The sequence below is a fragment of the Spea bombifrons genome, chromosome 4 (assembly GCF_027358695.1).
Source record: "Spea bombifrons isolate aSpeBom1 chromosome 4, aSpeBom1.2.pri, whole genome shotgun sequence".
Lineage (NCBI taxonomy): Eukaryota > Metazoa > Chordata > Amphibia > Anura > Pelobatidae > Spea > Spea bombifrons.
The window spans coordinates 30,484,243-30,556,331 of record NC_071090.1 but is presented as its reverse complement, the minus strand read 5'-3'; the positions used below and the strand labels follow the sequence as shown (position 1 = coordinate 30,556,331).

Here is a 72,089-nt window from a genome sequence, read left to right as displayed (position 1 = left end):
AAAACAAGCCGGGATCGAGACAGGCAGCACAGGAGCGTGGTCAATACAATAGCCGGGGTCGGGGCAGGCAGCACAGGATCAAGGTCAAATAACAAAGCCGAGGTCGGGACGGGCAGCGCAGGATCAAAGTCGAATAACAAAGCCGAGGTCTGGTACACGTGGAGATCAATCAATAAACAAGAGCACCCAGAGAACATTAACATGGACTCGTTGAACGGGCAAGGAAACAAGGAACCAGGAAGGTTTAAATAGAGCCAATGGCGGGAGAGCAGGTAAGATGACGTCATCGCGACCGGCGCAATTAGCGTCGTCGCGATGGCAACAACGAACAAAACTTCCTGCCTGTGTTACCTCCGTGAAAGACGCGGAGGAGCCACACAGGCAGAGGAGGAAAAACAACCTCCGTGGACATGCAGCGGCGATCAAACACTTGATCGCCGCCGGCATGCCCGCGGCGGTAAACTACGAGTTCCTCTCTGCCTGTGTTGCTGCCGCGAGTGACGCGGCAGTGCCACACAGGCAGAAGAGGTACTGTTCGGGTGCTGCGAGCATGTAGCGGCGGATCGGTTTTCCGATCGCCGCTGATATGCTGCGGCAGCCCGAACAGAGCTGTCAGGAACCGGGAGGCGTGCCTACTCTATACGCACGCCCCCTCGTGTGCGTGTAGAGCGCACGTCAGTACACGAGGGAGACGTGCGCGAGGGACGCCGTGGGACCCCGGCCGGACAGGTAGGTGTAACAAGTTTTAATTAGAGATTATTTATATGCAAGTGCAAACAAGCACAATAATATATACCATATTTGCAAATGCTCTGAAAAATAGCCCTCGTCTTTTAATCGAGGTCGTCTTCTAATCTGACCTCAAATAGAGGTCTGACTATGAGACTAAGATCCAGATCCCCCGCAGCGCTGCAGGGGACCTGGATCCTCCTGTCTGGTAACCTCAGCTGCTGCCGGCACTTCCACCGGCGTCTATCACCGAGCGCTGCCAAAAGTGCGGGCAGCAGCGGAGGTTGCATACGCTCCTACCTTCCCACTGCCGGGGAAACAGAGCCGGTTGGGGACATTGCTCCAGAAGCAAGTCCGGGACCGGCGGCACTGTGCCGTCCCAAAGCGGATTTGGTAGACTTGCCTCTTTAATTTTCTGGAGAAGGCGGGGCCTAGCAGGGTCACACAGTGAAGTGCCTTAGTTGCTTAAGTGCGTGTCTTGGTTTGGAAGTGTGTCTGAGTGGGTATATTAGTGTCTGGGTATGTAAGTGTCAGAGTGGGTATGTTAATGTATGGGTAGGTAAGTGTCAGAGTAGGTATGTAAGTGTCTGGGTATGTAAGTGGGTATATTAGTGCCTGGGTGAGTAAGTGTCCCCCTATATGCCACTCTATCCCATGATACGCCTTTTCACCATATAAGGCATTTCTGGAGGCAGAGTGGCATATATGGGGTTAAAAGGCATAACATGGGGCAGAGTGGCATATACGAGGGTAAAAGGTATATCAAGGAGGCAGAGTGGCATATAGGGGGTATAATGCATTTCTGAAGGCAGAGTGGCAAGCCTGGGGGTAGATGTGCATAACTGGGGGCAGGTTGGTAAATAAAAGGACATAAAAACAAAAAAAATAGTTTACATGAATTAATATTTACTAGTAAAACTTTTTTTCCTATAGGGTCGTCTTATAATCAGGCTTTTTCCTTTTTTTCCTAAATTAATATTCAGATCTTGGGGGGGTCGTCTTATAATCGAGCAAATACGGTAACTGGAAACACTGGTAACAATAATGTACCTTAAATACATATATAGGAAAAAACACAGCTAACAGTGCAATCTTTGTAACAAAAACATGTTCCCTTTAAATATTGAAAAATTGGACCCTAGGCAATTATTTCCTTTGCACCCCCTCCACGCTTCCTAGCATGCAATAACTCCCTCCGCTCCCACACCAAAAAAAAAAATATTTTCCACGCTGACTGCAGATTAGCGGAAGACTGTGAGAGTTAGTGCTGTCTTCCTTCCTTCTGACTCTAGTGTGACTTTGAAAGATCCTCTCTCCCGTACTCTTCTCCATAGTCCTTTTGTCCCCTCATTCACTAAGCCACACCTCTCTTTTCCTTCCTCCCTTTAGTTTAGGTATAAATCAAATAAACAACACATGTAAACAACACTTGCGTGTATAGCAGTGCAGGTATAGTCCAACAGATTAACACACAAACCCAGCTTTGCAAGTATAGATCAACTGGGGACCACATGCAAACTCAGCACTGAAGGTATAGATCAAATTAAAAAAAAAACATAGAAACAGCACTGCAGGTATAAATAAACTAAATAAAATCTTCAAACCCTGTATTTGCAGGTATACATAATATATGAAAACATAGCATAGCAGATTTAGATCGACAGAATAACACACAAATTCAGCTTTGCAGGTATAGATCAATTGGAATTCACATAAAAACTCAGCATTAAAGGTATAGATAAAAAACTAAATTACAGGCATAGATCACAGGTTGCACACCCCAAATCCAGCCCTGTCCACATAGAACTTGACCAGCACCCAGATTACACACACAAATTATAGCCAAGCCTGAGCCATCTTTGTCCCCAAACACCCTGCCTGTGCCAACTTTGTCCCATAAACACCCTGCCTGTGCCATCTTTGTCCCATAAACACCCTGCCTGTGCCATCTTTGTCCCATAAACACCCTGCCTGTGCCATCTTGGTCCCCAAAGCTCAAACACCCTGCTTGTGCCATATTTGTCCCAAAACTTTTCCATGTGCGACCACTCTGCACCCCTTTCTCTCCTCCTCCTCTCCCTGCCACCTGGGCGCGGCCCAGGCGTTGGTTATGGGGCGACCGCATGGCGTCCCTGCTGCCGTTGCACCCTGTGCGGCCGCACAGCTTGCACACCCCTAAGGCCGGCCCTGTCTGCCAGTGCCTACCTAGGCTTAGTGCCCTACTACTAGTGCTGCCACTACTCTTTCACCATCATTACCTCTTGATGGTGAATTACCGTATTTGCTCAATTATAAGACGACCCTGATTATAAGATGACCCCCAAAATTTCAATATGAATTTAGGGAAAAAAAGCCTGAATATAAGACTACCTATAAGAAAAAAGTTTAACTGGTAAATACTAATTCACATGTAAACGATATTTCATACTTAATAAAAACTATGATTTTATTTGAAAACCTGCCCCCAGTTATGCCTTATAGCCCCTTATATGCCACTACCTCCCTGATATTCCTCTTTGCCACCAGATATACCTCATACCCCCTATATGCCACTCTGTCCCAGATATGTCTCGATCCCCTTATTGCCACTCTGCCCACCAGATATGCCTTATACCCCCTTATTGCCACTCTGCCCACCAGATATGCCTTATACCCCCTATATGCTACTCTGCCTCCCTGATATTCCTTTTAACCCCTATATGCCACTCTGCCTCCCTGTTATTCCTCTTAACCCCCTATATGCCACTTTGCCTCCCTGATATTCCTTTTAACCCCTATATGCCACTCTGCCTCCCTGATATTCTTTTTTACCCCTATATGCCACTCAGCCTCCAGAAAGCCCTTATCCCCCCATATGCCACTCTTACCCTCCCCTGACTTACCAGACTTCTCCCCGTGCTTCAGATTCCTTGGTATGTAATGGTGGCAGCCGCTGAAGGTCTGCGCTATTCTCGTTGACAACCTCCACTGCTGCTGCCGGCACTTCCGCCGGGCTTCTATGACTGAAGACCGGAAGGTCATGTGGCGCCGGCGCTCCGTCATAGAAGCCCCGGCAGCAGCAGAGGTTGTTTGTGATCTGTACAGACATCCTCCAGCTGCCCTGCAGCGCTTGCGGGGGATCTGGATCTTAGTCTTGTAGTCAGAGCTCTGTTTGAGGTCTGATTATAAGACGACCTCTAATATAAGACGAGGGCTATTTTTCAGAGCATTTGCAAATATGGTATATATTATTGTGCTTGTTTGCACTTGCATATAAATAATCTCTAATTAAAACTAGATTTTTTCCCTTTCTCTTTTGTCAAGGGGGCGCCAGAGAAGTAGTCCGCACAGGGCGTCTTATAATCGAGCAAATACGGTGTTTTAAATGGAAACTGAAAAGGAAATAAGCTAAACTATGGCATAATGAAAAAGACTGGCTTACGTGTGAGCGGATGAATGATGAGAAATTAATACAGATGGGACAGGGGTTAGCAAAATTGATGAGTTAAACTGGCCACTGCAAGACAATACATCAATGGGAAAATGATCAGGAATGAAATATAGAATTTGGAGGAAAGAAAACATGTGGCAGAAAATGAGAAAATGATCAAATAAAACAATTTAAAAAAGTGAACCGGGATGGTTTGGCAAAGACAATGCAATGAAGGAATGATAATGTACAGAGATTCAAAATTATTTTATTTGCCAATTAATTTAGTCCACAGGGTCTTAAACATGCAAGGGCTGGATTCTAAACCTTAATTGGTGATAGCGGTGTAAAATATTTGGTTAATGATTTGACTCCATATTTTAAGGGGAATATATGGTTACAGAACCTAGACTGCATGTGCAAAAATGGTACATTAAAATCCAATGTAAAACAGCTTCTACAAAGCAATTCAATGGTGTGCACAACTATTAGCACCCCTACAATGGATGCATTTTGTACACATGCATTCTGGACTAATAAGTACTTTATCAAGAAAGGTGTAGACCAAACACCACCTGCATCAGGGGATGATCCTTGACAAAGGTTACCTGCCAAAATGTCAGGGTATTATCCCTAGTCTTCAGCCTTTATCTATTCAATTTATATATTGGTGCATTTTTTATTAGTGGGTAATTTATTATTTAATATATTCATTGGGGACTGCTTTTGACATACTTTGTACTTGGATGTAAGTATTAAACTTATGAAATCAATTGCTATCTTTCTACAGTTTACTGAGTGGAAGACGTGGAACATTCAAATAAGCAGGGGAAAAGATATACATTTGGCACTGTAGGACCTCAAATGTGAAAATTTGCCAATAAGACCAAATGAAGCTGTAGCTTCTAGTAAAATTGTACAGGCATATGAGTAGCACATTATGAGGATGCCAAGAAAGGCATCCACAGGAAAAGCAAAGGAAGGAAGACGGGAGATGAAACAAGAAATTGTCAGAAAGCATTTCTCAGAATAATAAACCTTTTATAGAAATGTCTGCATTAAGCTGTCAAAGTGCTGGGAAAGAAGGCAATGTACTGGACAATGAACAAGAGTAGCATGATGATCATTTAACAGATACAGGTTACTGACCACCCCAGTAAAATAAAATGTGCCTCATAATGAGAAAATTAATGAAAATAATATCTATTATGTTACCGTTTTCATTTCATTGTTGCTGGCCAACTTCATGCACACTTTGGCCGCTAGCTTTTTGAGATGGAATGTACCAGTGGAACCGTCACCAACACAGCTTAACTACCATTAACGGTTAGAAATCCAGATATGCACACTGATGTTCGTACATTGTGACGTATCCTAGAGTACAGGTCTAGGGGACATCAGTCCCCCTGCTCGAGTTGTGCCATATTTGTACCCAGTTTGTCTCTGTCATCTTTGACACCAGTTTGTCTGTGTCATCTTAGAGCCCACACAGCATGTCAATGCCCCCAAACAGCCTTCCTGTGCCATCTTTGTCCCTAAGCAGCCTGCTGTGCTCTGCCCACACCACTTTCCTTCAGTGGTGCGTCTCTCTTCTTCCAAACTGTTTGCGGACTGATCCTGCATGCAAGAAGTGGATGCGTTGTCACTTCCCTCACACTCTCTTCCTGAAGGCAGTGCTGACTGATCCAGCATGCAAGGAGAGAGTGTGAGCGATCATCCAATCAGATGATTTTTACGCTCTTTGTGACGCTAACTGCAGCTAGTGGCTTTAAAAGGGACAGACAAGTGGTCAGAGCAGTAGCTAGTTGCCTAGAGTGGCGGCCCGGTCACAGTTATGACCTCTGCTACCATAACTGTTAAACTCCTGTGTACATGGAGGGGGGCACACAGGGGGTCCCCAGGAATAAAAGAATAACATGCAAACATAACTAAGAGACTAAACAAACTTTATTATTAAATTAACATTTCAAGGCAGAAGCAGGATTTAAAACAAACAGCCACCTCTGGACTCACAAAGAGTCATTCCTCAGCACTCAGGAGAGGAAAAACCCATTTATCAGAGCTCTGTGCAGGCCACTTGAGTCCCTCCATCGCCATATTTACCCCAAACAGCCTGACTCCCCATGTTTGTTCCCAAACAGCATGTCAGTGACCCTAGATAGGTAGTCAGGCCATCTTTATCACTAAACAGCCTGCCTGTGCCTTCTTTTCCACAAACAGCGTATTAATGTCCCCAAAATGGTTGTGCCATATTTGTACCCAGTTTGTCTCTGTCATCTTTGACACCAGTTTGTCTGTGTCATCTTAGAGCCCACACAGCATGTCAATGCCCCCAAACAGCCTTCCTGTGCCATCTTTGTCCCTAAGCAGCCTGCTGTGCTCTGCCCACACCACTTTCCTTCATTGGTGCGTCTCTCTTCTTCCAAACTGTTTGCAGACTGATCCTGCATGCAAGAAGTGGGTGTGTTGTCACTTCCCTCACACTCTCTTCCTGAAGGCAGTGCTGACTGATCCAGCATGCAAGGAGAGAGTGTGAGCGATCATCCAATCAGATGATTTTTACGCTCTTTGTGAAGCTAACTGCAGCTAGTGGCTTTAAAAGGGACAGACAAGTGGTCAGAGCAGTAGCTAGTTGCCTAGAGTGGCGGCCCGGTCACAGTTATGACCTCTGCTACCATAACTGTTAAACCCCTGTATACATGGAGGGGGCACACAGGGGGTCCCCAGGAATAAAAGAATAACACGCAAACATAACTAAGAGACTAAACAAACTTTATTATTAAATTAACATTTGCAGGCAGAAGCAGGATTTAAAACAAACAGCCACCTCTGGACTCACAAAGAGTCATTCTTCAGCACTCAGGAGAGGAAAAACCCCATTTATTGGGGAAACCTCCGGGGAACCATGTCTGAAGAATCGCCCTTCCCTCTGGGCACTAAGAGGTTGATTGATTACATATATGAATGTTTTAGAACACAATTGTACTTTTACATTCTCACGTTATTATTGCTTCAATATCTCTGTATGGTCCAAACTTCTACAGCTGGTTACACTGTTTGCATCCCTTCATTTTGACTAAGACTATGTAAGAGATGTTGGCAGTAAGAGGCTGTCCCTCACCTTGAGCAATCCCTGTTGAATTCCTGCAGATGAGAGAGAACATGGGGAGAACACAATGTGCAAGCTCACTTTTTCACAAATTTCACATTTACACCCAATCCCCACCCCCACCACAGTTCCCTTATCTGGGCTGCACACCAATGTTGCCTTTGGCCAGTTGCACAAAGAAACAGAAAGATAGGGCTCTTGCACTCTCACCACTGTGCCTTAGGCAGTCTTCTTCTGACAGTTTCACATACAACCACACCACGGTCCCATTAGGCTGACTGCGCACACAGACAACACCAACGCCAATGGCCAGTTGCACTAAAAAACAGATAGGCTGGTTGCGCAGACAGAAACAACCATGACTTTTGTCTGTTTCACTTACATCCCTAGTTCCCCAGACACCACCATCGCCTTAGGCCGGCTGCGCAGACACCACCGTCAAACTGTTTCACGTACACTCTCACCACCGAGCCTTAGGCTGGATGCATAGAACCGCGGCCTTCAAACAGACTTCAACCAGTTTCAACTACACCACAGACACCACCGTCTCCTTCGGCCAGTTTCATATACACTCCCACCACCTTTACCTTAGACTGGTCATGCAGACAGTTTCCACCAGCGCCTCCGGTCAGTCTCACATTCTCCCAAACCATGATTGCCTTAGGCCAGTTACGCCAACACCACCGTCACCTTCGTCCAGTTTTACATACACCCACAGCATGCTTGACTTAGGCCGATTGCGGATCTGCTCCGCCACCTATTGACTAAAACAGACTCCACAGGGTCTTACGCTAGTTCACAGACAGACACCACCGCCTTCGGCCGGTTTCAAATACACTCCCACCACCTTTGCCTTAGGCTGGTCGAAGCTGGGTGCTCTACCCTGGCGGGAGAGACGAATATCCCCGATGCCCGGTTTGAAGTCCCTGGCCGATTAAGTGGTACGATCCCCCTCAGCAAACCCCTAGCTATGCCCGTAGAAGCCAATGTCCTTCTGATCCCCCTAGTGTCCTGGGAGAGTGGCCTCCCTTAGGCAGACAGACACCATGGTTGCATTAGGCCGGTTGCGCAGACAGACACCACCATCGCTTTTGGCTAGTATCACATACACTCCCCACCATGGTTTCTAAGGGTGGTTGTCCCAACAGACACATCCGTTGCCTTTGGCCAATTTCACATACACGCACACACATCATGGCCACCTTAGGCTGGTTGAGCAGAAAGACACCACCGTCGCCTTTGGACAGTCTAACATACACCAACACCACGGTGGTCTTAGGCTGGTAAGTGCCAAAAGATACCACTGTTGTCTTTGGCCAGTATAACATACAACAGCATCACCTTAGTCTGGATGCACAGACACCAGTGTTGCCTTCTGCCAGTCTCATATAAACCAACACTACGGTTGTCTAAAGCTGGTTGTGCAGACAGACACAAGACTCGCCTTTGACACATACACACACTACGGTTGCCTTACAGACATCACTGTTGCCATTGGCCAGTTTCACATACACACACACATCATGGTCACTAAAGCTGGTTGAGAAGAAAGACCCCCACCATCGCCTTTGGCCAGTCTCACATACACCAACACCACAGTTGTCTTAGGCCGGTTAGTGCCAACAGGCACCACTGTCCCCTTTGGCTGGTTTCACAAACACCCACACCACAGTAGGTTTAGGACGGTTGTGCCAACAGACACCAACGTTGCCATCAGCCAATCTCACATACACCTACACCACTTTCACTTTAGGCTGGTTGTACCACTAGGCACCACCGTCACCTTTGGACAGTTTAGCACACACCCATACTACGGTCACCTTAGGCCGGTTGCGCAGATAGACACCACCTTCTCCTTCGGCCAGTTTCACATACATCTCCACCATTGTTGCTTTAGACTGGTTGCGCAGAAAGACACCACCGTCTCCTTCTGCCAGTCTCACATACACCCACACCACGGTCACCTTAGACCGGTTGTGCCAACAGACACCACCATTTCCTTCAGCCAGTTCCTCATATACCCACAACACTTTTGCCTTAGGTCGGCTGTGTTAACAGACAGCACTATCCCTTTCGCCTAGATTCACACACACCCACACTACGATCACCTTAGGCCAGTTGTGGAGTCACCACCGTTGCCTTCAGCCAGTCTCACATACTCCAAAACCACGTTTCGCTTAGGCCAGTTCTGTCAACAGATACCACTGCCTCCGTCGCCCAGTTTCAGATATACCCACGCCATGGTCTCCTTAGGCTTGTTGCGCAGAAAGACACCACCATCAACTTAGGCCAGTCTCAGATACACCCACACCACGGTCGCCTTAGGCCGGTTGCGCCTAAAGACACCACCGTCACCTAAGGCTAGTTGCATAGACAGAAACCAGCGTCACCTTCAGCCAGTCTCACGTACACCCACACCTCTATTGGCTTAGGCTGGTCGTGCCAACAAACACCACCGTCCCCTTTGGCCAGTCTTCTTAGGCCAGTTGCGAAGAAAGACACCAACGTCGCCTTTGGACAGTCTCACATACACCCACAATTAAGGCTGGTTGGGCAGAAAGACATACATGTCACCTCTGGCCAGTTTCACATAGACTCCTACCACCGTCACCTTAGTCTGGTTGCATAGACAAAAAACACTTTCTCCTTCGGCCTGTCTCACGTGCACCCACACCATGGTCGCCTTAGACCAGTTGTGCCAACAGACACCAATGTTGTGCCAGTTTCACATACAGTCCCACCACTGTCGCCTAAGGGTGGTTGCATAGATAGAAACCAGCGTCACCTTCAACCTGTCTCATGTACACCCACACCTCTGTTGGCTTAGGCTGGTTGTGCCCTTTGGCCAGTCTCCTTAGGCCAGTCTCACATACACCCACACCATGTTTGCTTTAGGCCAGTTGTGCAAAGATACCACAGTCAACTTCGACCAATATCAGATATTCCCAACCCACGTTAGCTTTAGGCCGGTTGTGCCAACAGACACCACCGTCGCCTTCGGCCAGTCTCACATACACCCACACCACGGTAGCTTTAGGCCGGTCTCACATGCACTCCCATCACCGTGGCCTTAGGCCGGTTGCACAGACACCACCGTCGCCTTTGGCCTGTCTCACATACACCCACACCATGGTCACCTTAGACAGGTTGGGCCAACAGAAACCACTGTCCCCTTCGATCAGTCTCACATACACCCACACCACAGTAGCTTTAGGCCAGTTGTGCCAATAGACACCACCGTCGCCTTTGGCCAGTCTCACATGTACTCCCTGTGACGGGACCGACCTGTACCCCGACTTGGTACTCCCGCCAAACGTTGCTTCCTCCTGCCGGGACTCCAACAAGTAACCCCTTCAGCGCCAGGCAGAACCAGCGTTGTAGATAGAAGGGGGGACGTCGCTGCACCGGAGCTGCATTGGCACTGTGGCTATCTGAAGCTTAGCTACACAGTGTGGCTACAGCCTACCCCAAACATCAGGCAACACTCATGTTGAGGTGAAAACAGGACTCATTTATTAAAACCACAGACAGAGCTATATATACACAAGTAAGAAAAGGGGCAAGACAAATATCACATGATCTAATTACCATGTCAGTAATTAGATCAAATCCTGCAACACAATATCTGGGGGAAGGACAGAATGACATGAGACATAAATAATTACATTAATTGGGGACGTAGACGTGGAATGACGACTTGATGACATATAATTGGCTTGAGACAGACAATGGCCAGGACACAGGGATAACAGGAGCTCACAGAATTAACAGCTACCTGTTACCTGTAACTACAGGGGGTCTTAAGACAAGGGCTAACTCACACAATAACAGGGGAAACACTTCACACCTATACAATTAACAATGCTAAGACAATCAGCCTTCTTCCTACCACAGGATGTCCAGCTGACATTACAGTTTTGAGAAAAACATGGGGAACATCAGCAGAAACTGAACCCCTGTATCCACACACAGAAGTCTCTACAAGGCCTGGGCCCATAGTCAATAGGGAGGAGGCTGGCTCTCAGGCCTCTCCAGGGGCCCAGTGATGGAGGGTTCTGTCACACTCCCATCACATACACCCACACCACGGTCACGGTCAGGTTGGGCCAACAGAAACCACTGTCCCCTTCGATCAGTCTCACATACACCCACACCACAGTAGCTCTAGGCCAGTTGTGCCAACAGACACCACCGTTGCCTTTGGCCAGTCTCACATGCACTCCCATCACTGTCGCCTTAGGCCGGTTGCAAAGTCACCACCGTCGCCTTCAGCCTGTCTCAAATACACCCATACCACAGTTGTGTTAGCCCAGTTGTGCCAACAGACGCCACCGACTCCTTCAGCCAGTTTCACATACACCCATACCACAGTCACTTTAGGGCAGTTGCCCGGAAAGACACCACTGTCACCTTTGGCCAGTCTCAAATATACCCAAAGCATGGCCGCCAACAGACACAACTGTCGCCTCGGTCTTTGTCACGTACACCCACACTACATTCACCTTAGTTGGGTTGCGCAAATAGACACCATGGTCACCTTCGGACAGTTTCACATACACCTACAACACGGTCACCTTTGGCTGGTTGCACAAAAAGACCCCACCATCGCCTTCTGCCAGTCTCACATACACCGAAAGCATGGTCGCTTTAGGCCGGTTGTACCAACAGACACAACTGTTGCCTTAGGCCAGTTTCAAATACGCTACCGTCGTCTTTGTAGATAGTGTCACATATACTAACACCACGTTTGCGTTAGGTGGATTGCGCAGACAAACACCACCGTCGCCTTCGGCCAGTCTCACATACACCCACACCATAGTTGCCTTTGGCCGGTTGTGCCAACAGACACAACTGTCGTCTCAGCCAGTTTCAAATATGGCCACACCAAGGTCATTTAAGACCGGTTGAGTAAACACATGCCAACGTTGACATCAACCAGTCTCACATACACCACTTTTGCTTTAGGCTAGTTGTACCAATAGGCACCACCTTCGCCTTCGGCCAGATTCACATACATCTCCACCCCACACCACGGTCACCTTAGACAGGTTGGGCCAACAGAAACCACTGTCCCCTTCGATCAGTCTCACATACACCCACACCACAGTAGCTTCAGGCTGGTTGTGCCAACAGACACCACCGTCGCCTTCGGTCAGTCTCACATGCACTCCCATCACCGTCGCCTTAGGCCGGTCGCACAGACACCACCGTCGCCTTCAGCCTGTCTCACATACACCCATGCCACAGTAGCCTCAGGCTGGTTGTGCCAACAGACACCACCGTCGCCTTCGGTCAGTCTCACATGCACTCCCATCACCGTCGCCTTAGGCCGGTCACACAGACACCACCGTCGCCTTCAGCCTGTCTCACATACACCCATGCCACAGTTGTGTTAGCCCAGTTGTGCCAACATGACAATACATACCCAACAGCACCCATACCACCGTTGCTTTCGGACAGTTTCAAAAACACCTCCACCACATTGCCCTAGACCGGTTGTGCAGAGACACACCACCATCGCCTTCTGCCAGTCTCACATACACCCACACCGTAGTTGCCTTTGGCCGGTTGTGCCAAAGTTTCAAATATAAACACACCAAGGTCATTTAAGGCTGGTTGAGTAAACACATGAAAACGTTGCCATCAACCAGTCTCACATACACCACTTTTGCTTTAGGCTGGTTGCACCAACAGGCACCACCTTCGCCTTCGGCCAGTTTCACATACATCTCCAGCATCGTTGCCTTACACTGGTTGCGCAGAGAGACACCACCGTCACCTTCAAACAATTTCACATACACTCTCACCACCGTCACCTTATGCCAGATGCACAGACATATATCACCGTTGCTTTCGGACAGTTTCACAAACACCTCCACCACATTGCCCTAGACCAGTTGTGCAGAGATACACCACCATCCCTTTCTGCCAGTCTCACATACACCCACAAAGACACTTCGACCAGTATCAGATATTCCCAACCCACGTTAGCTTTAGACCGGTTGTGCCAACAGACACCACCGTCGCCTTTGGCCAGTCTCACATACACCCACACCACGGTAGCTTTAGGCCGGTCTCACATGCACTCCCATCACTTCGCCTTAGGCCGGTTGCACAGATACCACCGTCGCCGTCGACCAGTCTCACATACACCCACACCACAGTAGCTTTAGGCCAGTTGTGCCAACAGACACCACCGTCAACTTTGGCCAGTCTCACATGCACTCCCATCACCGTCGGCTTAGGCCGGTTGCACAGCCACCACCGTCGCCTTCAGCCTGTCTCACATACACCCATACCACAGTTGCGTTAGCCCAGTTGTGCCAACAGACGCCACCGACTCCTTCAGCCAGTTTCACATACACCAATACCACAGTCACTTTAGGGCAGTTGCCTGGAAAGACACCACCATCGCCTTTGTCCAGTCTCACATGCACTCCCATCACCGTCACCTTAGGTCGGTTGCACAGACACCATCGTCGCCTTCAGCCTGTCTCACATACACCCATACCACAGTTGCGTTAGCCCAGTTGTGCCAACAGACGCCACCGACTCCTTCAGCCAGTTTCACATACACCCATACCACAGTGACTTTAGGGCAGTTGACTGGAAAGACACCACTGTCACGTTTGGCCAGTCTCAAATATACCCAAAGCATGGCCGCTGTCAGCCGGTTGTGCCAACAGACACAACTGTCGCCTCGGTCTTTGTCACATACACCCACACTACATTCATCTTAGGTGGGTTGCGCAAATAGTCACCACGGTCACCATCGGACAGTTTCACATACACCTACAACACGGTCACCCTTGGCTGGTTGCACAAAAAAGACCCCACCGTCGCCTTCTGCCAGTCTCACATACACCTAAAGCATGGTCGCTTTAGGCCGGTTGTGCCAACAGGCACATCTGTCGCCTTAGGCCAGTTTCAAATACACTACCGTCGTCTTTGGATAGTGTCACATATACTAACACCACGTTCCCGTTAGGTAGATTGCGCAGACAGACACCACCGTCGCCTTCGGCCAGTCTCACATACACCCACACCATAGTTGCCATTGGCCAGTTGTACCAACAGACACCACTGTCGTCTCAGCTAGTTTCATATATATCCACACCAAGGTCATTGAATGCCGGTTGAGTAAACACATGCCAACGTTGCCATCAACCAGTCTCACATACACCACTTTTGCTTTAGGCTGGTTGTACCAATAGGCACCACTTTCGCCTTCGGCCAGTTTCACACACATCTCCACCATCGTTGCCTTACACTGGTTGCGCAGAGAGACACCACCGTCGCCTTCAAACAATTTCACATACACTCTCACCACTGTCGCCTTAGGCCAGATGCAAAGACATATACCACCGCCGGTCGCTTTCGGCTAATCTCACATGCACCCACTGTGGTGGTCGCTCAGTCCTGTTGTGCCAATAGACACAACCATCTCTTTCAGACAGTTTCAAATACACCCCTATCACGTCTTAGGCCTGTTGCGCAGACAAAGTCCACTGTTGCCTTCGGCCAGTCTCATTGGCATTAAAGAGAAAATTTAAGGCTATATACCAACTCTTACAATAAGTGAGCAAAACTTTCACGCACTGTAAAATAACATGTTCCAAGACACTGAATTCAAAACAGGATACATATGTCTGCAAGGACTCTATAAGAGAGCTCAGGGCTCCAGGATTTTGAGTTACACTACTGCTCTGTTTCGTATTAATATGGCTGTAAATGCATGAAGTAAGTTAATTGACTCTCAGAAATATATATACACATATCTACCAACAAATGCACATTTCTTAAAGAAACATGCTTGTTTTTCCAGTATGTTTCTTTTTGTGGTTTGGTGGATTAACCATGAATAATTACAGTGTGTGATAATTGGTACTTATTTGTACAAAAAGAAATAGCATAGATAACAGTGAAGCAAATCCCTCTTGATACAATAAAATCCTTTAAATCAGCAATAAAGGATAATAAACTTTAACCCTCAAGTGAGACTGTGCATCCAAAATTATAAATAGACAAGCCAGTTATCTATGCTGCTTAAAGTGCATTGCTCAAGTTTATTGGCAGGCGCAGGATGTATTGGTTATAAACAGTATAAATAGTGCTAGTGGCTCACATGAGCTCCGGTTCTTGATAATGCTGTCCAATAAACATGAAAGATACACAAGTAATGTTCACCATTAATTACAGCTGGATATGGCTATGACTATGGCCTGAATGAGATAGAAAGCAGTTCAAAGGTTTGTACATCTTACCCATATTGACATTGACATGTAAATTAGTATTCCGTTAAAAGCACTGACAAACAAAACTGTTGGCAATGGTAAATTTTTGCAACAAAGGCAAACTAGTTCTTCAAAACTAAAATGTGTACCACTTTCCCTGTTAGTTTTACTGAAATAGAATTTAAATGTGAAGGCAGAGCATCCCTTACTGAAAGCCCATAAAGACAGTCTGCAATAAACTGGATAAAATCCTCATAGCTTCGGACAGCAGGTCTAGCAATAACAGCCATAGCTATAAACATCAAATGCTAAAATATTTTCTGTTACACATGGCTTAAAGAAGTATTGTTGCACAAACACTCCCCATCACCTACTCGGATGGCAGCAAAGAGAAGCCCAACTCAACAGGACAGCACCGTTCTGCCTTCAGCCGAGTGCTATGCCCAATCCTGCTCCTACACAGGAGGTCCAACCTGAACCGGCAACTGCATGGCTCTCTACACCGCTGTTATCCCTTTAAAACAGAAAGCTCCCATGAAGGAAATAAAACATCAGACCTGTATTTGTGTGAGATGACAAATTCTTCATCCTATAGTGACCTTCAGAGACACCAACTGGAACCCTGACACACTGCTAGGTAACCAGCAACATCTATATCTCCATCCACACGCATCTGAGTGAGCAGGGAGGATTTCCATAAGGCAAATGTCTTGTCACATCACAGTGTCATCAGCTGTGTCTATGACATCATTCACTGTTCTCACCATCTGAAAATGATGGATAACACTGGTATTTGAATTACACATATTCTTTATGCACAGAGATATTTTACTGACAGTCTTAGAGATTCTGCAGTTTATCAGAGTCCAAAGCTTTAGAATATCAAGGCTTGAAACATATATCTGTAGGATTTTCCTGATGGCTGATACTTTGTTGAGTTATACTGCTTGGTTGCTGCTGAGATGAATAATAGTTTGAATAAAGCATTGGCCGATCCATCATTATGTTTAGTCATTGAGGGTGTGTGGCCTTATCTATAATGGTTTGTTTGGTACGGTTGCATTTAGGCGCAAGGGAGAAATACAGGACCCTCAACCCCGTGATACAGAGGGATCCTATATATACAAAACATGTTAACATATATAGGATTCCTCTGTATCACGGGGTTGAGGGTCCTGTATATATATATATATATATATATATATATATATATATATATATATATATAACATTGGTGTATGGAAGCTGGCGATCAGAGAACTCCTTTGAATGAGCTGAAGCTAATGTAAAATTATCAAATGTTTTCTGTAACAGTACAATAGTATATTGTTACCTAATTGGGTGACATTTTTAAGATATCAGCTCATCTGAAATTAAAAATCACTACAAAATCACACATGCTTAGTCCTTCCATAATTATTCTTGAGGACTTTGTGGCGTGTGGGATGGACACCTAAAAATCAGTTGCACACACGGCCAGCGCCACCTACGGTCAGCCTGGGGGGAGCCTCCTCCGCGGCGGGCTAGCCGCCCACTGCTGTGGTAGAAGAGCCGATTGGGGAGTTCATAGATCCCCCCTCTAACAGGCGGCACTCCAGAAGCAGGACCGGCCCTTAAATGGGTCCCGGTGGGTCTATAGGACCCAAGCGGAACTATGCCGCCCCAAAACCATTGACGCATCCGGTAGCGACAAAGAGGTAAGTTCCGACATCCGGACTTACCTCGATCTCTTTCATTTTCCGGGGGAGGCGGGATCGAGCTGGGTCACACAGCATCATTGCGTGACCCCGCGGGAGCTGCAGTAAGCGCCTCCTAAGGCAACGCGCAGAGTGAATTCTGTGTCCTGGCTGTGTTTCTGAGTGGGTATGAGTGTGACTGGATATGTTAGTGTGTCTGAGTGGGTATGAGTGTGTCTGGATATGTTAGTGTGTCTGGATATGTTAGTGTGTCTGAGTGGGTATGAGTGTGTCTGGATATGTTAGTGTGTCTGAGTGGGTATGAGTGTGTCTGGATATGTTAGTGTGTCTGAGTGGGTATGAGTATGTCTGGATATGATACTGTGTCTGGGTGGGTTTGTTAGTGTGTCTGAGTGGGTATATTAGTGTGTCTAAGTGAGTATATTAGTGTTTCTGATTTGCAATGTTAGTGGGTCTGAGTGGGCATATTTGTGTCTGGATATGTTGGTGTGTCTGAGTGGGTATATTAGTGTGTCTAAGTGGGTATATTAGTGTTTCTGATTTGCTATGTTAGTGTGTCTGAGTGGGCATATTTGTGTCTGGGTATGTTGGTGTGTCTGAGTGGGTATGTTGCTGTGTCTGAGTGGGTATATTAGCGTTTCTGATTTGCTATGTTAGTGTGTCTTAGTGGGCATATTTGTGTCTGGTTATGTTGGTGTGTGTGTGCTTAGGTATATTAGTATGTGTGCATATGTGTCTGCGTGTGAACATGTGTCATATCATCACTTTTTATAAATGTATCTAATTAAAGTACTGGAATTGTGGTTTTATATATATATATATATATATATATATATATATATATATATATATATACGGTATATACTGGTGTGTGTGTATATGTATATGTAGATATATATATGAAGCAGTTTATGTCTGTTTTCAAGGAAACATATGGCCCCACAAGATGGAGAACGACTGCACAGAGGTGTTGATTTTAATTTGATTTGTTTTTGATTTGGTGATTGTCTTTGAGACACACAATCCAATAATCACAAACTAAACTAGGGGATTTACCATAGCTGTCCCCTGGGACCTTCTCTTTGCTGTTCCTTATTGGGAGCAGGGCTAGACATGTCTAGGGGTGAGGTTAGTGTGCCCCCCCCACTAACATATATGCACAAGGGCACACATACTCACATATACGCACTCACAGTAACACTCCCAATTACTTACATACACACCAACACACACATTAAAACATCCTCACAACTCCACCCACCACACTTCACAGTTTTACCTTGACTGGTGCCTTTCCTCCACACCTCACAATTTAACCATGCATTGTTCAGGGCCAGTTAAGCTCCTCTAGAAGGAGATGATCACTGGGATGGGCGCTTTATAATACTTAGCAAACATGGAGAAGTGAAACTCTCCGCAGTTTCCTGTGTACGTCAACCATGTACAGAATGAGAGAGGCTGCTCGCCATCTTGGGTAAATACTTGATGGGCTGGTGCCCATCTAGTGTCTTCCTTGTATTTTACTTGTATCCACATTTATTCAGCAGGTGACCGCACAGAAGAGTTCGGTGGAGTAGACACGGAGACATTGAGAGAGAGAGAGAGAGTGTGAGTGACACTGGGGGCAAAAAGCAATAAAATGCAAAAATTCAGACCTCTCTGCTTCATTTTTGAATATTTTGTCGGGGTTTCTTCTTTTCAGAGATTCATGTGAATTAACAAAATTGGCAATTACATTAAAATTCTTAGTAATGTAAAATAATGAACTTCTAGTGTAAAAATCCTAAGGCAGAATACAGTGACAACAAAACAGAGGGAGGGATAATTTAAAGGCAATGCAATAAAGCAAGCAAGGTGCTGGGTTGTGTAGCTACAGGCATTAATAACAGAGAGAGACCCCATCTCCAGAAGGATATTGGCATGTTGGGGAGAGGAAGGATTCTAAAATGCTAAATTATTTTGCAGCATTAAAATATCGGGAAAGACTAAGGGACCTTAATCTGTATAGCGTGGAAGAGATGTGATTTAAATCCTTAAAATGATTTAACAAAGTCTAGGAAGAAAGTTTATTTCAATGGATGAGAAATGTTAGAGGTTATCATCTAAAACCAGACGGTCAGAAATTTTCTGTAATGTAAGGAATTTTACAGAGAAGATGGTAGGTAAATGGGACAGCCTCTTATCAGAAGTGGCAGAGGCTAAGACAGTGAGAGAACTTAAACATGCGTGGGATAGATATATGGCTATTCTGAAGGCGAGGACCAGAAGTAATCCAAGTCTTTACATCAGGAAAAAAGGGAGGACTAGATGGGCCTACTTGTTATTATTTGCTGTGAAATTCTGTTTCTAAATATTACTATTCCTTATGGCTGATTCTTAAATAATAAAAGGCATTTAGCATGATACATTTATAATTACTAACGTAATTCAGTTGCACTCTTCATTAACTCAGGTTTTTGCCAATGATTGCAAAGTTCCCTCCTTATATCCACCACCACGCTCTTGGTTCTAGTCTATCAATGCAACTGGCATGTGGTAATTTTAAAATCTGCTTTTGTCTTGCACTAACAAACTCATGCGTTCATTGGTAGTGAGAAATCTGACAGGAGCATTCCACCTCAAGTCATATTTTCATTTTCTGACCATTACTGCTACATTTTACAGGCTAAACTCAAGGTCTTGCTAATAAACCTGTGTTTATGTGTCATTGGAAATATCCTGTTTAGAAGATGGAGAGCAAAATAGTTTGTTCCACTAGGGTCATCTGCAACATGAGAAGATCTAAAGGTATCACTGACAGAACCTTTTTATGTGAAAGATGAAAGGGCTAGAGGATGCAATTCGAATTTTTATATTTGTTGATACTTCATTTTCCAGCAGTGTATTGTGAATTTAAATGCTACTGCATTTTGCTCACACTCTTAAAATATAAAGTATTAATGATGGATTCATTCATAAACGATCAAAGTTAAGTCTCAAATATCCTTGAATGAAAGTTGTTCATCTTTAATATATAACTTTTGCGTAGGTTTGCAATAAGTCTTTAAATAGAGAATGGGGTCACAACATTTTTGGCCCATTTGTTTTGGGCAATGAATTTCGTTCTCTGCCCATTTGGTTCAGCTGAAGAACCCGTGGACATTTTTGGTTGGCGAACTAAATTTGTTGCCTGGTGCCCTCATTCACGCCTACTCTCTCACATTCATTCTTGTTGACTCTCTCTCTCTCTCTAATCATGATTTCTAAATGTTTCCCTAGCTCCTCTGCTGACCACTTCCGCATCTTCTATCTTCTCTCTCTCAGCTGGCTCTTTCGGTGATGTCGTCTTCCCCGATTGTAGGATCTGGAAAGATGTCACCGCAAGCGCTGACATTTTGGTGGAAGTTCCTGAATATATGAGACTATATTTTTGATATCTATATATATATATATATATATATATATATATATATATATATATATACATACATACATACATACTGGTATTGCAAGCACATGACACACAGTACAAAAAATGTGTTTACTGTATAATATGTTATAAAAGCAATTACTGGTATCTCTCTAGTAACATTAAGCAAGGCAGTTCATGTATAGACTACCCTTTTTTACTTTTTATTTTACTATAGGAAAAGTTTAGTAAGACATAACAAGCGTTAATTCTTGGATGACATTTCTAAATGATACACAGCGAGAGTCATACTACTCACTGCCAGATGCAACACAGCGGTACAGCTGTCTCAGAACGTTGTAAACAATAGATGTCTATAATAAATAACATGCCCTCTTTCTCCCTCTTCCCCTACTTACTCTCTATATCTCTGTCCTTTGTCTCCCCTCTTTCCACTCACCCTCTTTTTCTTCTCTGGCTTTTTTTTTTCTTTTTTTCCCAAATACTCCCCACTCTTTCTTCATTCTTTATCTCCCCTCTTTCACTCTACCCCTCTACTTATCCTGTGTCTTTGTCTTTATTCTCTCTCCCCTCGCTTTTTTCCTTCTCACTTCTCTATTTTTTTGACCCCCACATCCCACCCCCTGTACACACTATCTGGCCTCAATTATTTATTTTTTAAACTTTTTTTCTCACTGTTCTGTATAAGAAATTTGTTTCAAAATGAATGCACCAAAAATGAAACCAAGAAGTGGAATAGATTTTGCTCGCAGTGTACAAGCCTAATATGCACTATATTAACGTTACACAAGGTATAGTTTATCTCTTCATAGACTATCATCTCTGGTTGTCATATTTTGTGATGTGAATTAAAAAGTATACCTAGTTGTCTTCTGAGTCCTTGATACCCCAATCCCGTTGGCATTTTTACAACCTGTATCAATCCAAAAATGGAGTAGAAATCTTCTACCTGTAAGAATTCAGACCAAGGTGAGCAACTGGACAGCTGTGTAAACATAAGGATCACAGGGACGCCTTTGCAGCCAGAAAGATCTATGAGTGATTATACCATATGTCATTAGACAGGTACACTGTATTACTCAGTAGACTTGAACATAGCTAAAGTGTTCTTGAAAAACATGAAACAATATCCCAGGGATATTTTTTTACCGTTCCTACAGAAGCATATGCTTGATAAACCAGATCACAATATCACACAATTAAGCTCTTTTCATGAAGTGAATATAAAGTACTGAAATCTGCTGTAGTCTCAGAAATATTGAATTGGATATTAATGGTTGCTATGGTCATTGCCAAATTAAAATAAAAATCACAAGGTCACTCAAAAAAAGCACATCCTGAAAACCTAATGCTTAAGTGCAATGCTCAGAAACTGCCCTTATAAACACACTCGACATAAAAGGTACTAATGGTTGCCTTGTACTGTAACCCCCAACTGTTGATTTTACAACCCTTTTAACCTTTCATAACCCTTTGGTAGCACTTTGCCTTAGTCCATTAATTGTACTGGTTACACAACCAATTAGAGTGCTTTCTTCATTTAAAATATTGTTTTGTCTTTGAGCATTTCTCCAATAAGTTAATTTTTGTTACACACAAAGATACATAGTTAAGGTGCGACCCTGTGTCTTAAGGCTGTTACGCCCATGAAGGGTTGCCAGTTGTCCAAGTTTCACCTGGGCAGCCCCAAGCTTAATATGTATATCATGGGTCCCAGATTCATCTTGGGAGGGGCAAATTGGGCAACCTTTGGACAACTGAAAGCAGCAGATTGCTACACATAGCAGGGACCTGGAATATAAGTGCAGTCCGTGTAGAGGAGCAACTGTAAGGACTCTCGTGCGGCATCGCTGGTTAGGGGCGGCTGGATGAAGTAGTAACGAAGTACAGACTGGGCAGGCAGCAAACAAGCAACAACGGGTAAACGGAGGTCAGGGCTGGTAGAGTTCAGGCGCTAAATGAGTAAACAGGATCAGAGCAAGGCAGCAGGCAGAGGAGAATCAGGAGCAAGCCGAGGTCGAAGCAAACAGATAATCAGGAATAGTCGGGAGGCAAGCCAGAGGTCAGAACCGGGGAATCCACACGGAAGAGTTTAAGCAATGGAAAAAGAGGAACACACTGGGTGAGCACACTGTTGCTTGAGAACAATCAAGCACTGAGGTCTGACAGAGGAGGGTTTATATAGTGAGTGCTGACTGGGAGTTACTGAACAGCCCCTTAGCCCAACCCTCCTCCCCTTTTGTGATTAGTTAGTGCAGAGGGAACCTCCATCCTCTTCTGGTGGGATACCTTGGCACGCCCCCTGGCTATGTTTACATACTAGCGCGATCGGACTGCCTTGAAAACAGGCCGCACGGATCACGCAAGTCTGGGGATGTGACCTAGCGCAACGTTCTGGCGGCAAACCAAGGAGGGCCTGGTACAGGGTAAGGGACCCCTGTGATGGCATAGATGGCTAGGGTCCTGGGTCAGGAGGCTAGAACATGATTGTGCTGCATTTCCAAATATGCTTAGGAATATGAAAGATTTTAAAACATAACATTGTTTGTAACATAGTTGATAAATAAAGCCAAATGGTGGAAAGAATATGCCCAGCAGATATTAGGGATCCTAACTGAAAAATATATCTTGGGTCTCCATCTTTAACATAACTAATAATAGAAATTCTATTGACACTCCCAGGTCAACCGAACCATTACAAATAAAATAAACTCTCTAAGCATCTCTTTACCATTGATGACAGTAAACTTCACTGCAAAATGCAAATAATACTTCCTATTTAATCATTAAATCCACCATGACATCTATCATATATCTGCTTACCTGAGGGTACATTGAAAGGAAATTGTTTGTTTGTTTTCTTGACAATGTTATTGCAATAAAGACCTAGACAAATTCCTGCTGAAAGTAATCATGTTGACAAATTACTATGGTATAGAGTTAGTTTGTTTAGCTATGTGTGCTGGAAATGTACCACATATGTAATTTCAAATATTTGTATTTATCAAGATGACTCAAACTCGCCAGAGCAGGTCTCTATTCTCATTCTGTACCAATATGTATTAACATATGTTAATGTTATTGTCAATTTTGTATATTGTCAGTGTTGTATATTGTACTAACTTTAACCCTAACTTAACCGGAGTTCTATAAACAAGCTATTGGAATATAATGCTTTCAAAGCAGCAACAGAAATCATTAAATTGGTTTTACGCAAACTTTGTCGTGTCGATTATGTAACAGAACATTTCAACAGAACCACAACCAAACCCAACTGATCAAAGAACAGCAGGAGAAGTCCCAGCAACAATATAAAGCTGAGTCCCAAATGAGCTAATAATACATTTGTGGAGAAAAACTATTAAAAAATGCTTCTGAGGGTGTTATGACGTAATACGTGAGAAGCTAATACTCACTGGCCAATTTTGGACGTGAGATTTTTTTCTGGAAATGTAATTATGAAAATGTATACACTATAGCAGTCTGTCAATATATGTGGAAGGAACAGAATGTGGATTACAATAAGCAGTTACCTGCCATGAAAGGGACAGCATCTTTAATGTTAGGGACACAATACCTGTTACACTGAACACAGGGTGTTTTAATGCCTGACAATATTGTGTCATTAATAAATTGATTAAATATCACTTTAAAAAGCATGTGAAAAGGGACCCAAAAAATCACCTACGGGAATACATCCATAGCTATGCACTTATGTAACAGGATACAAGGAATAAAATAATAATAATTATTATTATTATCTTTTATTTATATAGCACCAACAGTCTACGCAGCGCTTAATACAATACATAAATTCAAGGGGTATGACAAAACAAGAATTAACAGACTAAGACAAACCGATACATTAGGTGGAGAGAGCCCTGCTCGCAAGCTTACAATCTTAAGGGAATGGGGTGACAAACATAAGGCACAGAGAAAGGGTGAGAGGTAGTGTGGTGGTTGTATCAATGACAGTGAAGATGGTATGCTTCTCTGAAGAAGTGTTTTTTTTTAATGTTTCTTGAATGTTGGGAGGGAGGGTGAAAGCTGAAGGTTTGCTGGGAGTAGATTCCAGAGATATGAGGCAGCTTGAGTGAAATCTTGTAGACAAGAAAAGGAAGAGGTGATAAGTGAGGAGGAGAGCCTTAGCCCATGGGAAGAACGTAGGGATCGAGTAGGAGAGTATTTGCTTATGAGGGCAGAGATGTACGGAGGAGCAGTGTTATGGAGGGCCTTATATGTCAGTATCAGGATTTTAAATTTGATTCTAAAGGTATTTGGGAGCCAGTGGATGGTTTCACAGAGTGGGGAAACAGAAGAGGAGTGATGTGCAAGATAAGCCTAGCAGCGGCATTTAGGACAGACTGTAGATGAGAGAGTCGAGACAATGGAATGCTGAACAGTAGTCAAGATGGGAAATGATAAGTGAATGAACCAGAGTTTTTGTGGATTCTTGGGTTAGGAATGGGCAGATGCGAGAGATGTTTTTGAGGTGCAAGCTGCAGGATCTGGCGAGGGACTGAATGTGAGGGATGAAGGAAAGGTAAGAGTCAAGGATGACCCCAAGGCATCGGGCCTGGTTAGTAGGAGAGATAATCATGTTGTTAATGGTGATAGAGAATTCAGGTAGTGGAGTGGAGGTGGAGGGAAGATAACGTGTTCAGTTTTAGAAAGAGTATGTTTCAGGTAGTGTTGTGACGTCCATGAAGAAATAGCAGACAAGCAATTGGTAATACGGGACATGAGAGATGGAGAGAGATCAGGAGAAGACAGGTAGATTTGGGTATCATCTGCATGTAGATGATACTGGAGGCCAAATGAGTTGATTAGTTTGCCAAGAGATGAAGTAACAGCAGAGGGCCAAGGACTGAACCTTGGGGAACACCAACCGAAAGTGGAAGAGGTGATGATGTGTTGCCAGAGAAGTTGACAGAGAAGGAACGGTTAGACAGATATGAGGAGATCCAGGAGAGAGCTGTATCTCGAATGCCTATAGAAGCAGGTGAGCCTAGAAGAAGGTGGTGATCAACAGTATCAAAAGCAGCAGAGACATCCAATAGTATTAGAATAGAGAAGTGACCTTTTGCTTTGGCAGAGAGCAAGTCATTGGAGACTTTTGAACATTTCATCCAATGATAAGGGAGGGTACATATGCCAAATACAGTGCTAGATAAGGGCAGACTAGATGGGCCAAAATGTTCTCATCTGCCATCAAATTCTATGTTTCTATATGACATGTCTCCACTACAGCTACAAATAACTAAGAGACCGTACGGTAATTTTTTGGTGGTGGGGATTCACAAATGACCCCAAGAATACAAGAATCAAATGTAATGAATACAGAGAATAGTACATTTTATGCTTGTCAAGCAGGTTAGAATTAATATTTGTCCAAATACAAAGGAAAATATTACAGACTGTCCAACAGGACTCTGCCAGACCTCAGTGTTCATAGAAAAATATTGACATGTCCGGAAAGTCTCTGTCCATAGAACCTGGCTAGTCTTAGAATATTGAAACTTTCTTATCTGATCCATTGTCTAAATGGCAGTGGGATAGAAAATTATTTAAAAAATATATATTTTGAAAGCTAATACTGTAGCCTTAAAACTGAAAGCATGTGTGCTCAGATTTTGTGAATAACTGAAACAATGGCTGAATGTACAAAATTATAGAACTGTCACCAAACACAGTCTCCTTTTGTGAAATATCTGGTAAAACCGCTAGATATGGAGCTAAAAGATGGCGTTCCCAACCATACAAATAATTAAAAAAAAATGTAAATGTTTGAAACTGCATACCTTGCCTTGTCCAGTAATGCAAATAATCAGCGAACGAAAACCATAAAATCCAAAAAATAGCATGGAAAAGAGATATTTTGTTCCAAGGCTTAATCATACTAACCTTTTGCTAGTTTTGTGGCTACTCTTTCAGACTCATGATAATAGAGGGATGTGTTAGGATTCGAGTTATTAAAAACTGAAGCAGGGTGGTTTAGAATAAATGTTGAAGTAAATTAGCCCATCGCAACCTAATTATAGAATATAATTGTGTAATCTTAATAAACAACCGTTTGCTGTCATACTAATGCAAATATTTTATAAATATAATATAAATATAATTATTCCAACATCGGCTAGTTCTCCATAGCTTCTTCCCTGGATTAATGATCCTAAGCCTCCTTATAATCATACTCATGAGCATGTTACTGCCACTTTTACCTATTTATCCCTGGTTCTACTCATAAAGCTAATAGAAGTCATGTATTATTACTATTACTTATATATATATATATAAACTGTAGCATATAGTTAATATAATGTAAGGGACCCATTTATATGGACTTAGCCCGTATTCTACTTTGCATACATAGTGTAGAGAGCTGTTTCTCAGCATTAAAGTACAACTTTCAAAGTATTATTATTATTATTATTATTATTATTATTATTATTATTACTGTTTTAACCAGGTTGAATGAAAAGAGAGAATACGTCTCAGAAAAGACTGATGACTGGAACATACTCTTCCTCCCTATAACATTCACTTGCTACTGCATTGAAAGCAGTCCTTTAACTAACAATGAACTAATAATTCACCCCTTTTCTGTCAGATCGCTTGGACTGCTTTTAATGTGGTCTCCAAGGAAACGACATATTTTTTTCACAGTTTCTCGGGAAATAAGCTGTTTATGGTTTTATTAGCGTGTGTTATTGTCTACATATTGCTCCCCAGTGGCATAAGCAGCCTAATCAGTTAATACTTTTGATTCATGAAATCAGAATGTCTGTCATAGTTATACAAAGGCAAATTAATGATTAACTCCCTCTCACGTCTCTCTCATTATCCGGTAGGAGGCATCGCTGGTTAAGAAAGATCTTGCGGCTAAAGGAATATTCCTAGACGAATCTGTTATTCTATACTTGTGACACCAGGTGGCGCTAGCGAGAGATCATCAGGGTAGTAGCTCCAGCCATAGTGCCGCAGGAGCGCTGAGCTGCAAAAAGCGCACTTAGTCGCCTTCAGTATCTCTTAGAAAAAGCCGATCTTTGAAAACGCTGTTCGCTTCAGCACCACAGACAGCACCCGGCTCATCTCCGCTAGCCTGGCCACTAACCGTGCGTACTTAACGGTGAGTACCCGTGTGTATGGCTTGATCCCCATCCCTTCTATTAACAATGTTATGCTGACAGTCCTAGAAGGAATGAAGATGACCTGTCTATATGATGCATGCCGCAGATATATACAGCCAGTAGGTTTAGTTATATGGATACACCATTTTCAATTATGCTCCAGGTTGCCGTCAGAACAATAGATGCAGATGAAGTGCAGAGGTCTGCTGTACATCAGTAGTGGAAGCTTATGGAAAAATCTTGGTAGTGATCATAACACAGGATAACTCAGCCATCATTTACCTTTGTGTTTCTGTTTAACAGCAGATCGTCGTTATTTTGAGGTTTGGGAAGTAAGGAGAAAGAATGGTGAAGCTGGGGAGTAATCTGAGTGATAAGAACAGCAAGGATCCTTCTGGTGAAGATGGATTTCAGACGGTTCCTTTGATCACACCCTTGGATGTAAATCATCTGCAGTTCCCTGCCCCCGAAAAGGTAAATCTTCTACAGGATGTTCTGAAAGCAAAGGTCTAGACATTTTTTTTTTGCTAAATTCCCAAGTGACCCCTTTATATTGAACAATCTATACCTTTCATGCTGTCTTTATATTAGCAAAATACATTGTTCTGGTTTCCAAAAAAGCTTCTATCCCAAACACCATTTTTTTTGTAAACCAACATATGTATTGGCTAAAATACTTTAGTAATAGACTTAAATATGGATATTACAAATGACTGAGAGCTTTAACGCCATAAGCAAGTAGAGAAGTCCATGTGATGTCAGATATTGCATAAGAAAAAGAAATATGTTAACCTGCTGTGAATATTCTTTAGTTTAGTACATGTATTCGCGATACTGGGGCACATTTGTCATATTTGAAAAAAAGTTATATACCGGGATATACAATATCTGTATTATTAAGATCTACTAAAATGTTCATTTAGATTTGCTTGAAAAGAATTTCATCTTTTTGAACCTATTGGGTGTTAAGCCTTTGAGAGAACGGCACACCCCTCTATGCTAATAGTATTGAAGCATAAAGGAATTAATGAATTGAGATAAAAAAAACAATAGTTTTTTGTTGTTCTTGCCCTTAAATAAATGAAATCATGATTATCTATATTAAGGTATGTCTAATATTTCTGGCATAATCATCAGGGACTATTTCAAAATACATTATTTTTAACATATAAAAACGAAATAATTATTGATACTAACGGCAGCATAACACGAGCGCATGTCTGCAGCACTGCCTGTTTCTGGGATGAATTCCTGCAATAGAAAATGATTCAAATGAATGCCATTATTTATGGTTCATTTGTTTCACACCTTTGTTGGCTCCAACACAATAGTCTTGTCTGCACAGGCAGAGCGGTTTTTGGCAGTAATTGCTCTTTACCTCATTCTTGAAGCAGAATTTTATTTTGGTCAAATGATTTTAGTAGCAACAGATGTTATAAATCCTTCAAAAACATGAATATATATATATATATATATATATATATATATATATATATGCTATATTTATGCTATATATATATGTATATATATATATATATATATATATGCTATATTTATACATATTGCCATACTCAATACCATAAATTACATTTAATAACAGAATTGTAGAGACAAAATTGCTAAATTATCTGAGGCAATCATCAAATTAATTTTAAATTGTCATTTGTAGTTTTGAAACATGGATTCATCATTTTATATACTTACTTATGATAGGTAACTTTTAATTATGTGACTTCAAAGCATATTGTATTTGAAGAAGCCAAATACTCATATCTCATAGCGCTGCTTAGAAAGTGCAGCCTGTATTTCTCCATGCATCTCTCAATTTGGAAAGGATGTGTTAAAGCCAACTGCAGAACAACCATGTAGCACTTAACTTTTTTCTTGTACAGTGCTGTGAAAAAGTATTTGCCCCTTCCCGATTTCTTTCTGTTTTTGCATATTTGTCACATTAAATGTCTCAGACCATCCAACCATCAATACAATAACATGCAGTTTTTAAATGATGATTTTGTGTATAGAAGAAAAACGTTATCCAAACCTACCTGGCTCCAGTGAAAAAGTAATTTCCCCCTTAGTTACTAAATCAACCAATTAACCAAATGTAATTGATAATTAGGTTCAATTTCATTAGACACGAATGATCACTGCCAGTCCAGTTGAATTGAAACATCAATCGAATAGAACGTGTCTTGCAAAGTGAAGTAGGCTAAAAGGTCTCAAAAAGCAGCAAATGATACCGTAATCTAAAGAAATTCAAGAACAAAGTGGTTGACATCTATCAGTCTAGAAAGGGTTACAAAACCATTTCTATGGCTCTGGGACTCCAGTGAACCACAATGAGAGCCATTACTACAAATTGAGAAAATATGAAACAGTGGTGAAGCTGCCCAGGAGTCTCCGACCTACCAAAATTAATCAAGAGCACATAGACTACTAATACAGGAGGTCACAAAAGAACCCAGACTAACAGATAAAGAACTGCAGGCCTCACATGCCTCAGTCAAGGTCAGTGTTTAGAATTTCCCAATAAGAAAGACACTGTGGAAAGTGGCATTCATGAATGAGTTGCAAAGTGATAACCACTGTGATGAACAAGAACACAAAAGCTCACATTTGCCAAGAAACATCTTGATGACTCCCAAGACTTTTGGGATAAATACTGTGGACTGATGGGTCAATAGTGGAACCATTTGGAAGACCTGGGTCCCCTTACATCTGGTATGAAGCTATCACAATATTCCACAAAAAGAACATCATACCAACAGTCAAAGATAGTGGTGGTAGTGTGATGCTCTTGTGCTGCCTTGCTGGGTGACTTGCCATAATTGATGGAAGAATGAACTCTGCTCTCCACCTGAAAATCCTGAAGAAGAATGTCCTGCCATCAGTTCATAAAATAAAGTCCACCTATGAATTGGTCAAAAGAAATAAAATTAAGGTTTTGGAGTGACCTAGTTAAGGTTGTGATTTTAAATCAGTTTGAGCTGTTGTTACACGACCTTCAAAAGACAGTTCATGCTCGAAAACCAGACAATGTGGCTGAATAAAAACAAACTCCTCAATTATTGCAAACATTTAATTGCAGTTATTGCTGCCAAGGATGGCACAGCCAGTTATTAGATTAAGGGGGCAATTACTTTTTCACTTGGGTAATATAGGTTTAATTAACTCTTTACCTTCACCAAATTAAATGATTATTATTACATCCAAAGACATTGTCTTTGTCTTATACTTACATTAGCTGGATGATCTGAAACACTTAAATTTGACAAATAAGCAAGCATTGAAGAAATCAGCAAGGGGCCAAATACATCTTTAGAGCACCATATTAATGCCCATTAATATCCATTAACTATTCACCAAAAACCATTAACTGGTAAGGTGTTATGCATCAAACCAGGATGACTTCATACTTGTGGTACTTTCCTTTATTTATAGTCAGCCACTTTCAGTGCTTATTTGGCTTTGAAGAAGAGTAATTTTCACCATTAGGAAAAACTGTAATATCTTTCTTGTATTAATGGTTTATTGAATTGTTCTACTGTTGGCTAAAATTATGGTGCCTCATATGCTCTATGGTGGCTCACTGTTTATATTAATTCCTAAGACTTTTGCCCCACCTCATTATGATATTCTTCCTTAATGACATTTAGTAAGCTTAAAAACAGAATGGCACAGAATGTGGCAGAGGTTATATATCACTGTACATTTTCTTCTTATTGTAGGTTAATTATGGATTTGTAATGTTATCAATATGATCAAAGTTAGTTAGCAGTAGTGTTTTTGTCTTAAAACAATGTCATTTATGTAAGAATCCAGAACACAAACTATCCCAATGACAAACCTGCTTCTGGTCAAGATACTAATGGCCATGCCTATCAAGGCAAATCTGAAGCGGTTTAGGAGCAAACATTTAGTTTTGGACCCACTAAACAATAGATAATTCATGGACTGATGTTCATGCAGCCAAATTGGTTATAGTTTATGCAAAATGGACTCCGGCAAGCGCAGAAAATGCACTGGAATTGATGTAAAATGACTCCAACATTTTATAAAAAAATAAAATTACAATTTCTGGGCCCAGACTTTTCATTGAAATGTAATACGCATTTAAGGTGCATTTTACATGTTGAAAAACTGGCTGGTTTTCTGTCTACACAGTATGGTAGTGTGACTTTATTACTTACAGTGATGTGGTCCCCTTTCTGTCAGCACACCTTTTCTTGTACCTTCATCATTCAGAATGGCCTGTGGCATTTTTGCAGACAAACATGTAGGCCTCATGTCACTCTTTGCAAAGATGGTTACACTTACGAGATACACTATAGGTAATTCTGTTGTGGTTGTGTATTTGAGCATCATTTCAAAACCCTGTCCTTACGGCCTAGTCTGCACGATTGATTAGTTATTTCCTGTAGTTATTTGTTATTTGACCTGACTTGGATCCCAATTTTTACTATGCACCACTCTTTTTAAACAATGGCTGTTTCAAATTGAACTGTTCCATTCAATTTGCTTTTCACCTCCCACCAAATGCAGCTAATTTTTAGTTGTTGCACAAACTCTGGCTTAACCTTCAAGGGTCAATGGCTTTTACAAGTGAACTTCTCCCTTACAGTAGATATCTCCTCTTCACACAGGATGTTACCTCGGATACAAAAACAGTTACAAAGTGTTTCTATAAAACCGCTTTAGCTGGGTTTAAACAATTTTTTAAAGGTCGTATGACATGGGGTTTTGGGTGGTCCTCCATATCAGTGCATATTTACCAATACTAACTACTCGAAAACATTCGTGAGTAAGGTTGGGCCCTGTGGAAAAACTCAAAGCTGGCACTAGTTTCTTTTAATATTTTTTATTTTAATTTTTCAGGTGACATAAATCACAGATAACCATTACAAAATCAATTTTTAAAAGTAGTGAATCAGAGAACACATATGTACTAGAATAGCCTTTAATGTATATTTTTTTATAATTAAGCTTAATGGTCTCTCTTAATGGTCTCTTAAATGGAAGCATAACTGTTTTAGAATGTATTATTCTAAAGTTCCACAGAAGGACTTTCCATATGAAGCAATAACAGATAAAGTCATAGAAAGGACATTGACCTGTTAGTATAAAACAACTATGCATTCATTTACCCTGGCTGTTATATAATGTATACATGTTTTTGTGCAACATATTTGTAACTGAATTTCGTATGACTATGTATTATGTGCTTCTAATTCCTTGGCACATAAAATAATATGCCTCATTTGAACGTGTGAAACTGAAATCTATCATCAGTGCTACCTATTGGTTGTGAGAAATATAAATATCTAGATGAGCGATGTTTCAAATTGTGAATGTATCTTTTTATTTAGTACATTCTGTGTTCATATATTCCAACTTCCAATTCATGTGGGTGTTTTTGGCTTCTAATAGCATTCAGGTTATAGGACGTTTGTTGCAGGGTTTAAGTTTTGTCTGGCTTCCAGGTTTAGAGACAGTAACATATTAATTTATGTGTTGGCCGTTGGCCCAAGGGACCTACATGATCTGGCCCTCTTGCTGTCCTTTTGGTTAAAGGAGTGACCTTAATCTGGCATAGTATTAGCCTTACGTCTTCACCATTTAGCATACAGAAGCATGGCACCTTGGTCTTCAAGAAACAATATGATGTGCATTTTGTAACCATCAAGGTGTACAATATTAATATATATATAATACATTTTCTGTAGTTTTACCTTTTTAACTGTCCCTCTCTATGGATCTTATATTTTGTACATATACATAAAAACCTTAAACTTTCAATTGTTTTAGGTGGTGGTAAAAACAAGGACAGAATACCAATCTGAACAAAAGAACAAGGGGAAAATCAGAGTCCCAAAAATTGCGGAGTTCACTGTAAGCTTCACTGATGGAGTGACTGAAAGGTTAAAGGTCAGTAAAATCTAATATTCTTTTTAGCTTTCTATTGAGGAGGTTGTCAGATATTGTGTTATGATGTGCTTTTTTTCTTTTTTTGTTGCTATTTTATTAACCATTTGAGTACCAGATACATGAGAAAGACAGAAGGAAAAGCTGGTAGGCTGCCCATGGTGCCTGTGCATGGTTATTACTAACCGACTAGCAGATGCGTAGTGGGACTAGACGAGATGATTCTCTTCTAGATCTTCTCTCATAAAAGCTAATGAAACTAAGGAGCAGACTCTCTCAAACTGGCTCATTCAATCTTATATAACCCCTTGATCTCTTGGTTTACAAAATAGGAATGGTGAAAGTATGAGGAAATCTGTCAGGGATTGGGAAAAGCCCAGTTTTTACCCAACAGGCCATGTTAGTTATACTCACAATCATATGTATACTTCCATATTTCGTGAATGCGATAATGGATAGTTAGATTATTTAGGTGGTAGTTGTTTAGTAGGATAAGATTTCTCACTTCCAGTATAATGCAGCATCCTCAGTGAATACAATAATGTACTGCTCCTCAATGGCTACAGTATAACTGTACATGCAATACTAGATATCCTGTCTGGCATGTCCTGGCTGTTTTTATAAAAATGTGAATATTTCAAATGTTTGTATTTAAACTGTATTTTATCAAATGTTCACAATAGGGTGACCAGTTGAGTGTTCTCCCCTTGAAATCATCTGTCCTATAAATGTACCCTGAACTTATATTTTGCCTAAATGTCCAATATTTAAAATAACCAGGGGCAAGCTTTAAATGGTTAAAATGCCATGACTTCCATGGGCAATAATATATAAATATAAATATAAATATAAAAATATCCATCAAGCATTTGTACTCTTGAACATTACCCATTCTGTCTTCCTACATAAAATATCCTCAGATTTTGCTTAAGAAATCTGTTTAGTTTATAGTGCAAACAGTGCCCACAAGAAATAAGAATGTTAAATATTGTTATTTATTGTAATCACGTCAAATTTTTTTTGCAAATCTTCTCACTATATATTTTGGCCCTTTGTTCTGCAACATTGTATAAATCAAAATATGTAATGCAGAAATACGGGTAAAATACTGTGTAAATAATTATTTTGTTGGATTACATCTACAGGTTAGGTGATGTTGAAATAGCTTTAATATTTACAGATGAAAGTGTTAATTCCTATAATTTACCTTTGCGTTGGTTGTTATGGATGACAGTCTAATGGTTAGCATTTGGGTTTGGCGCTTTATAGAACAGGTAGTAGCAGAGCCGGCCTTAGGTGTTCCGGCGCCCTGTGCGAACTACTCCTCTGGCGCCCCCCCTCACTACCCCCCCTCTGCCCCATCAAACTACCCCCCCTGTGCCTTCAAACTACCCCCCTGCCCCTTCAAACTACTCCCCTCTGCCCCTTCAAACTACCCCCCCCTCTGCCCCTTCAAACTACCCCCCCCTCTGCCCCTTCAAACCGCACAGGGCGCCACACTCCAGGGGGCGCCGCCGCCGGGTCCTCCACCGCCGCCGCTGCTGCCGCCGCCGCCACGGGGTCCTCCGCCGCCGCGGGGTCCTCCGCTGCCACCGCCGCCGCGGGGTCCTCCTCCGCTGCCGCCGCCGCGGGGTCCTCCTCCTCCGCCGCCCCCGCTGCACCTAAATGAAAACGTTGTTTTTTTTGTTGTTGGTTTTTTTAACTTTATTTAACATCCTCCATGTTAAATAAAGTTAAAAAAAACTTTATTTAACATGGAGGTTATTAAATAAAGTTAAAAAAACCAACAACAAAAAAAACAACGTTTTCATTTAGGTGCAGAGGGGGCGGCAGCGGAGGAGGACCCCGCGGCGGCGGCAGCGGCAGCGGAGGAGGACCCCGCGGCGGCGGCGGAGGACCCCGTGGCGGCGGCGGAGGACCCCGTGGCGGCGGCGGCGGCGGCGCCCCCTGGAGTGTGGCGCCCTGTGCGGTCGCACAGGTCGCACACCCCAAAGGCCGGCCCTGGGTAGTAGCATTTGGAGATACTGTACAATTTTTTTGCTGGTAATTTGTAAAGGCAATATTCTTGCCCTGGTTTATGTCTGAATATTGAGCTATGACTGACTCTACATGTAGATACATGTAGATAAGCAGGATTAGTCATAGAAACCTACCATATGATGGGAGATAAGAACCAACCCATCTAGTCTGCCTTTTTTTCCTTGTGTAAGGACTCAGACTTGGTCTTGTTTTAGGCTCAGAATAGCTTTATGCCTTGCCATGAATGTTTAAATGCCTACACTACATTAGCATTTACCACTTCTACCACCATCTTAGTAAAGTAACACTTCCTTACACTACATCCAAAACTCTGACCTGTTCTTAGAAATCAACAGGGAGTGCACGGACATTCTGTCCATGCATCACAATATATTTCTTTTTGGTAAGTAAGTAGAACATTTAAAGCTGGCACTAGTTAAATCTGCTACTAATGGCTTCTGTAATTTGGCGCATACTAGATGTTTGCTATAATATTTTTAGCTTCATTTACTCCTTAATATAACCACACATAAGTGAGTATTTCATAAAACCACACTTGTCTACAGCTGAAACAGAATACATGCATGAAGAGGAGGACCCCTCAACACATCTTGCAAGGGGAGAGAAAGAGCTCATTTTTGATAGCCCCCAACCCTTACACCCTGCTAACAGATGTTGTGATCTTAGCCAAATACCTTGTAGTAAACAATAGAAGTCTCCCACTGATTTATCAATCTGTGTAAAAACTATAAAATTAAATCAAGCTGTATTATGTGAAGGTCATGCAATCTGAATAAGAACCCACACTTTACATAGTACAAAAGCTGCTTGCTAGACTTTAATTGATTTCTGCTACTTATAATTTAATTATTTTAGAGCAGTAACAAACAATGAGCAGTCTCCATTAATATGTTCTGAAGTTATGAATTGCTTCCTGATGCAGGTGGTAATTTTCTTTTAAACAGGTAATTTGTTGTCATTAATGCAGTTAATGGCCAGTAATTTAAGTAACATAGACGAATGTTGTAGACTGTGGCAGCTGCAGTTTAATGTTGATAAATGTAAGATAATGCACTTGGGGTGTAAAAAGGCAGAATATAGTATTCAGAGCACTGTTCTGTCAGTGACAACAGAAGAGAGGAATTTTGAGTATTTAATGGTAAGCAGACAATCAGAAAAAGTAAACAGAGTGCTGGGTTGTAGAGCTAGAGGCATTAGTAGCAGGGTTAGGGAGGTGGTTCTGATACTGTACAGTTCTGGAGACCCCATCTCCAGAAGGATATTAACATTTTAGGGAGAGAGTTCAGAGGAGAGCAACAAAAAAAGTGAATAGTTTCCGGGATCAAAATTATCAGGAAAGACTAAGGGAACTCAATATGTATAACTTGGAGGAAAGGGAAGATATGATATAAGCTTTCAAATACTTAAAGGGAGTTAAAAAATGGGGGAAGTTCAATTCAAGGAGAAGAAATGTTAGAACAAGAGGTCATAGTCTAATACTAGAAGGTCGGAGGTTTAGATGTAATGCACAGAGATTTTGTGGTAGATAAATGGAACAGCCCGTATTAGAAGCTGCAGAGGCTAAAACAGTAATGGAATTTAAACATGCATGGAATAGGCTTAAAGCCATCTTGAACCTGGCAAGATTAGTCTGCCCAATTAATGAAATGGGCAGACTAGATGGTCTAAATGGTATTATCTGCCATCAAATTCTATGCTAAGTAAAGAAACGTCACAGGATTATTTCATCAAATTTTTTTCTTTGTTTTACCCTGTTATCGAAATAGCTATTTTCGTGACACGCTGTATAACTGGAAAGATCAATGAAACTGTGTCTTTCCCCAAAAAAAAAAAGAGTTGGGTTATATGTATCAATGCACAGGCATTATAAGCAGCTGTGGTCAGAATATTTATACCAGTGATCAGCAGGCTAATGCCAGTCAAGCAGAATTATTGAACAAACCAATACAAACCAAACATTTTTAGAAAAAGGGGATTTGGTGCAGGGGCCTCTAAGCACTCTAATACCTGTGATATCGAAATCGATATCGAAATCGAATCGAAAACATTTACTTCAATATGGTAGCACATCTAGTGAAAGGAACACTTGTCTGAAACGCAGGCTTATACTAGTTTATATAAGAGGTAGGAGCCAAGCTGCTGAGGGTACAGTGTATGTAATTTTACATATTATAAGAGGCTGCAGAGACTTTTCTTTATTGACATTCATGGAAGAAAACATATGACTATTTCTTTAATATGATGTTTTGTTGATGCAAGCCTTCATTATAATGTGATGAATTATGGACATGGTAGCAATTAAGACTTAAACTGGTCCTCAATCGGCAGTGGTCACTCTTCCGTTAATGGACAGGTAACCCTCACTTAATGAATGTAGAGCACACGAGTCGCTCCAGACCTTCTACACCATTGGGGCCTTTCTCGACAAATCAAATAAAACCATGCATTCATACCAAATCTGTAAACACCAGTTCCCTACTTTAAACATGTCAATCCTCCAATATATGTCAGCTAGGAGTTATATCATACATGTCATCAAATATTTTGATGGCCAAGTCTGGCTTAATTTACTGGATTAAGTGATAAAAAGGGCCCACAATAAGGCATACTCCATTAAAAATTTGTATGCTCTACTCAAGAAGCAGGTGGCTACTTATCTACTGCCTAAGTGGATTGCTTCATGGTCTACACACATAAAGGGTGATGAGCCATTGCAAATTCCTTTGCAGTGAGATTAATATTCACAGGAGTCATGTATGTAAGGGTTACTAATGAAACAGTTATGTACAGAAAGAACACCTAATGTTGGCACATTCATTCTAGTATGTATAAATTCCAAGCTAACTAAGCTGTCTATAAGCATATTATTTGTGGAGCATTTACAATGCTTACAATTAATTAAAATATATACAGGGTGCTAAGCTCTTACATCAAGATGCTTGGGCTTTTTAGCTAACATCCTAATTGGAGTCCACATTGGAGTCTTGAGAATATTGATTCTCTCAATATGTGTGTATCCCTCTCTTTAGTCTATTACCTCTCTCCCTCTCTTTCTCTCTGTCTCTCAATTAGTGCAACATAGCAACCATCATAGTTATTTCCCCTTTTGAGATCTGATAATTGTCAGACAATAATAGATGCACGCTATACCGCTACAAGAGATGTCAGTTGTACAGTTACCTATAAAATGCGGCCATCTATTGTCTGACAATTCAATTTTGAACAAAGTCTCTGAAACATATAATAACAGGAATTATAATTTACCTGGATATTACGTAATTACTTTACATAATACTCACCAAGAATAACATGCTTGGAATGTAAATACAAATTGCACAGAATGAGGCAAAGCAGCATTGTATTTCTTATAAATCCTATAGTCTGGGTTATGTAGGGGGAGGGTTTGAATCTAATGCTGTAATAAACACTGGGAGTTTTGGGGGCATGTTTGGAGTCGTACAAAAACATCTGAGCACTACAGTGCCCAGACAACCATGTGATTCATGAGTAGATTTGTCACACTTGCCCCCGGGTCCCTGCCAGTCCAGTCTGCCTTGGAGTACTAGCGGTGGGTCTCTATGTCCCCACTGTGTAGTAGTCCACGGCAGGGCTGTTCTAACCGAGCGGTGTGGCAGGGAATCCTCCGCCATGATGTAGTTCTGAGCAGCAACGATCTATAGGGCAACACCTGTTATATACTTTGGAAGGGGAACAAATGCCCAGTTTTAATTGCTGGTTGTGCACTTCCTTCCCCTTATACCTATGAATGTTGATCAACACAATATAATGCACTTGGAACTTCCAAAGGCACAATATAGTATTAGGAGTACTGTGCTGTTGGCAACTACATATGGTAGAGATTTGGGTGTTATTATCCTGAGGACTAAAAGTTGGAAAGGCAGTGTAACAAAATGGCAGAAAATGCAAGGTTGTATAGCAAGAAGCATAAGTAGCAAAACCATGATGTTAGTTATTCCACATGACAAATCTCTGGTCAGAATTCTATACAGCTGTAGAGACCCTATCCCCAGAAGGAGGGGTCTAACGTATATATATACTGCATTGGAGAAGAGAAGAGAAGAGAGAGGGGTGGAAATCTCAAACAGGTAAAGGGATTCCAAAAAGTAGAAGCGGGAAGTATATTTCAAAAGAGTGTTGCAGGGCTTATGCAATAGCTGTGATAGTATCTTTAACATAATCTTCACCACCATATCATGAGATAACCCCAAAAATAAACTATGCACATGTTTTGCAAAAATTGTTTGCTTTGCTCTACCTTACCTATTCTTCCATATCCCTCAACTCACAGACTGGGGGCTTCATCCTCATTTGCCACCACTTAGCAACACCTCTGTAACCTAACAGTATAGCGTGGAAAAGGATATTTATCAGCTTGAATGACAGTAACCATAGGCTATGGCCTCTGGCTGTTCTTTTGGGATTGAGCTTAAGCCATCTAGTGTGCTCTCAATTTGGAGAAACAAAATCTAATAAACTGCTTGGTTGTCTATCCTGGAACACTGCATGGTTTACATGTATTATTTTCAAACATGGACATATGATGTAACTACATGAATTACCTACTTCAAACTAATAAACATGTTTTATCCATATTTGTGATTGTGTGTGTTGTAGATATATGCTCCTGGCGTAAATGTAACTATAAGCGGTGTGGTAGAATGCCTCTAAGGTTATCTGATGTTTTTTTTGTCTTCAAGGATGTTTTCTTTCCACCGTCAACACTTTTATACAAGAAAACAGAAACAGCAAAGACAGAAATTTATAAGAATATTAGTGTGCATATTTTCTGAAACGACTATAACACTTCTAAACAGTGATTTTTATGACATAACTGATTATGTTGGGACATATATTTTTCATTTCTCCATTTTCTCCTAATTACTTCCTTCCTCCAGGGCACTCATAACTGATGCAGCAGTATTTTAAGTGCACTTTCTTCAATTATTCTTGCTGCCTTTCTGTAGGGAAAGTGTTACCACAGCAACACACGTGTGTCACGTGACGTATGATAATGGCAAATGTCAAATATTTATAGTCATGTTGTGAGAGTCCCTCTGGTGCGAAAAAGGTTAAACTAAAAGTGCCAGAAAATAAACATGGGTTTATGGTTTACGATTACGAACGCTAGTTTTCCATATTGCTATTCCTAAAATATAGATATTTTATAATTGCACGTTTGTTGTCCACACAGATCTCGACATACAAGGTTCTGCTCTCTATACATTCACTGAGACTAAGTTTTAGGGAAGAAGAATTTGTATGTTCTTATTCTTCTCCATTATATTAGATTAGCTATAACAACACAACAAACTGAGCATTGAGGTCATTTTACCAATTGCTCTGACTATAGAATATTTTACTGGCAGGATTGTTACAGAATGTTGTGGTTTTTGTTTTGTGTTTATGCAATGCAGTCTGTATTGTGTTTACGTGAAAAGCATTGTAATCCTTTTGAAACCTACTTGGTTACTTTAGTAATTTATCACTTTCAACCACTTCAAAAGCAATGTGTCCCAAAGGTCCTATTTTAATTAAAATGGCTTCTCTTCTTAACGTTTTTATTACCATGTGCTATATATGCAGGGCGTAAATAGAGTATTTGGCACCTGGGGGGCTGTATGTGACCCCTCCACTTTCAGATGTAAAGACACTCACAGAAAAATTAATGTTGGCAAGAATATTTATTTAACAAAATTGTAAACTGGCTGTCAACTGGAAAAAAAGTAGAAATCTGAGAATATAATTAACTTATAAATAAAAAAAAAAAGATTTAAATAAATATAATTTACTGAATATGTATGGTACAGCATAACTCCCATCACTATATACTGAGCCACAAAAAGAAAGGTTGGAATGCAGCACTCAGCAGTGAAATGGTGCACGAGCCAGGGTACCACCAAGTCCCTCAATAAATCCAAAATAAAGAAGAAGAGGCTCAGCACTCAAATGATAAGGTGAGTTTATTTCACACAGGCAACGTTTCGACGCACAGGCTTGAGAAAGACCTGTGTGTCGAAACGTTGCCTGTGTGAAATAAACTCACCTTATCATTTGAGTGCTGAGCCTCTGCTTCTTTATTTTTGATATATCCTGAGCCAGACATTGATGGTGGTACAGCATAACCCCCATCACTATACATTGTGCCAGACATTGACGGTTGTGTAGCATAACCCCTTTTACTATATACTAAGCCAGACATTGACGTGGTGGGCCTCCACCCCTAAAACAGCCTGCCTGTGCCACCACTGCCCCCGAAGCACCCTGCCTGTGCCACCTCTGTCCCTGAAGCAGCCTGCTTGTGCCACTACACTTTCCCTTACCTCACCTGCAGATTTCACTGGTCGGAGGGGCGGTCAAGCAGCACTTGGGCAGATGTCTATGCTGCCCGAAGGCAGCATAACACAGGCCCACAGTTTACTGCCGAGTTTCCTCACACAGTGTGCTGGTGCCACACTGGTAAACCACGCGCCTGTGTTAGGTGCCCCTTTGGTTTCCCTGCAGCTGGTGCCCTTGATGAGTGGACTGCACCCCCACCTTAGGTACGCTACTGTTCGTATGACATCTGTTGGTATGCAGAAAATTAAGGTTTAATGGTACATATATGTGGGCAACAGTGCTGATTTTCTAACCAACAAAGTGACAACCTCAGGTTGGCCTATTTTGTTTTTTTGTGGACTTTTGATGCTTTTTTGATGTAACACTATGTGCTATGTCATTAACCCACATACACAATGAGGTGAGGCACACTCCTCTAGAAAAGTCAATGATGTCCTTCAAAACCCAGGACATCAATCTTGTATAACTCTGTTAAGAATCAACAGCAATGAATTTGATACTTTGCCATTATGTGTTTAGTATGCAAACAGCAGCTCTGTCTCTAGAAGCAGCCTTTGGTATTTATGGAGAAACCATAAAGCCAGTAGACTGAGAATCATTGTTAGGTTAGTGGGAAAAACATGTCATAATTGTTTATAAACAGCAACTTTTAAATGAACCTTAAGCTGGGTCATCCTTAAGTGTGTGATGTCATGTGTGTCTCCAATCGCAGTAAGCACATTGCGCCCTCACGTTATTCTCCACCTGAATTGTATCTGCTCCTCTTTTACAGCATTCACTGGGCCTGATTCACACTACTAATATTTAAATTATTTTTTTCCTTTCAGCACGGAACATCACATAGATGTACTAAAAAAGAATATGCCTGTATATGGTTTTGTCTAAACAGTGTTGCAATGGGTTTGCATAAACCAGTTAAGATAAATGTGGCAGAGGCCGTAGCTGAGAAATGCTATACTACAGTGAAACTGCATAATTGCTTTCCAGCCGCCAGATAATAGAAAGCCCTTGCTATCTGGCATTTGTTTTATTCATTGTGCAGCAGAGAGCAGCACGGCTGACTGATAAATAAGTAAAACGAAGCTACATTAAGGGAACATTTGCATGCGGCGTTCACGAACATTCCAAGTGAAAACAACAGTGGTTACTTGATAATATGCATCAGAAAGAAAAATGGGGGTAGTGTGACTTGAAAATCATGTCTGGAAGAACCAAGGTTTTAATTTCCCAGTAAACTCCTTGGAGATCTGCCTACTTGCAGACAATTTATTTTAGAAAAGAAACTGCTGCTTCACACAACCATAGCAGAATTAGAGCGGACATCTAAATCTCTGGTCTGTAGCCTGTGTTTCTGCCCGCTAACCTTTACGCTGTAGGCTGTTTAATGCAATGACTCTGCAATGATTGTGCATTGTTAATCCCTACACACGCACACACACACATATACATATGTTGTATGTAAGAATATTAGTTATTAATATTTGATTTGTGAGCCCTATCTTTTCAAGAGAGAGTGAAAGGCCTTCTATTGTCCTTTATCATCTTGTGATGTTACAGAGTTGTGACCACTGACTTCTAAATTCCCAATCAAAAGAAGCAATCCATGCATGTGTTTCTCAAGTTACAGGGATGCCTGTGGAAAGATGGACACGGTCTCCAGCTTTCATCTTCATTTTATTTTGATTTGGCTACGGAGCTGGATAAATTGATTCTATGCAATTAACTGGGGATGGTTGATTGTCTACGCTGTTTCTGGGTGCAGGGGTATAGCTTCCAGTACTACTGTGCGTTTCTCGTGCTGCACGCAGGCCCAGCATGATAAAGACGCGTTTGAGAACAAAGGACCGTGAAACAAGGCAAAAAATTGTGCAGGTTTCCAGCTGGTACCTGGAAATCTGCTATATTAATTCAATTACCTAGATTTTTTTTTTAATACCAAATCCCGTCTGTCAATTTTACAGTAGAATGTATAAAGCAAGTATTTTTCTGTCTATACCCATGGCTGTTTTCTACCGTATAAGTAGCAACATACATTCTTTGTCAAAATGCTATATGTACAGCATGTACTTGGGGATATGCTACTCAGCTGTTTGACATTTTGTATGATTACCCAGTGTCCAAGATTTCTTCTGAATGTCTGAATTTCATACTTGTGTCCAGCCGCCCTAGGTAGCTTCAATGACATCCACTTCTCCACTGGGCACCTTACCGACCCTTGCTTTGATACAGTATTTCAGCAATGAACATTCTTCTGCAACTGCTGTTAATCTGCACAGAAATATGACCATGCTTGGATTTTCCTTTGGGTCAGCAGAATATGCTGGGTCAGCAGAATATGCTGGGTTCACTTGTTAGGCAAAAATAATGGCCATCATAAGCTTCTTGGAAAAACAATCAAGCGTAAAAAAAATATTTGTACACAATATTTATCACAGTAATACAAAGCCGCTGGAATCTTTCATGACGTGAAGGTATTACAAACTAGCAGGTATTTATCTTAGCACTTACCACATGCAACTTTGTACATACCTCAAACCTCTCATGGTTTTATCGTTAGTATTAGTTTTTTTTTGTTTTTTTTTAGTTTTTTAATACAGCCTGAAAGAAAACTCCAAGTTCCAGTGAATAAACCCTGATAGTACTATTTTACTACATGCTGTATTTAAAACTCTTGATTCAATATAGGTATGGGTCCATTCACTAAGCAGCTATTGTGTGTTGTTGGCAGACAATTATGGTTTGCAGCATTAAACATATAAGTGAATTGGACTAAAGACCTTCTTGTTTGTTCATCTTTACCACTGGCATAACATAAGAGTCAAGTTGATGGAATTTGAAAAACATAAGCAACTTGTGGATTCAAAAACATTGCAAATGTGAGTTGGATTTAGTGATTTTCTTTGCCGCATTGTCAGTTAGGTCGATCAGGGTCCATTCAATGCATCTTTTGGGGACTAGGAGTGAAAATCAATCTGTAACAAAAGAACATTTTTTAGTTATCCCCTGATGCCCTCAAGTTCAAACCATAGCGAGATGTAATCCCTAAAATCTTTTAGAAAGACTATAGCTTCCATTATGGCCACAATAAGCCTAGCCAAAAGTGTCATTTGTGGTACATTTTTGGTGGCTATCTTTTTCTGGTTTGGTGGTTTCATTAACACGACCATGGCTGTGGTGGCTAAAGTATTAATTATAAGGTTTGTGGAATAGAAATATTTAGGTACCAGTAAAATGGATGAAGTATCCTTCATGAAAACAGATGTCAGCTCATAATTCAGGATTTGTGGGTCATACTGGGTAGTGTCTGTTGTGGGCAAATTTTAGTAGTGAGGAACTGGGGAGCATCAGGCATAGGAACATCTTGATGGCAGGGAACAAAGGTGCATCTAGTGTGGAGAAGTACATGACATGACAAGGATATTGGAGATGGGCAGAGAAAAAAGAAATTAAATGGTTGTTTTAGGAAGGTCACTTTAATGACAGATCTGTGCTCTATGAGGATATAAAGTTTGTTAGGGTGGCAAGAGTTAGAGTTGAGGGGTATGGTTTTATACCTGTTGGCAAACAAGTTTAGAATCTTTCAGGGGAATATTTTTTGATGCTCTCAAAATAATTCAATTGTTATTAATGAGCTATGGCTAGTTCCCACCTCCAAGTTTATGAATGATAGCCATGGATCATAAATGATCAAGGTTTCCCTCCTGTGGTTATTGGGGTATTGAGATAAAGACGAGGTTGTGTTGGTAGAGTAATAGGTTATTGAGTGTTTTATTTTCTCACAATTTAGTAAATATATTGAGAAAGTCTGTATGAAATAATTTCGTGATTGTGAAAGTTCTGCTTGCTGCCAGTGGCCTTTCTTATACTTATGACATATATTAGCAACCTCAAATGACTGACAGCTGAGTCCATAGACTAGTTTAGTCACCTTTGAATGCTGAGAAAATGATTGAATAACTGAGATTCCAAACCCTAAAGGTAATTATGGATCTTTGACCCTGTGAAACCTTGTCTATAGCCTTAGCTTAAATCACACCTTTGCATCTAATTCTGCTTTTTTCTGCACCAAACTAAGACATTCAATTCTAAAAGCTCCTGTTTCCACTTATTTGACCTATCATTTGAATCAGCTGCTTAGCTGCACAGGAGCCCTTAAACATTTTTAACTTTTATTTTATGAAATACCAGCAAATGAAAAATAAATGCATGGGTTAGTGAGAGAGCAGAAGTAGGTTTCATGACAGATGAGATTAAATAAATTCACCTTATTTCAGACAGATTTAAGCCAAGGGTATATACAAGCTGCACTCATGGGTAAAGTAATCATTTCTTGGTTTGAAAGTACAGTGATGCAGAGCATCTTATTTCCTCCAAGGCTATAGCCGAAACAGATATATCAGTAACAGGGTTATATATGGACAGAGCTATGTCATTTTATATGTTTTCCCTGCTTAAGATTTATTAGGAATGTTGTGTGAAAGTTATGACTTTAATCATGACTGTTTTTTAAATTCACAACATGTAGCCATTGCCTCTTGAAATGTGAATTTAACCAACACCCAACATCAGTACCTTCGGAGATGTTTTAATCAGGTCTATAGTTATTTTAGATTATATAAAAATACATGTATTCTTACATAGATAGTAATCATTAAAGCTATGTAAAAAAAAGGTATATCTGCCAAATGTGGTAAACTAATCATTGAGGATGCCAGTTAGTTACGGCTCTTTTTAAAAGGGTAAGCGCAAAGAAATACATTTGAACGTTATAGCGTTAGGGTTGTACATAGTAATGTTGTATAGCGTTGAAGAAAATTGTTTTTGTTTCACATAATTTCAATAAAGTTAAGTTCTTTGCAGGTTGCCATTTCTAGGCAGTCATGCGATATTTAGGTGTTATTCCTTACTCAAAAAATATATTAAGCTAAATAATAACGTCTTCTATAGACATCCATTAGTTATATGGCCATCTGAGTGATACATACCAAAACATACTGTTTACCACAAAACAACCAGGACATAGTTATTTGTTTTGTAGATTGAGCTTGATAACATAGCAAATAGGTAGATTGACACTTTTTTTTTAAAGATGCTTTTAAGTGGTACTAATAATAATAATAATTAAAAAACACAGTAGGATATACTTTAGTTTAAAATATGTGAGTTTGTTTAGTAAATAAAACATTTGTTTATATTCTATAAATAATATACCATATTTGCTCGATTATAAGACGACCTTGATTATAAGACGACCCCCCAAACAGGAGGATCCAGGTCCCCTGCAGCTGCGGGGGATCTGGATCTTAGTCGTCTCATAGTCAGACCTATTTGAGGTCTGATGATAAGACGACCCTGATTACATACAGTATTTGTTAGAGTAGATGGTTCTGAAAGGCACTGGTACATATGGGGCACTTGCCAATGACCAGCAATGCATGTATCAAGTTAGCTGAATTTCCTATTATTGCTTTGTATCACAAGATGCGGCACCACATGTTTATTGAAAACAGGAGGGAGGATATATTTTTCTTGAACCAGACCATAATTTCATGTTCATGACACACCAAGCTCATGTGAGCAGGTCCAGAACTACATCTCCATCACCTATATATTGACATGTATTGTCTTAGATATTTCATGGTGAATGCCTCCCTCTCCTTGTAATAGGGCTAAGAAGAAATAGTTATATTTAATGAATAATACATAACAGTTGTCATTGATGCATACAATTAGACATGTAGTTTGATGCCATGTTTAAACAAGTGCGGCTTTGAGTGTGCACATATAATGTTTGGAGTAAAGTTTGTATGCTAATTACTGTTCCTAGTAAACCTGAATAATTTAGGGCATTTTGTCTTCACTTTGCCTTTTTTCCATTTGAAGCGCCTCTTGTGTTATGATACTGAGAACCTTTTCCCTTGATGGCCTTGAAATGGTTGGAACCTCCAATCTAAGGCAACAATTGCTTGAATTGGTATCTACCTAGGTATAAGTGAAATGGGCAGGCATCTAGTGCAAGTTATTCTGAGGGGAAATAGTTACCTGCAAAAAGGCAATGTTTTGTATTTTTTATATACAATTTATATCTATTTTTATGTATTTTTATATTTTTTATTTTTATTTTTTAAGGTGTAGCACCTTATTTTAAAACTCTACAAGAATATACTCCTTGCTGACCTAATTAACAATACACTTTTGAAATGTTGAAAATAAAGTCAGAGATCTGGTGATACACTGCATGCTGTGTCATGCGTTTTCTTCTATTTGCCTAATTAGACTGAATATTGTGACTGGTAACAGCTGTTTCATACTATAGCCTAAATCATAGTATACAGAGGGAAATCATGTCCACCCCACTGGCAGTAAATTGAAAATTAAAACTGTAATCTCAGATATGAACATTATTAAGAGTATTATGCACATACAGTCCGTGGTATGGATTAGGGATTTAATCATAAGGCCGTGTAGGCCAAAGACCAAGGGACAGACAATATTGCTCGCCCCACATGGTTCCGTCAAGCCCTCTAGGATCATGCATGCTCATATAGGGATGGACTTTTCCTGGACACACCTCTGGAACACTATTCTGTCCATGTTTAAAGAAAAAATTAAAGGGTTTTGTAGGAGGGGAATAACAATTACAGAAAATGTGGAAGGCCTTTGTGTGTTTGGACCATCATGCCTTTTCTTTTCTTACCCCTTAAAATATAGGCAAGCAGAGTTGAAAACTTGAAAATTTCCTTCAACTTGAGTTTTAACTCGACTTGTCAACTTGCAAACTTTTATCATAGATTATACTCTCATGGACCTGACAGCAACTTGAGTGCCAGTACAAATTTCAGTTCTAACCACAGCAGTTTTGTCAATTTAACACATAAACATGTCTTTTTTGTCTGTTAAGTAAATAGATCCGTTTGGCATGCGGGAAATTTCATCCCTGCTAGATATTCCACGGTCAACTGTAAGTGGTGTTATTGTAAAGTGGAAGCATTTAGAAACAGCAGCTGCAAAGCAGAAGACCACATAAAGTCACAGAACGGGGTCACCAAGTGCTGAGGCTCTGCTGATTCCATAGCTGAATAGTTAAAAACTTTCACTGGCATTAATGTCAGCACAAAACTGTGCAGCTGGAGCTTCATGGAATTCCATTTGCAAGCAGCTTCATGCAAGTCTCACATTACTAAGTACAATGCCACACGTTGAATTGAGCGTAAAGCACGCCACCACTGGACTTTGGAGCGGTGGAAACATTTTCTGTGGAATGACAAATCACGTTTCTCTTTTTGGCAGTCTGATGGGCGAACGTTACCTGTCTGACTGGAGGTGGAGGGATAATGGTATGGGACCGTTTTTCTGGGATTTAGCTGGGGCCCTTACTTCCAGCATACCAAGACATTTTGGACAATGCTATGCTTCCAACTTTGTCGGATCAGTTTGGGGAAGTGCCTTTTCTATTCCAGCATGACTGTCCCCCTGTATACCAAGCAAGGTCCATAAATACATGGTTGGATGATATGGAAACACTTGACTGGCTCGCACAGAGCCCTGACCTCAACCCCATCAAACACCTTTGGGATTAACTGGAACAGAGATTACGAGTCAGGCCTTCTCGTCCAACATCAGTGCCTGCTCTACTGGATGAATAGTCAAAAATTCCCTCAGAAACACTCCAATGTTTTGTTTAAAGCCTTCCCAGAAGAGTGGAAGTTGTTATAGCTGGAAAGAGGGGGATCAACTACGTATTAATGTCTATGCATTGTGCTAAAAGTCCCTGTTCGTTTAATGGTCAAGTGTCTCAATACTTTTACAAATATGTTAGCACAGCTAGAAATGTCATTATTTTCCATGAAAAAAGCTAAGTGACTCCAAACCTTTGACCTGTAGTGTATATAATACAGGTTCATACAGTTTGCATTTGTCTTTGGCTCAGATAATGTGGAAGAATCTGCAGAGAATGCTTTATTTGTGCATTGTATAGTTTATTTTTTCTTGTAAAAAAAAAAAAGAACGATAAACATAGACAATAAGAATGTAACATGGTTATAAAGCTTCTAGATTGATTCTAATCACATATGACCTCTTCTTAATGGAAAGAGAGGTACTAAGGTTCTCTTTCGAAGATACTCATAAGATTCTATAGACCTCTTAAAAAGCTTTTTCCTTTGAAAACATCTAGATGCGATGCATACTTGAATTCACAATACATTATGTAAAGACCTTGTAGAGAAAAATGGAATGTTTTGTGGAGGAAGATCAGAAGAACAGTTGGTTCCTAATAATGGTTTGAGGTTGTTATTCCTCTATACTACAAGAGGAAGCCGTCAATTTCCCTTTCATTTGTAAGATTTCCATTGCCATAGTAATACAGTCTTCCATCTGTGCCCATAAAATGTTTTGTAAATAAATAAATGCACAAACAGCAATTCTTTTTTGTGTTATGAAGTGCAAAAAACTGTAATGGTTTTATGTACAAATTAAACACTAATTCACTGTCTATTTTCACTTACTCTTTCAGGTTACGATCCTAATAAGTCTGGCACTTGCCTTTCTTGCGTGCATTGTATTCCTTGTGGTGTATAAGGCATTCACTTATGATCACAGCTGCCCAGATGGCTTTGTGTACAAGGTATGTATAACACTCATCATACTGCCGTCTTACAAATACAGATACTAGCACACTGATATCAGCCATGGGTAATTACCTATTGATTGCACTGAAATCTGACGTGTATTTTGCCAGCCAATTTTAGGTTGGTGGTAAACACGACTGCCAATTTTTCTACCAAGTTGCCTGTAGAAATCTGCTCTCCATGAGTTTCACATAAAAATGTTCCATTTACCATTGTATTGCTTAATTTATACAAAAAACTAAACAGCGAATCACTACTCAAAAACAAAACAAAACAAGCAGTTCTCATCAAGCACACAAACATTCTAAGGACAAAATATTTTATATAGAAAAAAGCAAGATGAAAAAACAGACATGGGATGCAGTAGAAGGTTGAAGAAAGAATGTTGAATGAGTGGTTAGTTGTATTAACAACTAGTAGCAGGCCACAATAATGTAACATTCAGGAAGTATAATACAAAAAAAATACATTTGGTTTCTAAGGCTAGCTTAAGGCATAATTCTTATAACAGACTTGCCCTCACGAACCTTACCTATTTTCCCTTTTTTACCTCTTACAACCTCTAGTTCCACAAAATCATCCAACATTCCCCACCATTATCAGTCATTTTAGCAGATATTCCATTCTTCTGCTTTCTACTTTATATAGAGAGGGGATACACATGATAAAATATGGCATTATATAGGTCAAGCTTTGACCATCGCCACTCACCTTTTATTATTTGTACTTTCTCTGTACAGCATAAGAGATGCATTCCCTCGTCTTTGGATGCATATTATGCAGCACAAGACTCCAACTCACGAGGAAGATTCTACACTGTTATCAGCCACTACAGCATGGCCAAGCAAACAAGCTCACGATCTGTGTCTCCTTGGCTTTCTTCTGGCTCCTCTAATCATGACGCCAAGGCAAGCAAAACTGAGGGGCACTGAAAGGCAATGTATGCACGTTACATACCTGTTTCCAGTATTCTGAGCTTGACTTAGATAAGTTGCCGCACTGAAGATGGAAAGCTAAGAAAAAAACGAAAAAACCCAAACGAAATAAAACCTTGACCTGGAATAATGAAAAAAATCTATTATTTGTGCTTTGTTATTGTTAATTTGTAACCAACCTTGTACAAAGGCATGTTTAATGTTAATTGTTACATGCAGTGTAAGAGTCTCAAAAAACTCCAATCATGCAAAATATTTTTTCATTTTTTTTTAAATTGAATCATTGCCAAAGTCAGCTTCATCGATGGCGTTGTTTACATGAGGTGCAGGCATATGCAAGCCAATAATGTTTTGCTTAGAGCCCATCCTAGTAGTTTTACTCATTGGTATTTGTGAATTAGCAGCACAGCAATTATCGGGACAAGATAAAGCTTTATACAATTGTAGTATCGTAGTAGTAACTGACTATGAGCCAAACGGGAGTATAAAATGGTAACTTCATTAGTCAAAATACACAGAGTTACACATGGACAGGAAGTTTACAGTGATTTGTGTGATGCCGAGAAAAATCAAGCAATTAAAGAAAATGTGCAATCCTTTGGTGATTCCCAATGTGCCAAATGTAAAATCTTGCACAACTTTTTTACAAATGACTTTTGTGACCATAAATAGCATTTGGATTATGAAGTGAAAGATACACATACGTAACAATATTAGAATTTCTTGAAAAAGGTGGTAATGGCCACACGGTTTTGCTGGTATTTGATCACCTCTTGGCACATTATGGATGAAAAGGTAATGTTTGATGTAGTTGTGAATGAAACTAAACATCAAACTGGAGGAGATGGCTTCACATAAATGAGGTGGCTTTCCTATGCCTTCCCTTGCTTTCTGAGCGTATTTGTTATCGCACAGAAAAGTGGTTTATAATAATCAATATAGTTAATTAGCTCTGTTGTAAGTTACTTAAAAACACTAGTTAGCAGCTACACGTTTGCAACATTGATGTCTTTTATGGAATACTGCTTTGTATCTCCACCTGCTTTAAAAAGAGAACCCCCCTACAGGAGGCATACATAAGGGAAACATATATAGCTCCAAAACCCGTTTACATTGATGATATACCTGAACATATCATAATAATCAATAACCATATTCTGCCAGAATAGGTTTTTCTTGATGTACCTTTTAGAAGGTAACCCAATGTTGTTATATATGGAAGAGATCAGACCAGCCATTTTGTTATTACCTAGTTCCCTACTTCCATTCTTAAGCACCTACAGGCTATTGTTTTGCTATTCAGATTATACTGCATTTATATCACTTTAGCATAGAATTATTTTTTATTCAAGCCTCATGCAGAGTTTCCAAAATGTGGTGTGCAGCCATTTCTGCTCTCATCTCAGCTGAAAGTGTAACACGTGTTCTACCCACATAATAGTGCCAAATTTTCTTCTTCGCCTGTAAATTCATTGTCACTTAATATATATAAACAATTCACGTTCTCAAGCGTTTATAATTTTGTGGTGTGTTTCTTGTTGGTAGCTAGCAGAGACTGGAATATTTTCGGTGTATTTCATGCACTTTTCTGGCAGGAGAAAAATAAAGCTGGATGTGTCGTAACGGTGTTTGGTGTCCATTTTTTTTGACAGATATGGTTTTCACTTTAAAAAAGGAAATATATTTTGTTGCATCAAAAGGTACATGTTGAATGCAATAACTTTAACAATCAAAAATTTTAATAATCTACATTTTTTTGTGAAAAATCAAGAATTAAGTTCATTATATATATATATATATATATATATATATGTATAACATGATTTTTTTTTAAAACTATATGTAAATAAATATATTTAGATATTACATTATCTATAATGGCCCTTAAATACATTAATTCAGATATGTATGTTATTTATGTTTTTTTTACCTTTTTACTTCCTTAACTGAATATGTTTGACATTTCTGTATATACTTTCCTGCATTGTTGATCTCTGTTTTTTATTTCTGATTTCAGTTTTATTGCTCTGAACGTATTTGCATAGTCTATATACACAGCAGAGTTGTTATGCCCCCCCCTCCCAAATGATGAACACGGAATAGTGGAGACTTTCTAAGCTATAATAGACTCTAATCAGAAGTCTAAAGGTTTGCCTCTTACATCTTTGGCAAAGATAAGAGTACTAACTGTGCTAACTCAGCCAAGAACAATACTCAGCTATGATCATCACATAGTTAATATACTACCTGGATGCTGATGGGTATTCCATTAAAAATATAATTTACAGCTTGCTTTGTGTCACATATAACAATTTATACATTATATACATTCTCATATAATTTGAACAGAGTAAGATATCTCAATATACCCACTGGGAATATTCCGCTGCAGGAAAGACACAGGTTTCAACTGAAATAAATTACCATTTAAGACTTACTGAGTGAACATAACCTTTTATATCTGGTTCAAGACCGCTCCAAAAAAGACAAGCAGCAATGAATCCAAATTTATTAAAATATTTTATCCCCCAAAGGCCTCTTCAAATACACCAGATCTCTTAGCAAATCAATTCTAGACTCTACAGCTGAAGATACTATTTTAGACTTTTTTAGACCTCTATGAGAAGAGGAGATTGAAATTTGAAAGAAATATGGGAGGCATCAGGAAAGAAATCCTACAGATAGTAGCCAATGTTTCTTCCCAATCATTCTGGATAAAGTTTTTATAAGAAGGTAGCTCATCTTCAGTCTAAAACAACTACTCTAAAGGCCACTTTAGCAATGGTGGACTCTAAGTTAGAAGAATTAGAGGACCGCTGCCGCAGAAGAAATTAAAAACAAAGAGGTGTTCCAGACACAGTTTCCACCCAGGATTTGGAGCCATATCTTATCTTATTTCTAAAATGTCTTTAAATATAAGCAAATGGTATATAGCTTGTCTATCACTCTCTCAAATCAATTTATGGGATATTAGAAAGCCTTCCTGATATTAATAAATCTCCAGTCTAAAATCAAATAATTTTCTTAAAAAACTACATCTATCCAGAAATTCAGTTCATTAACAACCGTTATTGATCTGTAGCAATCCACAAGATCCAACAGAAGGAGATTTAAGGAGGTCACAGCTATAGTACGAAAAAACAACGTTCCTGCCAGGTGGGGCTTCCTGACCAAACTATTAATTAGATTTCAGGTACAGTCCTATACATCCACTGACCTTATTCATTCATATTTTATTGTGACGGTAATTGCAAACTCTATTTCAATGATCTTGTTGGATATTTGTTAATGAATTCACAGGCTTCCCTCTTTTTTTTCTCTTTTTTGATTATCCATTGAAGGAAATTATGGTAATGTCAATATGTAAAAGAGACAATGCTATCCCTTCCATTTTATTTGAACCCTTTAAGGTCAATGGGCGGTCCCTTAACCCATTGAAAACAATGCATCTGGACACAGGCTTTGTCATTAAGGGGTTAATAGGATACATTAAGGGACCATTGTTGATTTTATTATAGAATCACAATAAGGAACCAATTTATAATTAATAAACAAGTTGTTTTTCCCTATTCACGCAGGTCTTTTCTGAGATATCACATATTAAATCCCATTCACACATATATTTAACCAACATACTCAGCATTACGTTTTAATGAGGAACTCACTTATAATACATAAATTATCTTTATGTATTCACCCTTTTGAGAATATAATAAGCCTTAATGTTTTTTCTTTTCCCTGCCTCCTCGCTTTTTGGCTCTGGCACCTGTATACACCCTGTAAATGGATACAGGGTTTTATTTGCTTGACCCTTTTTAGACTATTTGTGAAAATGGACAAATATTGTTTTATATGTCTAGAGAGCCTATTTTGATTTAGTACATGTTTCGTTGTTCAAATGCTCCTGAACAAGATACTTGATGAGAAAATTATAATATGTTTTGATGCCACTTAAAATGATATGTATAAACTCCCAGGGCTGGAACTCTCCATGGAAAAAGAGCTTATCTTTATGATTTATTAGTACAACATATTATTGATATATGCTACACACAAGAAGCTCATTGGAAACTAGATGGCTCTGATTTGTGGAAATATCGTAAATACCTCCACATCTTTACCTCTAGTTTCCAAGAAGCTAAAATTGATTCAGGATTAAAATCCCATGCCCAGTCATTAGCTTCATTCCTCTGTAAAAAATAATCATTTTGATGCTTGGAGAATCCATCATCCCTGAAAAAGGGACTTTGCTTTCTATTCCAATGTTCATTACTCTTACCCTGGAATCTAATTTGATATGTGCACTGAAACCCGTATTGGAAACATAACCAGGTCAGATCATGTTCCAATTTTCTTCAAAATTAAAGATAATGTTAATTACTCTTAAAACTAGATGGGGATTAAATAAAGTCATTCTGTCCTCAGAGACCTGTAAAATAGAAATGATAAATCAAGCACAGAATTTTATCCGTTGCAATGGCAATGTCAAAGTATCTGATACCACTTTGTGGTGTCCATTTAAATGCTCCAAGAGAGGTGTTTTAATTAAAATGGCCTCCAATCTTAAGAAAATTAGCAAACCCTGTTCAGCTCTTTATATATTACTTGCAAAATTGGAGAGATCCAATAAGATATATCTGGCAAATGAGTATTGAAATAAAGACGATTCAGGATGACATCAAATCTAGACTAGACAAACAATCTTGGTATCATAGTAATAATACATTATTTTCTTCTCAAATCAGTAAGGCATTTATGGAATATTATAAAGCTCCAGTTGAAATTAAATAATTTTTGCAGGAACTACATCTACCCCGACTGTCAGACGAACTACTAAATCAACCATTTTCTGAATAAGTAAAGTAATTAACGAACTTAAAAGGTATAAAGCTCCAGGACCGGATAGTTATACTACTGTATTTTACTAAGAAATGGAGTCACAATAAAATTCCTGCTTTATTTATGGCATTGGACACAGTTAGTTGAGAAATGCCCTTGCCCAGTACACAATGCCTAGGGACAATGCTCTCAAGGAATCTATGTATAAAGTGGATACAGAGGTTATATAAATATACTTTTTTTTGAAAAATTCATAATATATTTATAAAGAAGTATTCAACAATTTTCAAAATGAATGGTCAAGTCTATTATTTAAGTTTTTTAGGAAAAAAGAAAACAGTAAATCATTTTAAAGAATGTTAGTAAATGTAGTAAGGTGAGGTTAAAATGTTGTATGGCAACAGCTGATTTAACTGCTATGTTTAATGTAATTTAACAGCATGGATCTGCTGTTTACAGTGTTGACACAATTTATTGAAATTGTGATGTCTGGTAAACAAAAATGTGAATTCTTTTTGGCCTTATATGTTGCTTAGAGAGAGGGCTAAGTAAAACTGTGTCCTTAGTAACCAAGAAAAAGCTAATACGTTCGGTAGAAATGTCCTGTAATTTCCTGGAATTGAACTGTTTTTCTCTCCTAATTCATTGGTGGCCAGTTTGTCCAATTTCTCTCTCTCTCTCTCTCTCTCTCTCTCTCTCTCTCTCTATATATATATATATATATATATATATATATATATATATATGTGTATGTGAAAAAAATAAATAAGAAAAAAAATAAAGAAGAGCAGCCTACAACCTTGAGGCATTTCTTAACCAAGAGGTCTACGGTGACCACATATAAATCTATGTACAATGACAACCAGAACTGGCAGACACACTCAATTAAACCTGTCATACCTGACCTTTAACATATATATATATATATATATATATCAATACACATGATTTCAAAATGATGATGCAGACAGTTGTCATAGTCAATAGCATTAGCTAAAGCAACATGATTACCTACACACTAAGCATTTATTTATGGAAATTATCACTGACTGTGTAAGTGTATGCTGTGATATGGTATGGTTAAAAATAATAAAAGAAAACAGATATATCACAAATGAGACCAAGGAAGGGTTAAGGTCTGAGTCTGTCCAACGGGGAAAACTGACAGGCTAAATGGTCTGAATGTTTCTTATCTGTTGTCAAATTCTATGTTTTATATTCCTATTTTCCAATAATGTCAGCTTCACCTGTTAATACAAATAAAGGCTAAAGCAAGATACATTGTACAAACAAGGACATATTTTGCCCAGAGAAATGCTTGGATTATATTGGGCTTCAAAATCCATATTTTCAGTCAATGGGATTTATTAACTAAAGTAGAAGCTTGTACTATGCGGTCTGAACACTCAACCCTGACACATTTGTCTTAATGCTTCAGTTAGCCATATAGGCTGCATCCTGTTAGATGACTTTCAAGAAATTCCCATGAATTAAATGTGAATTTTACAGAGCCAACCAAAGTCTTCTTGAAGGACAACCTCACTGAGGCTGGCCCCTTCATAATGAGTAGTAAAGAACAGACCCAATAAACTGAAGGTTTATCTCTATTGATATATGGGTATGAATTCCTTATCGTTATTGCTCGTCTTGTAAGTATTTCACAAGTTATATAATTAGCAGGTTATTTCTATCTATTCCATTGTTATAGACTGGTCCAACTGTTAACTGCTTCCTATTAAAAAAATAAAACAAATTTCAACCTTAAAATGCCTCCACAGTCACTACTGCTACAGTTTTAACAAGAGGACTATTCAGAAGAACGTCAACTGATTGTTATATTTGTGTATTTGTCAAGGAAAAACAGGTCACATCAATAATCAAAGAGAATAAGTGTGAAAGCAAATACAACTAAAGGTACTGAGGGACACAAAAAGCTTTTATCCTTCTGTTCCAGAATCTCTAAGATTTTAAGAAAAATGTTTGTCAGTCTGAAAGAAACAGGGTCTGCAGTCAATATGCCTTCTTGTCAGTGTGGTTCATGTCCTCTTCTACCTGTATATTTTACTAAACTCGCTTGTTTGTCAGTGGTACTCCTTCCCATTGTTGTGTCAGCAAACTGCCCAATGTTTATAGGACCACAACAGAATATTAGTCCAGCTTAACACAGAGTTAAGGAGTGTGGCTAGTAGTGCCGCAATAAAAAGGGATACAGAATAAGCATTTTATTAAAAATGTATATTTGTATCTAAATATAGAGGCAGCTGGTCAGCTCCCCATACATATTAACATCTTTGGCCATGTTTTTTCCAAAACAGTTTATGTCTGTGTGTTTATTTGGTTGGCCGTTATGGTATTGAAAATCTGGGCCCACAAAATCGACAATTCCTCAGTCAAGTGTCCATCTTTTCAGCTTCAGACGCCATAATATTTCTTCATAAATAGGAATTATAAATTACAGAAGCACCAAATGAAATGTCCAGATACCACTAGTTTTCAAATTCATTTGATAGTTTATCATCAGCGCTGAAACTGTTAAAGCTTAATAGACACACTTATACATTCAATTATCTTTAGAGTCTTAAGTATGTTTTTTTGTTCTTTGCAGACATCAGTGGATGATGTGTTTGTTTCATGGATTCCTTTCTTTCAGCTAAACAGCGTTTCACTTTCTTGTATCTCCCCGGCAGCTGGATCCTGACCAGTCAGGCCACATGGCTATGTCTTGGGCAAACCCATGTGCGATGTGCACACATGTACAGGGCACTAGAAGTGCGCATTTGAATGCTTCCAATATTTTATCCACTGAAGACTGGATTCAGGATTGACCACAGCTTTGACTTGTCCGTGCCACTGACTGAACAAACCAGCATTCCATGACAGGAAAGAGAGCTGGACCAAGAAGCCTCATATAGAAAAACTCTGTAGAGCATGGGAAAGATGCAGAGGCTAATCTTTTTTGCTTTAATGGGACCGTTATGCCACAAAACCTTAAATGTTTTCCTTGATTTCGTTATATTTATTTTATGATTTTATATTTAAATGTTCTTTGTTAAGTTGTAGTTGACTGCAAGCAAGGTTGGCAATGGGACTGTTGTTTTCAGTGGGATAGTTAATAAGTTTGACTTAACTTTGTGTAATACTGAGGCCTATATACCTGACAAATATGTTAATTAATAATTCTGCAATCTACTGGTTCCCTGAAGTCAGTTACATAATGACATAAAACTTCTTCATAGATCACGTTTTAAAAAGTAGTGATTTTTTTTCTTAAACCTGTACCAAAAGTCAGCATCATTCTTCCTTTGTCTTTAATTCTTTGCTTATAACCATTTTTTTTCTTTTTTGCTATATTATTAGTCATCTGTTACCTACAAGATGTTCCCTTAGAATAAGCTGTGTCTTTCAACTATTACTTTTGCAAACCTGTCCGTAACATGAATTTGGTCATCAATCTGACATGACCTTGTTCAAACCCAACACTGATTCTCTCTTCAATCATTGGCAATTTTCTCTGTATTTTAAAGAAATGGGAATCATTAAGGTGTGACCTGGTTTATCACACCACATTTCCATGTTAACAGGGGACGTTGCCAGCACAATTCAGTAATTTGCTAACCATATTGCACTTCTACAAATCTATTTAGTGTGTTTTTGTTCATAGCTGCATTCTTCCCCAGTTGTTTGAACATATAATGCATTAATCATGGTTTCTTGGTCTCCCCAAGCTGCTGGCAGTTACGGCACATGGAGCTGCACTGTGTTGTTTTATTAAAGACTATGAAACTGTACCTCATGCTACTAGTTCATATCCTCTCTTTTACTATTCTGGGCTGCCAAAGACCTATGTTAGCTAAAGTTCAGCATTGCCAGATGCTGCTGGGGTTTTGTAGAATATTGCATTCCATATTAAGTCCTTGGTGCTAACAGTGTCTTTGCATTACCCTTCATAGTTCACAACATGGCTTCAACCCAAAGATTTGAAACTTGTGGGCATGGGCGGATGATTTAAGAAAGATAAAGCTAAAACACTTTATATCTGTTTACCTACATTACAAAAATTGCTTTCTTGTCTTAGTCACATAGTAATAAGATAATAAAACTGCAGGGAGAGCACTTAAGCATACAAAGTATTTTTAAAATTTAAATTCCGAAATAAGTTATCTAATTATTGCCACACCCTCATCCCTGAACATGGGGGCATTCATCACTCCACTGACTATGGCAAGCATTATACATTATGAAGTACTTTTTATAATTTGGAGACGTTAGTTTCCCTGGGTCCAATAAAATATATGCTCCCTCAGCAATGGAATACATAGTTACATTACACAGATTGACTGTTCACTTTACCTTACCCTTTCTGTAACTAACTTGTTGTTTTTCTTAATAATTTGGTCATAATATCAAAAAAACCTAGGTAGTTAAAATGGTCAAGGCATTGTAGGCTCTGGCAAAGCAATGCACTGGGGCCACTACCCATGCCCCCCAAAAACATGATGTGTGTGCATGTGTAAGGGAGAGCAGGGGAGGGCTAGCTGCTTTGATTCAAGCACAAGCAAATGGACCAGCCCTACCATAGGTCCAGATGGGTTCACTGGGTCCGTCAACTGAAAATCACATGCAAATCCTGCATTGCAGGTGTAAATTAACGAGGAAACATACAGATTAATGGAAATGTCTAAAACATTTTTTAAATAAATATCCTAACAAGATCTAAAATGTTAATCTAGTGTCTAGTCTGGAGTTTATAGACGGTGTTGGGGTGACTGTATGTGTATGTATGTGCAAGTGTATGGTGTTGGAGTGGCTGTGTGTGTATGTATGTATCTTTGTGTAAGGTGTTAGATTGTATGTGTGTGTGTGTATTTGTGTGTATGTAAGGTGTTAGTGTGTGTATGTGTGTGTATGAATGTAAGTGTAGCACTGCCCCTGACCATCATCACACCCAACCACTTCATAATTCATATACTGTAAGTCATGGTCCCCAACCACTATATTCATACCTCTCACCATCAATGTCATATTCCTTCGCATTTCCATGCCTTATAATTATCACCTCGTATTGTAACAAAATAACCCCCACCCATCTCTATACCCAGTATTTGTTCCCCTTCAAAGCTGTTTTATTATATGTACTATGCAGTCTTCTAAGGAGCAAAAATACCAAGCTAGAAATAAAAATTATGGTAAAAAATCTACATGCTGCATTCTCTGACAGGTGCAGAGTCCAGTATAATCTAATTGTTTAGTGTATGGATTCTATATGCTGCATGCCATGGCAGTCTTTGACATACCCATCCTGCAGCTCATTAAATTCATGGATCTCTGATTGTAATTGCCTGTTGTGGCAAATGTAAATATTGTAATGATAAACAGTAGGAATGAGACCCTGTTACGCCATGGCCAAACAAAAGTATTTCGTATACAATTCATTTTTTAGAAATATACCGTATTTGCTCGATTATAAGACGACCCCGATTATAAGACGACCCCCCAAAATCCAAATATTAATTTAGGAAAAAAACAAAAAGCCTGAATATAAGACGACCCTATAGGAAAAAAAGTTTTACCAGTAAATATTAATTCATGTAAATATATTTTTTACATTTCCTTTTATTTGCCAACCTGCCCCCCCCAGTTATGCCACTCTGCCCCCAGAAATGCTTTATACCCCCCCTATTTGCCACTCTGCCCCATGATATGCCTTATACCCCTATATGCCACTCTGGCATATAGGGGGTTAAAAGGCATATCATGGGGCTGAGTGGCATATAGGGGGTTAAAATGCATTTCTGGAGGTCCAGAAATGCATTTTAACCCCCTATATGCCACTCAGCCCCATGATATGCCTTTTAACCCAGCATGTACTGGCTGCCTTGGCTTGATAGGAGTGTGATTGCTGCTAACAGCAATCACACTCCTATCAAGCCAAGGCAGCCAGTACATGCTGGAACCTGGGGATGATAGTAGTGGGATTACAGCCTCCCTATGCCATGCTACAACCCCCACCCCCCTTACACATCCATGCTATCACACACAAACACACATTCACAAACATTTAAATACTCATTCATTCCATTAATCACACATACTTCACATATTAATCACACATACTTACCCAAAAACCCTCCCCCACCCCCTTACCTGAACTGCAGATCTCTCACTCGAAGACTTCTGCAGGGGACCGGCTGTACCAGCAACTTCTCTGGCCCCGCCCCCAGAGGAGGGAGGGGGAGATAGAGTTCTGTGAGGAAGCTACAAGCTTCCTGTCCTCCTGCTTCTAACGGAAGAGACGCTGCTCGCGACCGGTAAGCAGCATGGCCCCAGCCATTTTTTTTGGGTCTGATTAGAAGACGACCCCGATTATAAGACGAGGGGTATTTTTCAGAGCATTTGCTCTGGAAAAAACCTTGTCTTATAATCGAGCAAATACGGTATCACACAAATATCATAATTCCACATAAAAAGACTGTGTGCAAAGAGGGCTTATGAAAGTCTTAATAGTTTAATATAATGGAGAGGCGTATTTCTAGCAGGTGATTCTTAAGTGGAAGATAATTAAAACACACCAGAAGGAGGAGATGTGGGAACAGACAAAAGAGTTCAATTCTTCTCTTCAGATGACACTGCTGGAACAGGGTAGTGATTTTTAAGTACTGCATTCAAAGGGCACAACTGTGAAATACATCCTACAGAATAATTTTATCAGCTTATTTAATTATTTTTGAAATAATTGTTCTCACTTTGTCCCAATACTACATTTTGTAGTTCAGTATATTATATATTGTGAGTATGTGTACACCACTGTGAGGAGCTGTCTTGCTTTCTGTTCTTAGGGTCCGCGTGATAATTCCTCAGGGGTCTTTCCAGATTTTGTTAAGGTACTTTCTCGGTTGTTAGGACGTGAATTGTTGTAGCTGCTTTGTAAGTGGGGTACACTAACACACAAACATTTGGATGTTTGTGCTGAAGTAGCATGGTGTACAACTGTAACCATAGCAAACTATACAAGTGCTATAAATTAATTGAAGAAATGACAGGGGTTTATTGAATGGAAAACAATTAGAGCAAGGTCAGACAGCATGGTTTTGTCTTCTATCTGGTACAATTATAAGTAATTATATCTTCTTACGATGAGAAGAGAAATTGGAACAGTGATGGGCAAGATGGCGCCTGGGGTAAATTAATAAATAACAAGCAAGAAATGAAGGCTTGAAATTTCAGTTTGTCCCTTAGAACCACATTTTGCATGTGCCAGAAATAAAATATAGGTAATCAGTATTGACTAGCGATGACTCGGCAGACCTGGCACTTTAAGGACTTGATTATCCGAATGAGTGCGCCATATGGCCAGTCTTGGCCTACATGTGATTATTTATCCCTCCTCTGTGGTCATATCTATTAATACAGTACAACATATTAAAGTTTCTGTACAAATGAATTACAGCAAAAATACAGGTAAAACTTTTTTCTCTCCCTTGTATTCTACTTCAGTATATAGAACATACATGAAAGCATATTAACTCCAGGTACCTCCAGCAGGTTCTTGCTGATTGAGAACCATTTACATAAAAGGATAAAGTGAAATCCACTCCAGTGGGGAAAAAACATATTTCAATTTGCTGTCAAAACACAGTATGTATCAAGTGCATATGAGAATTCCTCAAGCAGTTCATACCCTTCATGCACACAAATGATATTAAAACCTTACGTAGAGGTGTTAGCCATGATGTTACAGGACTGAAAAGGTTAGGGATAAGCGTATGTTTTCTAAAAAGGCCCTTTGCATTCCGATGGAATGCACCATGCTATAGACGGAAATCGGCAGGGCATGAAATGCCTGGGTTACAGCCAGTGGAAACGCACAAACTTAATTTGCAGAAACAGAGTCCGCTTAATTTAACGGAATAAGATCACTTACAGAAGGTGTGATGTATGTTTTGGAGGTGAGACCATCTGTTGTTGGAAGGAGTTTTTTGGTGACTGCGTATATATATATATATATATATATATATATATATATATATATATATACAAATATTACACATGTATAATCTTCAGAAAAGTATTAATGTCAAAATTATTCTTTATTATATCTTAATTATTTAAGATGAAATTAATTTATGAGCTTTTTAGATTTAGATGTATTAGACTTGTGCATTCAGATTTAAACAAATGAAGTTTGCTAATTTTGTGCGTTCATACGAATCTCCAATAAAGAAGGAGGTCACCAACGAAACAAACGCAGATTCATTAATTTATTTGCCATGTTTTGCTGCGATTAGAACCTGTTTTGGCGCTCTTTCATAAGGTAGAGTGGCAAGGGACTGTGTGTAGGAGGGTACATATCGATGACTGATAGGTGGAAGTAGCCAAAAAATCAGAGGGATGGTCTCATTGATGGTTATGGTTGTGATCGATGGGTCCAACAACAGGTGGGGAGTTTTCCTTACTTTTTTCACTATGACCAATCAACAATTACAGGGGAAGGGATAACCATTTGATATATAAGTGTACTGACGCCATTTTAACTTGTCAGTAGACATGAGAGATGGGGTGTGAGACAGTGACAGTTGCAGTGTTGAGGCTGAAACTGATACTCATCTACCATACTGCAAGTGTCAGTTGGATTGGAGAAGCTGTAGTGTATATATCATTGGTTTATTATTGATATACAGGGACTGCAGCAGACACTTTTTTCATTTGTATGTAATTTTCATTCACTTATTTTAGGGCTGTTCTAGGCAAAACCTCTAGTTTGTGGACACAATATAAAACAATATATCATTTATGGATATTGGTGGCAAAATCAGACCTTGGAAGGTGCTTGCACACAGTATGTTTTAGTTCTTGAAATAATGGTCCTGAGTAGAGTTGAAAACCGTTGCACATTTTAGCCTACCAGCTAAATCTCTAGTTTTTGGACAAAAGAAAACTATATGTAATTTAAACTATGTGAAATACTATTATTGGCCAGTACCTGCCCAAGCTATGTACCTTACTACTACTGCTCCCCTATTTCCTTACATACTCTAGGGTGGTCAATTATATTGGGTAAAATTCAAGTGTAGTACCATATGGCTGGATGTGTTTGTCTGCCAGTGCCTGCCCTGTGCCCTGCCTCTTTTGCTGCTACGGCCTAATCGCCTTACTAAAGATGGCGCGGCTGTAAGTGAAAGGTGAGTCCAGAAGGTGTCAGCGACCTCCCCCTCTGAGACCCCTCAAATGTGGTTTCTGAAAAAAAAAGGCCTTTAAATGTCATCCAAACCAAATGGTAGAACCCCCCCCCCCCGTTCATTTCCGGAAAAAAAAAGGCAGAAAAAAAGAAACAAAATTTTGCTTGCTGTGCACAAGTCTAGTCTGTATGCATATATATTCAATCTAACTTTCAGTTTTTTGACAAGATTATAATAAATCCAAACCTTTCTTTTGCTTTTACTACCTATGTTATCACCTGGGAGGCAATTAAATTGAGGGCTTAACACTACTGCCAACTCGCATCTGCACGTGCATAAATTAACACTCAACTTCCATTCACTCGACTCCAGAAGAGTGGATGCGAATTAAAAAAATATTCATTAACAAATTGCTTGTGAGTTGGAAATGCAAGTTGGCATCAATTTCACCTTGGTACCAATTTCACCATCCCCCAACATTACACAGTAAAATAAATACATAATCATGACAACCACCTATCCTCTGGATACCCTGTTAACCAAAGGGGATGTCAATAATTGCTCCATTTCTCTAGTCATTGTGGTAGCTATATGTGGATTTGCATGTAATACACACAAAAGTCTTTAAGGTTGTGATACAAAATCTTTAAATCAGCATCCCAATAGATATTTATCCCCTTGCCTGCCTCTCCCTTGTAGTCCTCTCCTTCCCAAAAGCTACTTTTTATTCATGGCTTCTTGAAAATACTTAGTGGTATTTGAGTGCCAAAAATATATATTCTAGTTTGGATTCCCCAGGCTCTGCATTTTTATTACTTTCATATCACTGTGCATTGCCCTCTGCAATGTTGTTTTGAATAAAATATATTTATACTCATATCTGATGTGTCCCATAATGAACTATTGAATAAAAAAAGAAAGAAAACAACCTGGATTCTGAAGAGACTTAAAAATATAAATGGTTTAAAATGTCAATTAATTGATTAGTTGAAAAAAGGAGTTTATGAATATAGAATTTAATCTCCATTCCCTGCCCGTAAAATAGCCTACCTGTGACACCGCTCCCCCTTTAGCGTCCTGCTTGTGCTACCTCTGCCCCTGAAACAGCCTGCCTTTGCCAAATTTCCCCCCTTTAAGAGCTTGTCTGTGCCACCTTTACCCCCTTAACAGCCTGGCTGTGTCACCTCTGCCCCTAAACACTCACATTAATTCACCCATTCACTCTACTGCACCTGCTTTCCACTCTTGCAGATTTTACTGGTCTGGGGCCGGTCGAGAATCATTGGGGCGGCGTAGATGACTATTCGGTCCGATGGCGGCCGTCAGCTTGCATAAGACATCTGCTCAGTCGTCTCTCAGCCCACCAGGCATGACGAGTGCCACCCGGAGCAGTATGCCCACCCCATATATGCTACTGGTGCAGAATACATGGTTCTTGTATTCTGATAGGGGACCTCTAGAGACTGCAAACAAACATTACGCCTGGAATAATAAAAACAGCGTCTGGGTCGCCAATTTTGGGACCCTGAAAAGTGGCCCTTAGAAACTGTTCCTTTTGCTATAGTGCAGACCCTTGATAATTTAATTATCTCAAAAAAGGTTAACAGCTATCAATTCCAATGTGTATCTGTCTTTTTTATCTATGGGGTATTCACTGCTCAATTCTCATCAGGGCTCTTAACAATATGCAAATTTTCCAATTAGCTTGTATTTTGCCTTGTTTTTAAACCAATAATCAAATTTTCATAAGCACTTAATAATATATGTTGTATTCTGGCTTTGCTTGTTGTAGTCAGATTCTATTTCTCTAGACAACAAACAAGTTCTAGTACACAGATGGCTTTTGCATGAAGAACGCTTTATGGTAGGATAACCCTCCTAGCTCCTCTTCATGACCCAACAATGACCAACACCCAATGCCCTCATTTGGTAAATCAAACCACCAAATTATGAAACACAATCAAATCACCAGATAATTCCAAAAATGTAGGTGGACCCTAATTAAAGACTTAATGATTCCCTTTTATAACCTTATTATATTTTTTAAAAAATCAAAAATTACCACTACCTGCATTAAGAGCTGGGATAAAGAGAATTAAATACTTAAAATTATTCAAAACTACACCAAAAAACAAAAAAGGGAAAATTATTACTAACTGACCAGTCAGATTGTTCAATGTATGCTGTTCCCTCTCTTTGCAACAATACTTGCTTATTGTGTACAGTATACATCTTTCCCTTACAAAGTATCAGAATGCAATAAAAAAAACTATTCCTCTTTTCCTATCGAGCCTGTGTATTATAGTGAGTGAAAATGTGTATGCATACCTTTAAATATTTGCCAAAAATAAAGACACTAAATCAATATGTTTTGAGCTTTTTGTGTGTTTGTATTAGATGTGTATCATAAGTTAGGTAAAATTGTTCAAAATATATTTTTCCATTTGTAGGTTTTTTTCATACTAAATGATAGTTTCTATATATTGGTATAGTTCTAAAAGAAATTACCATCTATCCTGAAACAACAACACATAATTTGTGTGGATACACTAAATGAGAAAAAAAGGGAAGTTAAGGTTGAACAAAGAAATAGTGAAAATAATGGAAATGCTTTCATCTTCAAGGATTTGAAAAGTATGAAATGCTCCTAAAGACTTGCCATATGGCAGCTGTTATGCTTTTCCCATTTTTAATTAAGTTAAAATGACGTTATTTTGGAAAACATCATATCATCATAGTATCAATTTCAGTTACCAGTCAGACAACACAAAAGAAGGAACTGTGATTAAAAATGCATTGCTGATCAAGCCATATACTAACCAGCAGCTCTCGATCTCCAATCGTGAAAGGTTATCAATCAGGTATAGTCAGCTCATTATGATTTATGTTTATCTGTGTAGTGTCACCTAAATCCATCATTTGCTCTCAGGGTAACACAAGCTACACCAAACAGTCTACATCTGAATTGTCATTCAATCGGTATGATATTACCAAACTGATATAATTCCTTTAGAAATGCATGTATGAGGTTTTTGTTGGAAGCTTTACAGAGGAACAAATGTAAAGTGTGAAACATTAACTATGTAAAAATATTTTATATAGAAAAACGGCAACTTCAAATACATTGCATTAACATTTAATGCCCAGTGGTTTATGCAAGTCATTAATATTTGTATTAAAATATTTAAATAAATAAACATCTTTTACAGTGGATATAAAAAGTCTACATAACCCAAAAATGGGGGTGGGGGGATCCATTTAGAGAGATCCCTCCATGCATTTGTAAGCGAAACATTTGTACATTAAAGTGTTATGATGGCTGGGGCATCCCTTTAACTGCACCTGTGACATTCAAATATAATTCCATTTGGGTGGTACTGCAATCACAAGACAACTTACCAATGAGGGGTTGTGTATTATACATCTCACTAAAAGGAATGTAATGGGCCTTTTCACTTTTTTTCACAGCAAAATAATGGCATAAAAACAGTCACACTATGCAGCATTTTGCAAGATTCCTATCTTCATTACTCTGCAAGTTAATATATCTGAAAGGCTGACCCAGCAGGAAATAACATAGACAGTATTGTAAATGCAATTTTAGAAGAAAATGCATAAACTTATTTAGCCCTAAACCTTTTCTGGTGTCAAAGTGTTGTATTCTGATGAATTAAAATGATGCCTGCGGGGGCCAGCATGGCCAGAGTGGGCCCTGACTGGGCTCCCGAGTAGGGCCAGGCTTTGGTGCCAGTTTTGGTAGGTTGGGGGTAGGGTTTAGGGGGTAATTACTTAAGGGGTTGTGACACAAGGTTTTCCTGCCCTCCCTCCCTCCCTGTTTATTGTTGTATGTTGGGGTATTTGTGTTATGTTGGGGTATTTATGCTGTCACAGCCGGGTGGGTAGTTTACCAGGCATCTAGGGGGTGTAAATGCTCTGGGGGAGCATTTGGTGGGAGGTTTCAGGTAGGTGGTGCTGGGAGCCTCAGGTCTGGGTTTGGGCATCTTGGTATGTCCGTCCCTGTGTGGTGGCTCCTAGTTTGCCTGGTAGGCTTTATGGTTTTTGTTATTTATTTATGTTTATGGATGTTATTTATTATATTTATGTGTTCAGTTGGTAGTCTTTGCCCTGTTAACGCAACAAGGTGTTGGGCCAAAGGTTGTGTGGCATTGACCTGGTTAAACTAGCATGTCCAATTCATTAGTCATGCCTAATGTATCTTACATTGGTCAATCTGCATCATTTGCGAATTGTTAGAATTATGACTGCCTTGGGATCGTAAGGCAAAGCTATAGGAACACAGTATCTTAAAAAAAATAAAAATAGGATCTGGATGAATTTTAAGAGTTTTAGTCGAACATCTACATATCATCTACACATCTATATAATCAAGGACTAACTAAAGCAATGCTCACCCTTTGTGAACATACTGCCATATATGTGTGTGTGTGAAGGTGGTTTGCTGAGAAATAGTTAAAATCTATGATGAAAGCTATAATATGAATTATAATGTATAACATTCAAGGGATAATGTCATAAGTCCCAGTATCTGAAAAATACAATTTTGTTTTAGGTGGTAGGGTTATGGGTGTAGCTGAGCATAGGACCGTCATAAGACATTATGTAACTTTGTGACTTATTTATGTTCTTGAGTAGTATATTCAAAAAAAGAATAATGCCTATGTTTTTTTCTGTTTATACACAACCATACCCACCAGATATTCTAAAGTTTTTAAAAAGGAGAGACAGGAATTTGTGGTCCAAAAAGGACCTTTGAATTCAAAGACCATACTTGAGAATTTCCTTGGTCTGGCACCCTGGATTTCCCTATTTCCTGCTCCTTACAAGGTGGAGGAAGGGGGGTGTTTCCAAACCAAGAGGACAGGATTAGCCAAACATATGGGCAATAGTCCACAAAAAGATTTGGAAATGGTGGGACTTAGGCAAGGAGTTTTGGGGCTCAGCACAAAGATTAAATACAGGGCTGATTTTTTGGGCCTCTCAGCAAAATCCAGAGAGTTCCCAAGTCACTCAATGATCCAAGTAACCCATTAGCTGTCCATAGCTGACACATACATTTTAGAGATATTGACTACCTGTAACATTCCACCCTTCGCAGCCTGGAATACACACAACCTTGTGCTGCTCATGTTCTCAACCACTAGTGGTCGCCCTTGTCACTCTGAACCACTCAGACCATCATCATGTACAGCTGCACCTTGTTGCCTGATCTAGCTTGCCTATTTAAACCTGCCCAGCCCTGCAGTCAAGGCCTTTGCATTGAAGCTAGTGAACCGTTTTGCTTTGGCCCTGTGTACCTGATTCCTGAATTACTATTTGGTTTCCTGAGTACCTGATCCTGACTTGTTCCTGCCTTGAGCCCAGCCAGAGGGCTACCTGTTGTGTGCGCCCCATCCAGAGGGCTGCCTGTCGTGTATTCCCCATCCAGAGGGCTACCTGTCGTGTGCCCCATCCAGAGGGCTACCTGTCGTGTGCGCCCCATCCAGAGGGCTTCCAGCTAAGAGACTTACCATCTGTATGTGTTGTTAACATCAGGGCCGGCCCTACAATGGAGCCGACTGGGGCACTTGCCCCAGGCGGCACTTTAGAAGGGGCGGCACTTTGCCGCCCCAAGCGTTTTTTTGGGTTGTTTGTTTTGAAGCGGAGGAGAGAGAGAGGGGCGCCGAGTAGTTTTCGCTTACCCGCTCAAGTGGCGTCAATTTCCGGTGCTCAGCATTACAAACCGGCACCGTGGCAGAGCAGGGAGACTCGCCGGCAGGACTCTTTAAAGGTAAGTACCGCCGGGGGTGGGGAATAATGGCGTCAGCGAAGTTTAAAATGCCGCCCCCCCCGCGTCGGCGGGGGGGGGGTGGTGGTGATATTTTAAACTTCGCCCCAGGCGGCGTTAAGTCTTCGGCCGGCCCTGGTTAACATCATCTGCAATACAGATCTTATCTACATATTCTGTCTGTGGTTTATTTCCTGTGCCTGTCTGTAACAACCCCAAGCTATCATGCATCGCGGGGTACAGACAGAGCCCAGTGTATCCCCTGCACTTGGGCTCCTACCAGACCTGTTCACCCGGTTCGTGACACCACCATCAATAAATCTTGTATTGAGAATACCTAGTTTTCAAAGAAAAAAAAACACATGCTCATATGGAGAGTGCATCTCACTTGTTCTCCACATGTTATGAAACATGAAACAGCTCACAAATCATACTGCTGGCTATTATCACTGGTTTATGAATGCTAGAAGACAGATTTACATAAAACAATATTTCTGGCAATCTGGGGATTAGGTTAGAGTACTGCAAATTTATTACTGATGAAATTGCTAACGTTGATAATCACATTGGTGATTGAATTACTGTATTAATGATGAAATACAAGGTGGTAAAATGTTGGGCAATGACAACTGCTGTTTGTCTGAGATAGAATAATGATGGTGTTTGTAATACACCGCTTTCCCCATTT

At 40.0% G+C, this 72,089-nt stretch overlaps 1 protein-coding gene across 2 annotated transcripts; it reads left to right on the top strand.

Moving 5' to 3' along the window:
* The first annotated feature begins 27,569 nt into the window (after positions 1-27,569).
* On the top strand, positions 27,570-53,224 carry NSG2 (neuronal vesicle trafficking associated 2). 2 transcript variants are annotated; one of them, XM_053462518.1, is made up of 5 exons: positions 27,570-27,716; positions 28,024-28,191; positions 33,523-33,642; positions 50,552-50,662; positions 51,407-53,224. In XM_053462518.1, the coding sequence occupies exons 2-5, from the start codon at positions 28,063-28,065 to the stop codon at positions 51,596-51,598; spliced, it is 552 nt and encodes a 183-aa protein (XP_053318493.1). In that variant the 5' UTR covers positions 27,570-27,716; positions 28,024-28,062; the 3' UTR covers positions 51,599-53,224. The 2 variants fall into 2 exon arrangements, with proteins under 2 accessions (XP_053318493.1, XP_053318492.1); XM_053462517.1 differs by having other exon boundaries at positions 27,575-27,716; positions 28,021-28,191.
* Positions 53,225-72,089: the final 18,865 nt, after the last annotated feature.

Excerpts from the sequence above, each read along its gene's own strand:
- NSG2 (XM_053462518.1), top strand. The coding sequence starts at position 28,063 with ATGGTGAAGCTGGGGAGTAATCTGAGTGATAAGAACAGCAAGGATCCT. Across the intron at positions 33,643-50,551 it reads GAGTGACTGAAAGGTTAAAG|GTTACGATCCTAATAAGTCT; the intron begins GTCAGTAAAATC and ends TTACTCTTTCAG. Across the intron at positions 50,663-51,406 it reads CAGATGGCTTTGTGTACAAG|CATAAGAGATGCATTCCCTC; the intron begins GTATGTATAACA and ends TTCTCTGTACAG.